The sequence below is a fragment of the Moschus berezovskii genome, chromosome 3 (assembly GCF_049115385.1).
Source record: "Moschus berezovskii isolate FMDL1 chromosome 3, NW_MosBer_1.0, whole genome shotgun sequence".
NCBI lineage: Eukaryota > Metazoa > Chordata > Mammalia > Artiodactyla > Moschidae > Moschus > Moschus berezovskii.
Window position 1 is genome coordinate 60,155,744 of NC_142462.1, and position 72,089 is coordinate 60,227,832.

At 37.6% G+C, this 72,089-nt stretch overlaps 1 protein-coding gene across 2 annotated transcripts; it reads right to left on the reverse strand.

Annotated features, from left to right (window-relative positions):
• Positions 1 to 807: 807 nt before the first annotated feature.
• On the reverse strand, positions 808 to 7,896 carry CAV2 (caveolin 2). Of its 2 annotated transcripts, XM_055420826.2 has the most exons (3): positions 7,601 to 7,875; positions 7,083 to 7,270; positions 808 to 2,658 (listed from the first exon to the last, which is right to left on the reverse strand). In XM_055420826.2, the coding sequence occupies exons 1-3, from the start codon at positions 7,748 to 7,750 to the stop codon at positions 2,508 to 2,510; spliced, it is 489 nt and encodes a 162-aa protein (XP_055276801.1). In that variant the 5' UTR covers positions 7,751 to 7,875; the 3' UTR covers positions 808 to 2,507. The 2 variants fall into 2 exon arrangements, with proteins under 2 accessions (XP_055276801.1, XP_088690606.1); XM_088834480.1 differs by lacking the exon at positions 7,083 to 7,270 and having other exon boundaries at positions 7,601 to 7,896.
• Between the last annotated feature and the right edge of the window lie 64,193 nt (positions 7,897 to 72,089).

Consider the following 72,089-nt stretch of genomic DNA (forward strand, 5'->3'; position numbering starts at 1 on the left):
ATACTAACTTTCCAAAAATAATTTTGGACTCTGGTCTGGTACTAGTATCCAAATACATGTGATTTATATTGTTTTACTTTCTTATTTAAAAAATTGAAAACAGAAATATGAGTTTATTTAGGATTAGCAAGAGACTATTTCATGAAGAATATGAAGTATAGTTGGCTTAAGAACATGCTATTCTATCATATTCATCAAGTGATAGAAAAATTTTTAGGGAACCTCTTAAGTGCTGGGAAAATAAAAAATTAAATTACCAATCATGTAATTTTTCACAAATATATTCCTGAATAAGCAATGACTCATGTATGTTTACCTATTATAAGTTTTTAATAAGGAAAAATTAGTTTGAAAAGGTTCTTTATTGATGAACTTGATATGTAATAAAAGCAATAAACACATTTTATAAGTTTTAAAAAGTTTATTATAGATACTGGGAAAGTCTCATCATCACCCACCTCTTCCCCACTCACAAATAAAAGAAGCAACATATTTGTAAATTAAACCTAGATCCACTTGGTACAAAATTTCAGTCTCTGAAATAAAATCGTTAATGACAAATCTCAATAAAAAGTTATTTTGAAAATGATCGATGCTATTCAGAAATAAGGAAATCATATAGTCTACTTGTTACAAGTTAATAGGTTTTTTTTATATGACTATGTATGTATATTTTGGCTTTAAAACTTGCCAATTTGAAAAAAACTTGCTATTTGAAAAGACAGAAGCCATGATTTATTTAAATAGATATTTTATTAATCAAATACTTTTGCTCAAATGACATATCCAAATATTTTTAAAAAAATCTTAAATATAAGGTATAACTATAAAGTCATGAGACTGATTGACCTTTTTGACTAACATAGTAATATCCATATTGTCAAATGAGTAGTAATGCTTTAATGATCATGAGAGTGTTTTCTAATGATGCTACAATGACCTAAGACAGTTTTGAAAAAATCTCCTTTGTAGCTACCTTCAAAAGGATGTAAGCTTCATAATTTAATCATTCACTTGCTTGGTTCCCCAGTAGAATTCCAGTTCAGTCATCCTTTATATTTATCAGTCTTAGAAACGTGGGAAAATAAAATTAATTTTCACTGAATGGGAAGTTGTCATCTATGAAACTATTCAAAGGAACATTAATCCAAGTTCTGATAGTAACTCTGAAATTTGAGCATTGACACACTTTTAGGATGTGTAAATTATAACCACTCACTTTATAGACATCTTTTGTATAGGCCTATCATTTTAGAATAGAGATTTTTAAAACAACAGTGACTCAATACACTGAAATAGGACTCTACAGTTCAAAAATAATAATAATAATTTTATACTGTGCAGTAAGACTCATATTAGATAATATCTTGAAAGTTTGTAGATATTACTTTTTAATTTATATATACATAGCTCAGTAGCATGGACCCAATAAGTTAACAACTTTGCTGAAGTTAATACATGAATTACTGTAGCTGAAATTGTACTTAAGTATCAGAAATAGCCATTATTGTAAAATGTTATTTAATAGCACCAATATTACTTGAAGGTAAAGAGAAACATTAATAAGAATGCAGAATACAGGATTACTTTTTAACTACAAGACAGAAATAATCTCTTAGATGAAATATCAATTAGGTTTGTATCAAGATCACAGCCAGATAAACATTAGTCATGAAATATTTCAGGGTTTTGCTTGGATAAGTAAGAAAGAAAAGGCTTATATATCACTTTTTTACATTCAATTACCAAAGAAGATGCATATGCTTATGTAATCTAGACAGTGAGATCTCACCAATGAAGTTCCTTATGGAAGATACATTTACTCCTTCTATATATTAGTACAACAAGATAACAAATATATAAAGAGTGCTTTAAAGCAATCTGATTAGGGCAACATTTACAGTAACTACAAAATATACAGCAAATTGAAACATCTTGTTAAATATACCTGTAAGTTAACAATACCCTATTTAAAGGAACATGTTTTCATGAATCTATTTTCACATTTATTTGAGAGCCCCTATCATCACTTTTGTTACTGTAATTTCTAGGATCTTTGTATTATCTTATCTCTAAGTATCCCCATGACTTTATCTGGAAAGGTTTTAAAAAGTATTACTTCCAGAGTAGAAAAAATAGGAAATTCCATATTTTTATGAGCAGTTGTACACAAAACTATTGTAGTGTTTGAGAGAAATATCCCTTGATCATTACAGATTCATCATTATAAAATGCATACCTTTGTACTAAAGAAAAAAACTACCTGCCTTTAAAATTAATTGTTGCCTACTGAATAATTCTGTTTATAAAGTTAGATATGAAATCCTTGGCTTTTAATTAGAAAAGCATTATTTGAAAAGATCTGCCAATAAACATTCTACGTGTGGTTGCCCATCTTAATAGCTTTCTTAATTTGAACAGCTGGGGAATTAACAGAACAGTAGTGCTTTTATGTTATAAAAACAAGTATTACAGTATCCAGATCTCTGGACCTGGGGCCCAAGTATTCAATCGTGGCTCAGTTGCAGGCTGACAGAAGAGAAGCTGCGTCCTACACTTGTACACAATGGGGCAATGACAACATCCGTCACACTCTTCCATATTGTCTGCACTGAAGGCAGGACCATTAGGCAGGTCTTTACAAAAGGCATTATAATCCTGGAATGGAGGAAGAGAGATATGTAAGGACTACTGGTGTTACAAATAATGCCGCTGACTCTTGCACATGCATGAAAAAATATAACAGTGACCCAATTCACCTAAGGCAGATTGAGCATTTGAAACAAATGACCAGTGACCTACATCGTGATAAGATACACAGAAAATATGTTTAAAAAAATAAACAGGCATGTACGTGATCAACACCAATATTATTTCTATTGGTAGCAGGCAATTTAAAATAGTAAAGCAAAAGTAAACAAAACAGTAAATTTATTTACTTGATCTCTGGCCCTAAATATTAACCTGCCTAAATCTTCATATTTCCACTTCCTGGTAGCTTTTCCTGTTGTCTTCCCTCCCCGTTGGACCATGCTAGGTTGGATACTCCTTTTTTGTGTTTCTGAAGTACTGAAACAAATTTCTTATTTCTCAAATTTATCAAAAGATATCATAAATAGATGATTATATTTCTCTTTCGTATTAGAATGTAAGCTTTTAAGCGAGGACACCCTTTACCCTTGGTAAACATTTTAACTGGAGTGAATTTGACATTCTCTTATGCTTTATATTATTAATTTTTCATAGTAATTACACACACTGAAAAGGGTTGTGTAGTGTAGCTAAAGGAGCCCTGCAATTATGTCAGAATTCTTAGACAAGAAGAACTCGAATATCCCGAATTTCTTTTTTCTGTATGCCTTTTCTTAAAGTAACTACATATTTTCATATTCCTCAGGTTGGTTAAGTTTTTCAGTAAACCTCTGAATAATGTTCTTTCTCATAGTAGTGCTTTTTGGGCACAAAAGTATTTGTGAACTCTCAGGCATTGCTGGAGGGCTTCAATATAATTTTTATTATTACTTGGGTGGGCACAAAGAAGTAGGTTGATTTTCTTGGTTTCCTATTAAACAGTGACTTAAATAAAGGTCTGTTGTATTTAGCCAAAAATGAAGAGGAGATCAGGCATTTGTTTGATTTTGAGATATTTTTAAACTACTGAATTATTCATATGGACTTTCTAAAAAAATTATATCTATCTTGTGTTTTGTTCCCAAGTGCTAAAGATTTGAAGCAATTTTTTTTAAAAAAGAAAATTAATTAATAGGTGTTTTAGAGCTAAATGGTTGAATAGAAACCTGAATGATGGTAACTTTTGACTTCTTATCCCATTATGTTTCTCACTTGATGTGTGGCTTTGGGCAATTCCATCCAAATTAATATAAGAACAGGAAATCTTAGAGACTAGCTCTCAGGCTTACTACTCACTATGCATCTCTGACATGTCCATATGATGCTGCCATTATGATGAATAATAAATAGAACTATTTTGAAGTCACAATATATAATAAAAACAATTATGACAAAATAATCTTAAATTTACTTGTTTAGATTGGAAAGCTTCCTAACCAAATTCACTTCCCTCAGAATATAATGCATTTTCAATTCTTTCTTAGGCTGAGAAATTTTCTAACCTCCAGTGCCTTAAATCTCCATGTCCTAAGAGGGAATTAAGCACAGGCAAAATTGTAGTTGCCCACATTTGAGAACTCAGTTCATAGGATTTTAACTTCATTTTCTTCAAGTTGTTCTCTCACTTTGGATCAGAGGATCCAATGATTCTTTGACAACCAACTTAAATTGTGTTCTAACATCCCAGCTGGTTCCCTTTCTCAAACTCCAGGCGATCTGGAGTGACCCACAGCTTCATTCAGGCTCAGTGTCAGGCTCAGCCATTTCTTAAACAAGGCCTGGCGTGCTGTGATTCATGGAGTCGGACACGACTGAGCGACTGAACTGAACTGAACTGATAATTAGCAAAATTATATATTCATCCATTGGACAATAAATCCATGAGAACTGGGACTTTTATTTAGCTTTGTATTTATAGTGTTAGGCAGATTGCCTTGTCATTGCAGTTAGCTGTATTAAAACCTTCTGGGAAATGAGACTGTTACTACTGCATTTCTATCAGTTAGATTATATATTTGAATTACATTCAAGCAAAAATAAAAGGCAGAGGGGTTCAAATTACATTTCTTTGATATGATCCACTTATATGACCTGTGGTTTCAAATGGCATACAGATTCAAACCAGTCTCTGATATGAACTCAAACCAGTTCACCTGTTCCTAATGTCCTGTACTTCTGGCCTAGGATCCAACATCATCAGACTGAGTTGTGAGTGCTTTGTTGTTGTTTGTTTAAATAATCTAAAGTCAGATCTGTTGTGACCACGAAGTGTGGTTCAAAGAGCTTATAACTGCATATTTTCATAGCCTTGACCACCAAACAATAAGGTTTTAAAATAAGCTTGCTCTTCTATGAGACCTTTCCTTGATCTGGTATTATCGTGTCACAGGAATGTAATCCATTAATAATAAACCTATTGGTATAAACTAACTTCTAAATGTTTTTGTTTGAAGTCACTCCTCTACTTGCCATCACAGCTGCCTGATGACAGATGTATGACAGTTAAATATTAATGTGCCTATATGAAAGTAATTTGAAAAATAAGTTGAAGTTAAATAATACAATTTCTGTGTGGTTTGATGATTCTCTGCTGGAAGCACCACACCAAAAACATCTCCCATTCTCAAGAGAGACAGGTGGAGAGAAGCATCATTTGGTTAATTGTAGTTTTACTTATATCTCTCTACCATCTGGTAAATAAAAACCCTTTTGTTATCAATTATTCCACAAGTGCTTTAGGAAAGCCTAGCTTTGTTGACTGGAAGTCTGTATTTACAAATAGTTCCATAGCCAGCATTTCATAATATATGATGTGGTCACTCAGTTTTTCACATTTTGGAAAGTGAGAAAATGGACATAGAGGTTACATGACTGGTTTTATTCAAAAGATGTGCTGATTTGTGCTAATATCTAAATATGACCTGATTGTAAATCTGGCCTTTGAGGATCTGTTCATGTAAAAAAGGCAAAGATTTTCATTCCTCTTAGTAGTCTTTTGACACTTTCAATATAGTTTGTTTACAGCTTTTAGTAATCAAGTTAAATTGATGTTTGTTATTTTTAATCTCATAAATTGTTCATTTTAATGTCATAATTTTTAATATCATTAAGTTTAACCTCATAAATTGAGTGAACTTCAATTTATCCTTAAAAAGTCTTTTAAACTCTTTTCTTTCTACAAAGCCTTCCCTGTGTTTCCCTCCTCCACAGATTTAGCTGTTTCCCTCAGCAGCCACCTCTGTACCTAGCCAGTTGCCCTGATGTGCTATGAGTAAGCTGAAGGCAGATCTTGCATTGTATTCATCCTGGGCCCATTACCCAGCGCAAACTCAGTACTCAATAAATTTTCTTAGTCGAACTAACCAGCTAGCTAACTGACTAAAGAAATTAATTCAGATGGTAAAGGCAAATGGAGAACAATTTCATAACTTCTAACAATGAACACAACATGTATTAGGGTGTGGTATTACCATATAAAATGATTAAGAAAAAGATATGGCGGCCTCAAGGGTTATGTATTTCTCCAGGACTGCCCTAAAAGACAAATTTCACAATTGTTGCCATACCAGGGATAATCTGAATGCTCTTCCTCTCAGAATAAAGTGGACATCTTTTAAAACAATAACACAACTTATAGGTCAAATATGACATTTCCTTTAAAAATTTTTAATGCTTAAAAATGTTATCTGAAGGTTTATGATGCATTTTTTGTGTGAAGAAAGTTACTCAAAACATCCTAAAATGTCCAATAGGTTTCAATATTTATTTTCCTTTTAATGCCCTAGATGCCACTCCTATCGGGCCTTCAGAGATGAAAAAGTAACTTGGAAGCCTTCTCATTGTCATTATCTGTAGTTTGAACTTCCATTCATTTGTGCTGGGAGCCTGTACACCTCAATTGCACACACCTTGCATCTTCTCTGGTCTTATCCTTGCCATTTGCCAGTGGCAGGCTTGGAGCCACCTCTCCATAGCAGTGCTTAACCAGGTCTGACATCCCTCTGCAATGATACTGTTGCTAGCATTCTGTTCAGAGATCACTTTTGTTTTACCCCAAACATGGGTGGTGACTGAATGAAAGGTGATGAAAGAAGTAAGAGCCTTGCCCAGAACCAGAGGCACAAGTCAAAACAGGGCCCTAGGAGAGTGCAGCCTGTGGCAGGAAGCACGGCCTCCAGATCTCCACCTCCAGAATCAGCTGGGCCTTAGCACTGGAGGGAAAATCACACCTGAGGACAGAGGGACATACCTTCTTCTGTTTTTAACTCCTAAACCTACCTACAAATCTATCGAAGCACACTGCCTTTCAAGGCCTCCCAGTTCCTGCTACTAGGTTGGGAAATGAGGCACATTCTTCTGCCCAGCTGGAAGAAGGGGAGGGCAGGGGGCAGGTGGCAAAGAATATTCCGACGTCTCAGAAAGCTGGCCCATCCCAGTGTGCCCCTTCTCACCAGATATGCAGACAGCTGAGGGTGGCAAAGAGAATTCCCGCAGCGAAAGCCAAGGGAATAGCCAGGAACACCGTCAGGAACTTGTAGATCACGTATTTGCTCATTTCAAAGAGAGCGTGGCTGCAGATCCACACTTTGTCAAAGGAGTGCGTAGACACTGGCTCTGCAATCACATCCTCGAATCCCACCTGTGGAGACAAGACTCGGGGATCCTGAACTGTCATCCAACCTGCCTCACCAGGAACCAGGAGTACTCAAGAAAGACAGACTTGACTGGGATGCCCCACATTCTCTTAGGGTCACGGTGCGAGCACAGGAATTTGGTTAAAAATTCCTGGCTACGCAGGCGGCCCCGCGGCGAGAATCTGGGCCCCAGACCCTGCCGGGCTGACCCAGTGCAAGTGTGGGAGTTGGGGTCGGAGCAGGGTAGAGGAGGCACCCTCATCCCAGGTCTTGGCGGTGGTCCTGGGACGCCCTCAAACCCGCCCAGGGAGGGCCCGCCCCGCCCTGGGCTTCACCTTGAGATGCGAGTTGAGCCGGTGGGGATCGCGGTCGCTGCCTGGGTCCACGAACTTGTCGGGGTCTGCGTAATCGACGCTGCTGTGGCGGCTGTAGGAGTCGTCGTCCATGAAGAGCTGGACATCCGCCTTCTCGGTCTCCAGCCCCATCGCGGCGCCTGGTGAGCGGTGGATGCAGCCAGGCTGGTGCAGCGCGGCTCCGGGCCCGCGCGGCTTCCCCTTCCCGTCGCGCCCGGCCCCGCCCCGCCTCGCCTCGCCCCGCGCGGCCCGGGCGGCGGCTGCTTGCCGCTGCTGGCTCCTGTTACCCGGCCCGCGCGACCCTGGTCCCGCCCCGCGGCCGGGCGAAGGGGCGGGGGCCCAACGCAGTCGGCTGGGTGGCTCCGGTCCCGCACACCCCGCCGCCTCTTCTTGGCCGGGTCCCAGTCCGGCCGCAGGCCAGGAGAGGGATTAGGGGGATGTCCCAATCAGGCAGAGCCCTGCCTGCTCAGGTGGGCGAAACGTCTCTCGGGGATGAGGACCCGAATTCCGCCCACAGAGGGGCTGGAAGGATTTTGGGGTCACGTTGCACGACACTCAGAACTGGGTGCCTAACAGCCAGCATGTTGACAAGAAAATAGACACACTGGAGGGAGGCAGCTTGGTGGTTGAGAGCATAGGGGTATCGAGTAGGAAGGTCTTTCTTAACTTGCACTCTGCCGTTTACCTGTCTGTGTGCTCTGGAGCAAAGTACCAAGCTTCTTGGAACCTCAGCTGCCTCCTTGTGAAATGGGAGCAGGGTCAGGGCTGCCTGCTTCACAGCGTTGTGGCGTGAGAATGAAATGAGGCAACCCAAGTGAAACTCTTACGGGGGTCCCTACACAGAGTCCACTAGCATTCAACATTGTTACTGCCGCACCATGAGATAAGAAGCCATAACACACGTGATTGCCAACACACTTGCCCTGCAAGTGCCAGGGGACCTTGCAAGTGCTTCAGCTATTCAGTTATCCTAGGCCCATAGAGTAGGTGAGTCTGCTGGAGGCCACATCTGAATATGGAATTGGGTACCTAAGCCTCCTGCCCCTACAGGTGTGCACCTTCAGACCATGAGGGGAGATCTGATTTCTCTCTCTCTCTCCCCCAAATATAACTTACTTTTCCTTTGGATCAGAGCCTGTTGAAAGATTTCAGATTTCTCTAAGATGCACTCACATCTTCACTACCTTGTAGGAACCATGTAAACAAACCACTATCATAAAGCCATATTGCAGTAGATGAACCAGCCTGTGAACTACTCACACAAATGCTTTTGGAAGGGAGGCGCTTGCATGTTCATAAAGGATTTAAGATATAAGATGAGGAAAAGTCCTTAGTGAAAATTTGCCAGAAGCAAAATAATGGGTCCCAGACTTGAGGGGGTGCCTGCAGTTTGCTCAGAGCGTCGAAGACTCAGTAGGCATCTGATAGGTATTGCTGAATATAGTGCATTTGGAACTCTCAGCACATTATCAAATCCCCTTGTGTGAACTGAATTTGAAGAATTACTTCTGAAAGAAAAAGACTTTTTTTTTAAACAAAATTTACAAAAAAAAGCAGGATCGATCTGCATTGAAAAAATACTCTGGAGCCAAAACTCAATAGTCTAATAATTAAATCAAAATTTTACCTACAGGGCTTCCCTGGTGGCTCAGACAGTAAAGAATCTGCCCGTGATGCAGGAGACCCAGGTTCGATCCGTGGTCGGGAAGGTCTCCTCGTGAAGGGAATGGCTATCCACTCTAGTATTCTTGCCTGGAAAATCCCATGGACAAAGGAGCCTGGCGGTTACAGTCCATGGGGTCGCAAAAAGTCAGACCGGACTAAGCGACTAACACACTGCTGCATATGGATGGCAGTGCTGTTACACCGCAGAGTGTCATGGTTGAATCTCTTGTAATCTGTGCCTCTTCTCTCCCAGAGGTAGTTCTGCTTGCCAATTCCCTTATTTTTTACTTTCTTTCCCAATTTTATCGATGTTCAATTAATTCCAGAATGATAGCTTAGACATTCTACTTATTGGGTTTTCTATATTTCTCGACCTCCTCCATTCACCAAAGCAGACTTGACTCTCAGAGTTGGAATTTTTCTTGAATTGTTGCTGAAAAACTGTTTATCAAAGTGGATAGAAAACGTCATAGAAAACGTTAATCCTTAAGGAAATCCATTATATCAATTACCAGGAAAAGGAAGAGCTTACAGTGCAATAACGTTTTGTACAAATTTATTTCCCTCAAACTTAAAATTCCAGATTTCAAGATGTTTCATCCAAAGAAAAAAGTCATTCCCATCATGCTAGAGTGGGCTTAAGCAGTGGCTGGACATCTTGCTTTAAGACTTCTTTCCTTATCCTTCCTTGTCCTCTGGTCACATTTACATGTCCAGTGGGATTAATAAGACATTTTGCAATAGTTATCACAATTGATTCATCTTTTTTTCGGGTGGCAGGGATAGGAGGCCAAAAGGAAGGTGAAATTAACATGGTTTTACTGGAATAGCTTAGGTTATAGATTCACTTGTGAAATGATAGGTATCTATGAAGAACTGTCTCTAAAACTTAAGCTAAATGAAAACCCATCTAGATTCATCTAGCTAGATATGTTGTATTTAATGTGGAATTTAAAAGAGAGCAATTCATTTGTCTATTTGTTTACAAATATTTGCTGAGCACCTCCCCCATGATTTGGATCTGTTCAAAGTTATTATTTTTTAATTGAAGTATATTTGATTTAGAGTGTCGTGTTGGTTTCAGGTATACAGCACAGTGATTCAAATACTTTTTCAGATTTTTTTCCCTTATAGGTTATTGCAGAGTATTGAGTATAGCTCCCTGTGCTATACAGTAGATCCTTGTGGGTTTTCTATTTCATGCATAGTAGTGTGTATATATTAAGCTCATTCTCCTAATTTATCCTTCCCCCACCCCTTCCTCTTTGGTAACCAAAAATTTGTTTTCTATGGAAGGTCTGTTTCTGTTTTGTATTTATTTCAGCTCATTTGTGTCTTTTTATTTCAGATTCCACATGTAAGTGATATCATATATTTGTCTTTATCTGATATAGTATGATAAGTTTTAGGTCCATCCCTGTTGCCGCAAGTGACATTATTTCATTCTTTTTTAAGGCTGAATAATACTCCATTATATATATATATATATCTCACGTGTCACATATTTTTAATATATATTATATATTAAATAAATATAATATAAATATATATATATATAATATATATATTATATAGCTCACATCTTTTTAATCCATATGTCTGTCAGTGGACATTTAGGTTGCTTCCATGTCTTGGCTATTGTAAATAGTTCTGCAATGAAGTTTCTTATTTTGATTAAATTCTTATCCATTTCACCATTTTAATACATAACATTTTTTGAGAGGAGCTATAAAAATGATTTTGTTTATCCTTTTAGTAAATGCTTACATGTTAGTTACTGGTGTTCTCAAGAAGTTTAAACCAGAGTGATTACCACAGCAAATAGTATCCTGTTTTTCTCTAACTGGAAGATCTACCAGGAAAGAGATACCACAGCAAATAGTATCCTGTTTCCTCTAACTGGGACTTCTACCAGGAAAGAGAGGAGGTGGGTAGGGGCTAAATGGCTGAGCACACTCTTGGATCTCCCAAGCCACAGTTACTTTCCAAAAAATTCTCTTTAATTTTTAAAAATCCCCCTATAACCCAAGGAACTAAAAATTTTTATAACGAATCCCATATCAGTACATTTATTTTCTGTTATCAAAGGTGACATGACAAGAGGGCTGATTTTCCAATGGTTGTGGATACATTTAAAGAGTAACAACTTGATAACAGATTAGTATTTATGGGTAGCATAGTTTATAATCATTTTGTTTTTCACATTCCTTAGAATAGTGTCTAAGAAAGAAGGTTATTTTTCTAGTTCCTTGAAAATTATACATGAATACTTTAATAAAAACATATATATTTTTCTCTTTAGTTTTTTCATTTTTCCAGATCATTTTGTGTCTTTTTTTTCCCCTCTGTATAGCTTACATGTGGTTATAGAAAGGGTTTGTTCAAACGACATTTGTGCAAACTGGTATTTAATGAAAATAATGACTACTTGATTTCACTATTATCACTTAATAATATTTAAAGAAACCTTGTTTAGGCAAGGTTTCTCAATCTTGACACTATTTATATTCTGGACCAGATTATTCTTTATTGTGGAGGGCTGTCCTGTGCACTGCAGATTATTTATCAGCGTCCTTGACCTCTACCCACTAGATGCCAATGGTACTTCCCAGTTGTGCCAAATGTCCTCTGGGGACAAAAACACCTTTTCCCCTACTTTACTGGGCTGAGAACCATTGTATAAGATATTGCTGAAACAGTTCTTCATGTGAATGGGAAAAATTAAGCTCCAGCTGTTCATTTACAAACCCATGCTTAAGTCTCAGAATTGTAATACTAATTTTTCAGAAACTCCAGGGATTTTTAAAATTAAGCTTAAGGACATTTATTTGCCATGTACAATTTTCAGAACTCATTATCAATAATTAAATTACAGATTTTCAGTATAGTGTTGGTATTATTTGAAGGATGTACATGCTGCTGCTGCTGCTAAGTCACTTCAGTCGTGTCCAACTCTGTGCAACCCCATAGACGGCAGCCCACCAGGCTCCCCTGTCCCTGGGATTCTCCAGGCAAGAACACTGGACTGGGTTGCCATTTCCTTCTCCAATGCATGAAAGTGAAAAGTGAAAGTGAAGCCTACTAGGCTCCTCCGCCCATGGGATTTTCCAGGCAAGAGTACTGAAGGATGTATATATATCTCATTAAAAGAACAAAAAGAAGCAACTGCTAGGCCCTATATACCTTGCAGCCTCCTACACTTTCCTTACAAAAGCCAGGACTGTTTGAATGATTATAGCTGGAAAAATGAGAATTGGAGACTTCTTGATTCCATCTTAAGACTTAAATTTAGTAATTTTTTACATTCTTCAGCAAGTGAATAACTTTTGCAAGTTTTAGGTGACCTTAACTAAAAGTCCATGGATTTGTTAGTGGAAGAGCTAGGTGGTTGTTTACCAAGTTCTTTAAGCATCCCTTCCCAGATTTGCTTGCTGGCAGCAAGGCAAAGTTTGAGAAATTTGGACAAACCTGCAATATTTTTCACTAGCCATTCTCTTTGTGCACAGTGGGATTTGCACTACTTCCTGCCCCTACTCCATCTTTATTCATGTATCTTTTCATCTGGTCCCCTCTCCATCCTTACCCTCCAATCACCCCCTCCCCGATACATAGGACAGCCTCCGGACAAAAATGTTTAAAGAAATAGATTAAAAAAATGTCTGTTATTAAAATTATTCAGTAATCAACTTTTGTGGACTGAAGCCAGAGAGTTGTATATCATTTATTGAAAGCCTGTTCATTTTTTTTCTTACCTATCACTTGTTTCTTTGTTCACATTTTGGGTAAAATTAGTCTTGTACCAGTGAACTGGGAAATTTTTAGTTTAATATTAAGACACAGTATCTTGTTTGTAATTGATGCCAGCTTAATCTTCTGGCTGTTTCAAATTGTACCTTCTCTGGCCCAGAACCTCTTCTCATACACAAGAATTTCCAGAATTAACTTTTGTTTGGCCATACTTAGTTATTAGAAATAAATGAAGAAGAAGGTATACCTTTGAAAAGTCTGTATTCATGATTAGAGCTGATAGGATAGGTCATTCCATTCTCATTAAAAACAATGCACGACAATTACTTTTAGATTTATTTTATCCTGTTTTCCATAAGTAAAGGATGTTCCTGTTTAAACTTTTGAGTATCCCATTGATTTCTGAAATACTGTATTGTATAAATATGACATTTCCCCAGGACTTTGATATTTTATCTTTCCAGAACACGAAATAGGCCTAAGTGTTAGTGAACACTAACTTTCAAATTAAACTCTTGTTAAGTACAATTTTCCCTACGTTCAAATGGAACATATTTCTGCAAAGCTGCAGAGTTAAATGTTTTTCAAATACCAACTGAAATGTGAATGATAAAATTACTAGCTACAAAAGATGTAGAGGTTGTTTTAATTTAGGGTTTCATTTTGGACAAAAAATATTATAGCTCAATTTGAAGCCTTTGTTTTCTCTAGTAAATCTTTTTTTGCAAATGTTATTCTACTTTCTTTTAGAATAAATGCCAATTTTTAAAAATAGCACAGTTAATTTACAATGGTCAAGAGAAAAAAGTATGGGAAGGTTTCTGTTTGCTTGTTTTGTCTGTTAGTTTTTGTTTTTAATAAATTTTAATCTTATTGTATATTTCCATTAGAAAAATAAAGACAAAAATACAGAATTCCTTCCACCTGGTTCTTGTAAATTGCTGTTTTGGTATCTGTTAGGTGACCTTTAATGCTTGAGAGAGTCATCTGGGACTCAAGAGTAAAGGGAATCTAACTGCATGGAGCAGATGGAAGACTGGGAGGTTGCCAAGGGGGCTGGGCAGAAGAATTTTTAGATTATATTTTCCTATCAATAAATATCTGGGAAGAATTTTGTTTCCAGAAGGTTTACTAAAAGTATATCTATTTTTGTTCTTTGATTACATGAAACTATAAGGCAGATTTCTGTACTACATAAGGACATGAAATAAGTCAATTTTGGTGTATGTATCCATTCTTTTTGGGCTACTGAAGGCTGAAGGTCAGTTAGGCCCTCACTGCCTGCCAACTGCTTATTAACTTGTAAGTTCCTTATTTATAATAGTGAGAGGATTGAATCCAAAAGTAGATATTTAAGTTACTCTATTAAATACATTACCAGTAAGACTATTGACATTCTTGTGTGTCTGAATAAGGTAATTTTTCTTTCATTAAATAATTATTAAATGTATTATTTCAAAAGCAACTTTAGTAAATGCTTGCATTTTCTTTTAAAAAAGATAGCAACCCTTTGAAACATCTGAACATTCTCATCATGCTAACCTCAAAAGAAAAAACAAACTTCATTGAAATCTGCACAGTTTCCTATAACATCTGTGTTTATGTCACTGTCTCACTTTGGGATATGATAACAATTATTTACCAGATAGGTAGAGTGGCTATTTTCCCTTTAATAATAGTAAATGAATATGAAATCCGGCTTGTCACTTATTATCAGTTTATATATATTCATATAATTACACACTTTACTGATAAGTATGCTTTTTTCCTTTTTAAAATATATCATGGTCTTTGGAAGCTCTTGGATAAACAAGTCACTGAAAATAAACTTATATAGTAAAACACTGTGGTCCTGAAAAACTGCACACTACTTTATTTGGAAATAGTAGAATTTGCAGAATGTTGCTGTAAAGGGCATGCTACTCAAATTACTTGGTTCTAAAGACTCTTACTATGAAAGCAAAGTATTTTCTGAAGGAGTAGAGTACAAATAGCTAAATGTTTGAGCCAAAAAATAGAGTTATTATTTTAACATCTTGGAAAAGCTTATCCAATTTCACTATGTATGTACTGCAAGTCTTTTTCATTAAAAAGGTAGCATAATAGAATAAGCAAGAGGTAACAAACAATTGTTAGGCTTAAGTTAGGATGCTGATAGTCTATCAGTGCTAGACTGTCCTTTAGAAAAAAAGATTAAAATGCAGTTAAATTTTTAGGATGCTGATAATCTTATCAGTGTTAGAAAAAAGATTAAAATGCAGTTAAAAAATTTTTAAGTGTAAGGAAATATTTGGGGATATTAAAACCTACTTTAGAGCCCACACTCCTGCAATGTTTCTTATTTTCTCTAAAATTTCTTTAATGTTTTCTTGTTGGTTTGTTTCTTCCTGCCATAGGTAGTGCCTCTATGACAACTATTTTCCCTTTTCCCTCCCTTTCCCTTTTCTTTCTTCTCTCTTTCTTGCTTTCTTCCTTTCTAAAATATTATTTTCCCCAGTCACAGTCTTACTCATTAACAACATCTCAGGGTTGAGAAGTACTTTAGAGGTTCTGGACTAATGATCACTCATAAACAAATCTTCATACATGACATGCAGGCTCTGCTGGAATATCTAGCAATGGTGAATTACTTTATAAAGCAACCTAAATTTGGTTGTTAGAAAATTCTTCATTATACATACTGGGGTCATCTATCTACCTAAACTTCTCCTTCCCTCCCCTCCTTTTTCTTTCTCTATCTCTATATCATCTTCTGTCCTCTGTAGCTAAAACAAAGGGTGAAATATCTGCCCTGTGAATATTTGAAAATAGTTTCTTAAAAAAAACCCTGTCCCTACTGAATCTCTTTTATAGTTGAACAGACTTCTATTTCCTTCAGTTATTCTTCATGTGTCACTGTTTTCAAATGCTTCTTGTAATTTTCTTATTCTCTGAACCTGTTCCATATTTCAAAAACCACACTTAAAGTATAACACTTGGTCTGGAGTCTGAAAAGTACAGAATAAAGCAAGAATACTATATTACCTTTGTCATAGTGATCTCTAGACTGTTTGATTTTTTTGACTACTCTATCCTAGTGCTGATTCAGATTAATCCTATTGGATATTAAAATATCTAAGTCTTTTGTATTCATTTGTATTTTGGTTAGGTCACACCGCTGGTGTGAAGTAATTAATGGTTTGCGTCTAAGATGATAAGTACATTATTCCTATTAAATTGTGTCATGCTTTGAGTTGTTTTCTTCCTTTTGTTACTCTGTAATTTTGCTTATATCTTTGTCCAGAGTCACTGACAAAATATTGAGTAAAGCAGAGTTGAAAACCAAGTTATGAGGCATTTCCCCATCAAGTCTATTAGTTCTATCTTCAAAACCAATGCTTTCATCTTCCATTTTCACTTCCCTTCCCTTCCCTGATCTAAGTTTATGTCTTCCCTGAACCATCTCAATAGGTTCCATGTTTAATTTTGAATCCACTCTTCTCCCAGAAATTGCTTTTACCACACACAGCCAAAGGATCTTTAATGTAGAACTACCATATGATCCAGCAATTGAATTCAGGTTATTTATCTGAAGGAAACAAAAACACTAACTTAAAAGATATCAGCACCCCCATGTTCACTGCAGCATTATTTACAATAGCCATGACACGGAAAGGAAAACAACCTAATAACCCATCAACAGATGAATGGATTAAAAAATTGTGGCAGCTATATACAGTGGAATATTACTCACCCATAAAAGAAAAAAATCCTGCCATTTGCTAAACATGGGTGAAGTTTGAGGATATAACATTAAGTGAAATAAATTACACAAAGACAAATACTGTATGATCTCACTTAAATGTGAAATCTAAGAAAAAGAAAGAGAACTCATAGATACAGAGAACATATTGGTGGTTGTGAAAGAAGATGGGGAGTAGATGAAATGAATAAGTGGAGTTAAAAGCTACAAACATGCAGTAATAAATAAGTGCTGAAGATGTACAGTATGGCAACTACAGTCAATTTTATAAAGTGATTGTACTAAGAAGGCTGAGTGCTGCAGAATTGATGCTTTTGAACTGTGGTGTTGGAAAAGACTCTTGAGAGTCCCTTGGACTGCAAAGAGATCAAACCAATCAATCCCAAAGGAAATCAGTCCTGAATATTCATTGCAAAGACTGATGCTGAAGCTGAAGCTCCACTATTTTGGCCACCTTATGCGAAAATGTGAACTCATTAGAAAAGCCCCTGATGCTGGGAAAGATTGAAGGCAGAAAGAGAAGCAAACAACAGAGGATAAGATGATTGGATGGCCTCATCGACTCAATGGACGTGAATTTGAGCAAGCTCTGGGAGATGGTGAAGGACAGGGAGGCCTGGCATGCTGCAGTCCATGGGGTTGCAAAGAGTTGGACATGACTGAGTGACTGAACAATGGCAAATACACCCACCGGCAGTAAATGAGAGTTCTATTCGCTCCACATCCTTACCATGTGTTTCTACAACTTTGAATTTAAGTAGCAAAAACAATATAAGAATTAGATAATTCAACAAGAATAGAAGAAAATATTAAGGTTGCAACATCAAGAGTAAAAGGTGACAGATCTTTGTGATTATTTTCAAATCAGGAGGTAGATGAAAAGCCTAGTACTGGTTTGAGACTGATGTTCTTTCCAAGGGATAAATCGCTGGAAACCATATACTCATAGGAACACACAAGGACGAAAATAATTAACCTAGTGCCTTTAGGGGAATGCATTCTTATTGACTGTACTTGCTTTCTGTGAAGGGATAATATCAAGTGTTAGGGGAGATATATTGCTTTTATCAAACTGTCTTTTAAAATATCTTATTATGAGTGACCGAGTTATTTTTCTCTGAATATGCTGACGCATTCAGTATCGCATTTCTTCATTACGTGTTAATGATGTCTCTATTTCTCGTCTTTGTTTTCTCTTCAGTCTAGTTGCTCACCTGGTTTTTATCTTCCTCAGACATATATATTCCCTTTTAGCTTAACTTCATACAACTTTTAAAAATATGTAAACCTGTAGCACATTACAAAGCTACAATTCTGATGTCTAATGATGACAGTTAAGAAATACTGATCTAATTCTTGATTCTGACTAACATTCATGGTGTAAAGACAGTGTTAGTATGTCAGGGGAGAAGGAAATGGCAACCCTCTCCAGTATTCTTGCCTAGAGAATCCTGTGGACCGAGGAGCCTGGTGGGCTGGGGTCCATAGGGTCGCACAGAGTCAGACACGATTGAAGCAACTTAGCATGCATGCTTGCATTGGAGAAGGAAATGGCAACCCATTCCAGTATTCTTGCCTGGAGAATCCCAGGGACAGAGGAGCCTGGTGGGCTGCCATCTATGGGATCGCACAGAGTCGGACATGACTGAAGCGACTTAGCAGCAGCAGTATGTCAGGTCCAAACCAAAACGTCTTCAAGAGTACAAGGAGGGCACTGTTGATAATTATATCAAGGCAACCAACACAGACAGAGATTGTCATAGGAAAATTGGGACTTATTACCATCCAAACTTGATAACAGTCTTCAAATCATCTTACCTTCAAAGTTCCTGGACTGTAGACAGTGGACACTGTACTTTGGTTGCTTTAAAGGAATGAGAGTTGTTCAGGAGTTCAAGGAAAGGAGAGTCCACCCCTTCCCCCCACCAAAGTATCATACAATAGAGAAAATAAGAGTTTAGAGTTTTAATTCCTGTTTCTAAAATCACTATCTGTATAACTTTGTTACTCGATCTCTTTTATCCTTGGATTCTTTATTGAAAACGGATGATGTAAGAATGAAACAAAATGCTAGAGAAATTGTTTAACTTTACTATTACCAGAAAAGATATTCAATACACATTACTCTCCTAAGAGGATCAGTGCTTGCAAATAAGAAAATAATCAAACGGAGAAGAGGTGACTTCATAGTGAATAAGGTCCAATTTTCTCACCAAGCTTATAATTCTTAATATTGTATCTTTTATATTTTCTCCAAATACTTTTATATTTGCTTCTAAGAATTGTCCTGTGGGAAAGGCATGGCAATTTTTATTATACCGTATTAGAGACAAAAAAACAGAGGCTCAGAGAAATTCATAGTTTTGACAAAGTTGCCATGGTTATTAAATGTTAGGTTCAGGATGTAAACTCAAATATCTTGCATTTTGGTCTAAGATTTTTTTTTTTAATATGTCTGGCTCTTCCTGTCCTTTTTAGGTTCATGGATGGGTAATTAATTAGCTCTGTTAATTACTTGTTAATCTCCCAGACTTGAGATAAGACACTGATTTGAAAAGAAACTTTTAGTAAAATATTTAAGATGTGTTTGCTAGTATGATATGCTTTGCTTTATTTTAGACATAAGTAAGATGTTGATTATAGTTTTGGAAGCAGCTAAAGGATAAAAATTACTAACTTTTTATTATTTGCATACATATTACACATTTTATGTTTATTCTAAATGAATTTTCAGTTCTACAGTTGCATTTCTCTGAAAACTAGAACTACCTCAGATAGTTTTCCATCAACCTTCTCTTCAGTGAGAGTATTATGCTCTGGGAAAGCTAATATTGAATCCAAAATATAATTAATAAATTCAATCTGTGATATAAAGCACATAAATTATTTCAAAGGTAAATGAAAAATAAATCATGGCCCAACTATTGTTTAGGATTATTCTCCACCTCCTACTTCAGCTGATAGTATGAGAAAGCTGGAGTTAATCCTGAAATATTTACAGCTTAATAGTCAAGGCATTGCTAGTTATTCAACAACAAAGGGAAGAAGGGGAAACAGGTGGACAATGTTCCAGCTCAGTGGGAGTGGCTCATGCTTTTCCAAGGGGGTGGGTTGACCCTGAGCACAGGGAGAGAAGGGGCCACCCACATGGCTGCAGGTTCAACCCAAATAGTTCTAAAGGGCCTCAGAAAACACTGCACTAAAATAACAGAAGTACATGTACTTTGTATGACTTGGGAGAATGGTCCAAATAGAAGATAGAAGCCACTGGACAAAATTTAGACATATTTTTAGGTTTCCTTTTTTAAATAACAGCTTTATTGAACTATAATTCACATACCATACAATTTGCAAATTTAAAGTGTACAATTCAATGGTTTTTGGTATATACACAGCATTGTACAGCTATCACCACAATCAATTTTAGAACATTTTCATAACCCCAAAAGATACTGTTTACACTTTAGCTCTTATCCCCAATTCCTCCATCTTCCCAGCCCTATGCAAGTATGGTCTACTGTCTGTCTCTGTATATTTGCCTATTCTGGGCATTTCATATAAAATAAAATTTATATAATGTGGTCTTCTGTCACTGGCTTGTTTAATTCGTCATAATATTTCCAAGGTTATCCATGTTACATCATACATCAGTACTTTACTTCTTTTTATTGCTGAATAATGTTCCTTTGTAGCAATATTATCTATTCATCAATTGATGGATATCTGGGTTGTTTTTCACTTTTTGGTTATAATGAATAATGCTACTATGAATATTTGGGTACAAGTTTTTCTAGAAACATGTTTTCATTTTTCTTGCACTTATGCATAGGGGTGGAACTGCTGGGTCTTATTGTAACTCTATGTTTGTTCTTTTGAGGAACTGCCAAACTTTTTCAAAGTGGCTGTACCATTTTACATTTTCACCAGCAGTGTGTGAGTGAGTGTTCTAGTTTCTCTACATTCTTATCAACATTTGTTCTATGTTTAACCTTTTTGAGTACAGTCAGCCTAGGGGATGGTAGGTAGTATCTCAATACTTTTTAGTCTTCTTGGGCTTTCATAACAAAATACCTATAGACTGGATGACTTATAAACAACAAGCATTTATTTCTCATGTTTCTGGAGGCTGAGAAATTCAGGATCATGGTGCTGGCAGACTGAGGGTTTTCTGGTTCATAGACAGCTGTCTTTTGCTTTGCTCTCACATGGTGGAAGGGGCTGAGGAGCTCTCTGGGGTCTTTCATACAAGCACTCCTGTTCATGAGCACTCCACCCTTATGACCTAAGTACATCGTAAAGCCTCACTTGATAGCATCACTTTGAACACTAGGATTTCAATATATGAATTTTCAGGGGACATAAACATCTAGACCATAGCACTCATTGATTTGCATTTTTCTGATAGCTAACTATAGATTTCATTTTTGTCCAGAAGGCTAGTCAGTATATATGCCCTTCAGGAGCAGTAATGGACTTCTGAAATTCAAATTTGAATAATTTTATCCCTATATAGTCTCTCCACTGTGAGAGTTCTTTGTTCATTTCATGTAATTCCCTTTCCATAATTATGTCTTTCCCCTGAACTTGTCATGTGGCAATTAAGTTATAGTGTATTTATTGTTGCTGCATTAAATTATATTTATGTACTGTGTTGTTCTAGTATATTGTCTTATTAATCATATCTTTTCTAGTTATTTTCTCCAGGAAGACTCCTACTCCCAGGATAATATCTATACTTTTTGTTTGAGACCTTTTCATGACTTAATACAAAGTTGAACGTGAGGTTTGCACCCACTAAATATTTGTTCATTGATTGCTCATTTTTGCTAGGCTAATTTAAATGAAGTCTTAAAGCTAAAAGGGTATAAATGAACCAATGTCTACAAAATATAAATTTCATCAAGTATTGGGTAATTAGGACTTTGCCAAATTAATTTTTAAATTCATAGCTTAAGAGCTTGGTGATTAAATGCAGTAGCATCCCTAAGATAACAGGATTAGGCTGATGCCCTATGGAGGTGAGGCTGTTGCACAGGAGCCCTGTGCTGCTGCTTCATAGAGTTCTGTCATTTGGAGGCTTAATGAGGGGTATGTGAGCAAAAGTGGTTTTAAGGGAATCAGTTTTCCATTTGTTTTGACTTCCATATGCACTCTAAAAAAAATCAATTTGCTTGATAACTCATCTGTTATTTTCCTTTCCCTCTTCCCTTTTCAAAATTGCTCCTTTTCCATTTTGTATTGAAGAAATGCAGACAGCTTATCCACCTTGAACTTACCATACTGCTCTGCTCAGTGCTGTAAAAGCCTCTGGGGTAGAGAGTGGGGAAGTGACAAAGTACTGGTTTTAACAAAGTCTTCTTCAATCAAGGAGCCATAAGCACTACCCCTAATTCATCTTATAAAGATAAACATTTCCAATACATTTTTATTTTTGTGTTTAGTAATTCCTAACCAAAATTTTTGACATATTTATATTGTCTTGGTCAGTTATTTACTACTAATACTTTTAATAGTAATTACTATTATTTTATACTACTGATGGTTATAATAATACCTCACTCCAGAAGGAAATTTATAATTCTTAGGTGTTTATAATCACAGGCAATAAAAATCAATACGTTTATATAATAAAGAAGTATGCTAAAGTAGTCAAAAGTATTTTTGAGCAGATAAAATACTTTAAAATGATTTACTTTAAAATCATATTCTGGTTCAAATGCATTCTTTTTAATGGCTGAGTAATACTCCATTGTGTATATGTACCAAAGCTTTCTTATCCATTCGTCTGCAGATGGACATCTAGGTTGCTTCCATGTCCTGGCTATTATAAACAGTGCTGCAATGAACATTAGAGTACATGTGTCTCTTTCAATTCTGGTTTCCTCGGTGTGTATGCCCAGGAGTGCGATTGCTGGATCATATGGCAGTTCTATTTCCAGTTTTTTGAGGAATCTCCACACTGTTCTCCATAGTGGCTGTACTAGTTTGCATTCCCACCAATGGTGTAAGAGGGTTCCCTTCTCTCCATACCCTCTCCAGCATTTATTGCATGTAGACTTTTGGATCCAGCCATTCTGACTGGTGTGAAATGGTATCTCATTGTGGTTTTGATTTGCATTTCTCTGATTATGAGGGATGTTGAGCTTTTTTTCATGTGTTTGTTAGCCATCTGTATGTCTTCTTTGGAGAAATGTCTGTTTAGTTCTTTGGCCCATTTTTTGATTGGGTCATTTATTTTTCTGGAATTGAGCTGCAGGAGCTGCTTGTATATTTTGGAGATTAATCCTTTATCTGTTGCTTCATTTGCTATTATTTTCTCCCATTCTGAAGGCTGTCTTTTCACCTTGCTTATAGTTTCCTTTGCTGTGCAGAAGCTTTTGATTTTAATTAGGTCCTATTTGTTTATTTTTGCTTTTATTTCCAATATTCTGGGAGGTGGGTCTTGGAGGATCCTGCTGTGATTTATGTCAGAGACTAGAGCCTATTATACAGAGTGAAGTAAGCCAGAAAGAAAAATACCAATACAATATACTAACGCATATATATGGAATTTAGAAAGATGCAAATGATAACCCTGTATACGAGACAGCAAAAGAGACACAGATGTATAAAACAGTCTTAGGGACTCTGTGGGAGAGGGTGAGGGTGGGATGGTTTGGGAGAATGGCATTGAAACATGTATATTATCATATGTGAAACGAATCGCCAGTTCAGGGTAGATGCATGTTACAGGATGCTCGGGGCTGGTGTGCGGAGATGACCCAGAGGGAGGATAAGGGGAGGAGGGAAGTGGGAGGGGGGTTCGGGAGGGGGAACTCATGTACACCCGGGGTGGATTCATGTCAGTGTATGGCAAAACCAACCAATATAATATTGTAAAATAATTAGCCTCCAATAAAAATTTAAAAAAATAAAATAAAATCGTATTCTGTAGATCCTGAAAGGTAAGCCTCATGAAATAATCATTTTGAGAGGAAAAAGGACCAAGACAAATTTTTTATAATTAAAGAAAAGCTTGTCATGTATTTGCTCAATTATTAATAAAATAGATGATGACATCAAATTGATAATACCTATATCCCATTGACTACTTTAAAGCAGTAATGTTAGTATTTATAATATTCTAGAAATTGCATTCTTTTCAGCTATTTAAACTGTGGCAAAAAAATTGTATGTGTTATCTGAGAAACTTACAAAGGGATGCATGTGTGCATCTTCAGTCGCTTCAGTAATGTCCGACTCTTTGCAACCCCATGGACTGTAGTCTGCCAAGCTCCACTGTCCATGGGTTTCTCCATGCAAGAATACTTTAGTGGGTTTCTGTGTCCTCCTACAGGGGATCTTCACAACCCAGGAACTGAACCCATAACTCCTGCATCTCCTGCATTGCAGACAGGGTCTTTACCCACTGAGCTACCACAGGGAAACCCAAAGGGATGTATATATTTTTCTAAAATTTTTCATGGGGTATTGAGAAAAAAAAAAAGAATAAAGTGAAGAATATTGCTATGTTTCAAGGTAGGATAATTTCCTACTGCACAGACTTTGTTTTCATAACTTACTTTCCCCATTACATTAATTTTGGCCTTGATTTTATCTGAAAAATCTGGTGTTGGGGGAGGGGGAGGGAATAAACAGAGTAGCAACTGTCTAGTCTGAGCACATTCTGCTTCTGGAAGTCATCCCAGAAGATGCTCCTCAATGATACCAGTGTGATGTGAACCAAGCCTGCTTTTAAGACCTTCTGAGAAGGCCCTTGATCTTTTCCTCTCAAAATGATTTTCATAATTTCTTAGGGTCTTTTTGTCAAAATACTGGAAAAGTTTTAAAATATCATCAAGTTAAAAGGAAACTCTCCTTATGTCTAAATTATAGCAGGCAAAATTTCAGAAAAGTGGTTACATTTGAATGTAAAAGTGTTGCAGGCTGGTGAGGAGTATATTGCAGTGTTTGATTTGGCAGCTGAGGAGCTAAGCTTTAACTGAGGGTAGACTTTTCATCTTTTCAAACCAAATATGGTCAGTTTTAAACTCCTGACAACGTCCATCCATATATAGGTCTCTGTTAGTAGTTTGACTTGGATTTGTCACTCACAATTCAGTCCTTCATGTGGCAAAATGGAGTTTTCCTGACTTTGACCCTTTTTGTGATTTGGCACTTAGCAGCCAGGAAATTAAAAGACGCTTACTCCTTGGAAGAAAAGTTATGACCAACCTAGACAGCATATTTAAAAGCAGAGACATTACTTTGCCAACCAAGGTCCGTCTAGTCAAGGCTATGGTTTTTCCCGTGGTCATGTATGGATGTGAGAGTTGGACTGTGAGGAAAGCTAATCGCCGAAGAATTGATGCTTTTGAACTGTGGTGCTGGAGAAGACTCTTGAGAGTCCCTTATACTGCCAGGAGATCCAACCAGTCCATTCTAAAGGAGATCAATCCAGGGTGTTCATTGGAAGGACTGATGCTAAAGCTGAAACTCCAATACTTTGGCCACCTCATGTGACGAGTTGACTCACTGGAAAAGACTCTGATGCTGGGAAGGATTGGGGGCGGGAGGAGAAGGGGACGACAGAGAATGAGATGGCTGGATGGGATCACCGACTCGATGGACATGTGTTTGAGTGAACTCTGGGAGTTGGTGATGGACAGGGAGGCCTGGCGTGCTATGATTCATGTGGTTGCAAAGAGTCGGACATGACTGAGCTACTGAACTGAACTGAACTGAACTTACTCCCTCCGGGGTCCAGGCTCATGAAAAATTAAGCTAATAGGAGGGGATCTTTGTTAAGATGGAGAAGGGAGATAGGGAATCTGTGTGTAGTTAGAATTCTGGAAGGATATGGGTAGGAGAGCATAATGACAGATTACTTCCAAGGGTGCAAGATGAGTAAAGATCTGCCAGCAACAGTGCAGACCATTGCCAAACACGGGCCTGAAGGGCAGGAAGAAGGACTGATGGCCAGAATCCAGAAGACACCTGACAGTATGACCTTTGGAAGACAAATACAGTTTTTGGTGCATTTTGAGTAAATAAAAGCCAGGTTAATTCTCCCACCTTTTGATCTACTATAGATGCCGCCAACTGGCTAAACCCAGCTAGCAGGCAGAAGGTGGGACACACTAGGCACAGTCCAGAAAGCTGATCTCTGGGGCACAGAGCAGGTTGGGGAAGGATGGAGAGTATATTTGAAGAGCATTTGTTGAATATCCAGTGGAGTGAGAACAATATAGTAGAGCTGTGAGAGGCTGTCAGTGTAAGAGAAACCAGTGTTTCATGGCTAAACTGTTGCTAGATTTCTAGAGGTACTGAGGGGCATTATGAAATTAATGTTTATTTTTCCCCCAAAATTCATATGTTGAAGCACTGACCTCCAGTGTGATGATATTAAGAGATGGGGTCTTTGGGAGGTAATTCAGTTTAGATGAGGTCATGAGGGTGGAAGCCCGCATGATGGGATTAGTGATCTTTGAAGAAGAACAGACAGCAGAGTTTACTCTCTCATTTCTGTGAGGGTACAGTGAGAAGGCAGCCATCTGCAAGCCAGGAAGAGGGCCCTCACCAAAAGCCTGACCATACTAGAATCTTATTCTTTGACTTCCCAGTTTCCAGAACTATGAGAAAATAAATATTTGTTGTTTAAATCACCCAGTCTGTGGTAGCCTAGAAGACAAGGGGTTTAGAGGTTTCAAAGCTAGCGTCCTCTACATAGCATATATGTATTTCTTGTCTGAAAGCCAGGGCCTCGAGGAAGTACCGGGACAACAAAAACGTTTAAGGTAGACATGGCATGGACTAATAAGGGTATTGAAAGAAAAGGAAATGAAATGCTTTGTTTCATTCTATGGGGACTCTACTTTATCACTCAATAGTATTAATAATATTTTCTTTTTCGGTAATGGTTTCTTCCCCTCCATCTTTCCAAACAGTAGAAAGATAGCTAAGAAATTATATATATATATGTACATGTGTGCATGTGGGTATATATATATGTGTTTCGAGACATTGATTTTTAATTAACCTCACTGATTTTTAACTTTAAAGTAGATTTTATTTCAAAATGTTTAGAAACATTTTCCGTATCTATTGTACTTCAAATTTTTATGCCATGGGGTCAAAGCAATACAGTTCAAAATTATACTTAACTTGTTTGATTTAGAACTTGTGTAATTCATTTAAACTTTTAACACTATTTATTTTATCACATGTACATTTACAAATAGATAAATTTTAAAAGAAATAAGTAAGGAAATATGATTTTGACATCATTGAAGAAGGGTCAATGATAACATGATGAATTTATTTGTTCTTGAGTAAATATTTGTTCCTTTCTAACTTTTTCTTTACAAAAGATTATTTAAGAGAAATTAAAGAAATGAAGTATTAAGAAGACTCTCCCATGAACATTGGCATATTCTCTTTCCATAGAAGGAAAGAGAAGCCAAAGTTGTATTTGTATGAGGATGTATATTCCAGCCCTCTTGTGCAGTTGGAAAATGTGACTAATGGTGCCATTGAGGCAGTATATGGTTGAGAAGCAGGAGCAGCAACTGTTAGGATAGTTGGTGAAAGAGTTATTCTGTTAAAAGTGGAGTATCTATTACAAATTTTGTTTATGAAAATAAATTGTGCATATTGAGTAAAATACCATTCTGATCTTATTTCAAACTAATAAAAATAATAGACTTATAACCTGGAAGTAGTGGGTACCTTAACTGTATATTTTGGAATCATAAAAGCAAAGAAATTGATTACTTGGAATGTAGATTGCATGAAGGAGAATCTGAGTATGATCAACTGACTAGAAACAGCTAGACATAATGAAATATTACCATTGGAGTGGGAAGAGTAGAAACCTAAATAAACCAGTGTTAATTGCACATTGAATTATGATACTAAGCAAGCATGTCTGCATTAAATGGAACAAAAAGGACAGAATTAAAGAAAAATAAAGCAAAGGTTAGAAAGGCTAGAGACTACAACAAGTGAAACTTGAGAAAATGGATAGGGACAAAATTAAAACGTAGGCAAGGGTAAGGGCAGTTTAAAACTGAATTCAGTACAAGATGACCAACAAGAGTAAAATCATCTACCTTTTAGATTGTGGGATTGTGGGAATGTAGGCAAGCTAATAAATGCTGGAGAGAAGGCTGAACAGCCAGGGTTCTCTTCTACTTCTGTCTTATCTGTCAGGGAAAAAAAATTGGTGAGAAGCTTTTGAAGTCTCAGTATAGAAAGAGAAACTGTGGTGGTAAAGGCAGGGATTTATGAAATTATTCTTTTTTGATTGACGATAATGTCAACCTAGATAGTATATTAAAAAGCAGAGACATTACTTTGCCAATCAAGGTCCGTCTAGTCAAGGCTATGGTTTTTCCCGTGGTCATGTATGGATGTGAGAGTTGGACTGTGAGGAAAGCTGATCGCCGAAGAATTGATGCTTTTGAACTGTGGTGCTAGAGAAGACTCTTGAGAGTCCCTTGGACTGCAAGGAGATCCAACCAGTCCATTCTAAAGGAGATCAGTCCTCGGTATTCATTGGAAGGACTGATGTTAAAGCTGAAACTCCAATACTTTGGCCACCTCATGCGATGAGTTGACTCACTGTAAAAGACTCTGATGCTGGGAAGGATTGGGGGTGGGAGGAGAAGGGGATGACAGAGAATGAGACGGCTGGATGGCATCACCGACTCTATGGACATGAGTTTGAGTGAACTCCGGGAGTTGGTGATGGACAGGGAGGCCTGGCATGCTGTGATTCATGGGGTTGCAAAGAGTCAGACACGACTGAGCGACTGAACTGAACTGAACTGAATGTCAAGTGGTAAAATGCACAGATCTCAAGTGTGGGGTTTGATGAATTCTGATAAATATGTACACCTAGGTAAATGTCACCCCAATCAAAATTAAGAATATTGCTGTTATTCCAGAATGTTCCCATGTGCCCCTTTCCAGTCAATCTCCATCCACTCTCTCCTGCTGAGAAAATGACAGTTCTGATTTCTATCACCATAGATTAGTTGACCAACTCCTAAAACTTATATAAATGGAATCCTAAAATCACTGCAGATGCTGATTGCAGCCATGAAATTAAAAGACGCTTGCTCCTTGGAAGGAAAGTTATGACCAACCTTGATAGTATATTAAAAAGCAGAGACATTACTTTGCCAATCAAGGTCCGTCTAGTCAAGGCAATGGTTTTTCCCGTGGTCATGTATGGATGTGAGAGTTGGACTGTGAAGTAGGCTGATCGCCGAAGAATCGATGCTTTTGAACTGTGGTGTTGGAGAAGACTCTTGAGAGTCCCCTATACTGCAAGGAGATCCAACCAGTCCATTCTAAAGGAGATCAATCCTGGATGTTCATTGGAGGGACTGATGCTAAACCTGAAACTGCAATACTTTGGCCACCTCATGCGACGAGTTGACTCACTGGAAAAGACTCTGATGCTGGGGGCGGGAGGAGAAGGGGAGGACGGAGAATGAGATGGCTGGATGGCATCACCGACTCTGTGGACATGAGTTTGAGTGTACTCCGGGAGTTGGTGATGGACAGGGAGGCCTGGCGTGCTGTGGTTCATGGGGTCGCGGAGAGTCGGACACGACTGAGCGACTGAACTGAACTGAACTGAATTAGCATGTACTCTTTTGTAATGTTTCTTTTGCTTAAAGTAATATTTGGAGAGTTACCCTTGTTGTTATAAGAAGAGTTGTGTTTGAGGCTCAGCTCAAATAATCCGATTATTATTTGGATTCAGGATCAAGATCCATGAGGTCAAGAATTATTATCTCTTTTGTCCTATCCCAGTACCTACGATAGACTCCAACACATAGTAAGTGCTCAATTTCTCAACTGCAAGATAAAAATAAAATTTATTAATCTCCAACCTCCTTTATCCATACATAAAGGGATTCGTGAGGTATAAGTGAGGAAAAGTATCTTAAATTGCTTTTCAAACTCTATGGTACTAAAGGTTAACTTTTATTACAAGTAGGCTAGGGGTTCCTTGAAGACAGCAACCATAGCTTACTGAACTTCAAATTTTTCACATCTAGCACAGTGTTAGATATACAATGTGTGGTCAATTTGTGTTCAATTATGTTCCTTGTCAATTTATGTTCCTTGATTCAGTTCTTTTCCTGAGAACCTCATTAATATGGGCGGGCTTGGGGGCAACTAAATAGTATCGATGTTCATTGAGTATCTACTAGACACTTTTTTTAGTGAAGGTACCTCATGTGAGCAAATTCTTAGTTTCATAACCACTTGGCAATAAGAAACTCTGAAAGTTCATACTAGGTTAATGTTGGACCCACTGGACTGTGTGTGGCTGAGAGAGATGGGCTGGCTGTGGAGCTGGAGGTGCGCTAGAATGAGTCCTCTAGAAATGGATGTCAAAATGACATTATGTATTAAACGTGCAAGAGATTTATTGGGGGGAACACTTGTAAAATAAAAAGGAAAGGAAGCCTAGAGGTGGTGGAGAGGATTGTCAGATCACAGTGCAAAGTGAAAAAAGAAGAAAGGAAGAAGAGTTGCTTAGGATAAGTCTCAGACTGCAGCAGTTACAAGAAAGCTTGGGTTGGCCTCAGTATCCCCATGCTCAGTCATTGCTTGGGACAACCAGTGGGAACTGGAGTCTCAGCAGGAGCAGGGTGATAGATTCAGAAAGCATCACTTAGGGTCATCTGTCAATTACACTTGCCTTAGCAAGAGATCTGAGTGGTGCATTTTCAGGGCTGCAGCAGGCTTTTGGTGTGGATGAGATTAGAAGCAGTATTCCAAATTACATTGACAGCTGAGGCAAACCTGGTTTAATCTAGCCAGCTGACCCTGAGAAGTGGGTAGAAAAATAGGGAATCAGTAAGGAAGACCAGATATCTGGAAGAACAGGTTAAGGAAGAACCAGGCTTTTGGAGGCTGACATAAGTGAAGTAGGGAGTGACTAGAAGAGAGTCACATGTGTTTCATTCTGAGTGAAGATCATGGCATCTGGTCCCATCACTTCATGGGAAATAGATGGGGAAACAGTGGAAACAGTGTCAGACTTTATTTTTTTGGGCTCCAAAATCACTGCGGATGCTGATCGCAGCCATGAAATTAAAAGACACTTACTTCTTGGAAGGAAAGTTATGACCAACCTAGATAGCATATTAAAAAGCAGAGACATTACTTTGCCAACCAAGGTCCGTCTAGTCAAGGCAATGGTTTTTCCCGTGGTCATGTATGGATGTGAGAGTTGGACTGTGAAGAAAGCTGATCGCCGAAGAATTGATGCTTTTGAACTGTGGTGTTGGAGAAGACTCTTGAGAGTCCCTTGGACTGCAACGAGATCCAACCAGTCCATTCTAAAGGAGATCAATCCTGGGTGTCCATTGGAAGGACTGATGCTAAAGCTGAAACTCCAATACCTTGGCCTCCTCATGCGACGAGTTGACTCACTGGAAAAGACTCTGATGCTAGGAGGGATTAGGGGTGGGAGGAGACGGGGATGACAGAGAATGAGACGGCTGGATGGCATCAGCGACTCGATGGACATGAGTTTGAGTGAACTCTGGGAGTTGGTGATGGACAGGGAGGCCTGGTGTGCTGTGATTCATGGGGTTGCAAAGAGTAGGACAAGACTGAGCGACTGAACTGAACTGAACTGAAGCTAATTGAACAATGAGATGCAGAATATACTTAATGATAAAGAATTTGAACCTTCAGATTATTTTCAGTGTGTCAAAATGATTGTGCATTTAACAAAATGGCTATTGGAATGTGCTATATTAGAATCTGGAGAAAGGGCATCAAAAATATTAAAAAGGGGGAAGATCACAAATCTCTCCCAATGGCATGAGAAGAGAATTAAGTGGAAGTTTAGTGAAAAACGTCTTAAAAAGTTAAGAGAAGTGTTTTATTATTTCTATTATTTAAGTTCCTGCTAGCAGTCACTTATACTTAGTTACTTCTCATAGAAAATTAATACTAATCTTTTATATTTTGTTGACATAGAAACTCATCATTCCCTACTTTCAAACTATTTGAAGATGCAAGTTTAGTCACATCCCTTTGATTGTGACATTTACATACTCCAGGTTGTGATAAATGATTTTATAAGGCAAATAATCTAATCATATCAGAACAGGGTATCCTCTGGTTGTACTATTTTCTTCCGAGTACTGAGAGTAATTGTGTGCTGACATTTCTTGTCATAACCTGATTTATCAATTAAATTATTTCATTTTCAAGTGTCAATATACTGAGCTTACTCACATTTAGGAGAAAATACGTTATTATAAATTTCCATTTTCTTGACTTACTTAACTCTGTAGGTGAATAAATGACTGTAGTCTGTTGGGAGTTCAGTTTAGCTCAGTCGCCCAGTCATGTCAGACTCTTTGCGACCCCATAGACTGCAGCACGCCAGGCTTCCCTGTCCATCACCAACTTCCGGAGCCTACTCAAACTCACGTCCATTGTGTCAGTGATGCCATCGAACCATCTCATCCTCGGTGGTCCCCTTCTCCTCCTGCCTTCAATGTTTCCCAGCATCAGTGTCTTTTCCAATAAATCAGTTCTTCGCATCAGGTGGCCGAAGTATTGGAGTTTCAGCTTCAGCATCAGTCCTTCCAATGAACATTCAGGATTGATTTCCTTTAGGATGGACTGGTTGGATCTCCTTGCAGTCCAAGGAACTCTCAAGAGTCTTCTCCAATACTGCAGCTCAAAAGCATCAATTCCTTGGCACTCAGCTTTCTTTATAGTCCAACTTTCACATCCATACATGCCCACTGGGAAAACCACACCTCTGACTAGTTGGACCTTTGTTGGTAAAGTAATGTCTCTGCTTTTTAATATGCTGTCTAGGTTTGTCATATCTTTTCTGCCAAGGAGCAAACATCTTTCAATTTCATGGCTGCAGTCACCATCTGCAGTGGTTTTGGAACCCAAGAAAATAAAGTCTGCCACTGTTTCCATTGTTTCCCCATCTATTTGCCATGAAATAGTGGGCATCACCGACTCTGTGGACATGAGTTTGAGTGAACTCCGGGAGTTGGTGATGGACAGGGAGGCCTGGCATGCTGTGATTCATGGGATCGCAGAGAGTCAGACACGACTGAGCGACTGAACTGAGCTGAACTGAACTGAATGGGATCGGATGCCATGATCTCTGTTTTATGAATGTTGAGTTTTAAGCCAGCTTTTTCACTCTCCTCTTTCACTTTCATCAACAGGCTCTTTAATTCTTCTTCACTTTCTGCCATAAGGGTCATGTCATCTGTGTATCTGAGGTTATTAATATTTCTCCTGGCAATCTTGATTCCAGCTTGTGCTTCATTCAGCCCGGCATTTCGCACGATGTAGTCTGCATATAAGTTAAATAAGTGGGGTGACAGTATGCAGCCTTGAGATACTACTTTCCCGATTTGGAACCAGTCTGTTGTTCCATGTCCAATTCTAACTGTTGCTTCTTGACCTGCATACAGATTTCTCAGGGGGCAGGTAATGTGGTCTGGTATTCCCATCTCTTTAAGAATTTTCCACAGTTTGTTGTGATCCATACAGTCAAAGGCTTTGGCGTAGTCAATAAAGTAGAAGTAGATGTTTCTTTGGAACTCTCTTGCTTTGGGAGTTACCATTTTTCAAATTGTGCCTAACATTAATAGGGGAATGGGAAATTTTATTTAAAAGATTTTATGAGTTGTAAATTTTCTGTAGACAGTGTAAATTTTTTGCTATATGATGTTAGTCACTCTTCTTCATATTTTACATAGCATGGTAAATTCTGGTACTTATCTGCTTTGACTGTTGGCATCAAGGAGCCTGGTAGGCTACAGTCCATGGGTTCGCAAAGAGTCGGACATGACTGAGGGACCTTACTTTCTTTCTTTCTATAGTTCCTTTTGGAGAAGGAAATGGCAACCCACCCCAGTGTTCTTGCCTGGAGAATCCCATGGACAGAGGGTCCTGGTGGGCTACAGTCTGTGGTGTTGCAAAGAGTTGGACATGACTAAGCAACTAACATACAATCAGAATTTAATATGTGGTTCACCAGAAGTTATTTTCTGTTACATATTTTCTATATTTAAAAAATATTTTAACTTGGGCATTATGTAACCCATTATAGCTATTTGCATGATACCATATGAATACCTAAATTGCTCATTCTAAGGGTCTTAAATTGGTAAGAAATATAAATATAAAATATGTAGGCATCATTTTGATGGCCTCTGAAAGTTTGATGAGTATGTAATACCCTATAAAAGGGTCTTTTTCTTTGTCTGGATTGGGATGCAGGTATTTATGAAATATAAAACATCCATAACCCCTCTCTTGCCCTCAGTCAACACACACACACACACACACACACACACACACACACACACCCCAGTGTGTCTGTGATCTGTTGGCATGCATGGAGCTTTTTGTTTTTCCCTAAACTCTGAGTTTGTTGGAGTAGTAATAGGAAATGGGGTGAGCAGGAATATGGAAAGGATGACATGGCATATGTTCCCAGACTGGCTCTTTAGACTAGAATTGAGACTTTGGAATTAGAAGTGAAGAGCTTGAAGTTGGAAGAACTGTTTTCTTAAAAGATGTAAAATTCTGGGTATATTAGAGTTACTTTGGGACCCATGCTCTCAGGCTCTTTGTGGATTCTAGTCCTGCTCTGACATCCCAATGTTTAATGGCTTTGAAAGCTTCAGGATTCAGCATGTGGCGCAGATTTTGGATTGCTGGGTGTTATTCTTGGGGGCATTCAGTGAGGCTCAATGAAATGTTGGAAGAGAGGATGCTGGATGTCACTAGGTGATTAGAGCTTAATGAACATCTATGGTCAGATGAAAGTATTAGTGGGACCCATTTGGGAGTGGTAGAAATAATCAGAGAACATTTTCAATAGGTTAGCATTCTTAATGGAGCTATCACAGTTTGAGGATGTAAAAATGTATAAATAAACCCTGGTGAAATAAAGTGGTGATTTGTTTGTACAACAGTAAGTTTATATGTGTGTGTGAAGTGAAATTCACTCAGTTGTGTCCGACTTTTTGCGACAGCATGGACTACACAGTCCCTGGAATTCTCTAGGCCAGAATACTGGAGTGGGTAGCCTTTCCCTTCTCCAGAGGATCTTCCCAACCTATGGATTGAACCCAGGTCTCCCGCATTGCAGGCAGATTCTTTACCAGCTGAGCCTCAAGGGAAGCCCATATGGGTGTGTATAGAAGCTTAAATTATGAATTTCTTTGGAATAATACATTTATTATACAATGACTTTCAAATCAATTAATTTCAAATGCTTATATTTTTGTCTAGGGTGAATGGGATTTTCAAGCTTAATGTTTTGGTCAGAGGTGACTGTCTACAACCAGTTATAACATGACAGTAAATGTTTCTCTTGAAACATTCAAATGATAATTACAACACGTTGCTTCAGGTAGCAATTTCTAAAAGAAGTTTCCATATAAACTCCACCTAGTCTGAGTCTATACCCATTGAGTCTCACCCAGGAATAAATCCTGTACCAGGGCTATGTTAAAAACAAAGTGTCAAAGACCAGCTCTAACCTCCCCAGTAAACAATTCAGAAACTGAACAAATTAATGAAGCAACTGTTTCTAGTGTTTGGAGAATAAGCATTATAGAATTGTGATCCTTTTAAGAAAGCAAGCAACTGTGAACCATATAGTCTTGATTCTTTTCCTGGAGTCAAAACCAAGGGAAGGAACACAAGGATGGAGACTCAAGCAGATCCTGGAAGCCTTGTTGACTTGTGAAGATGGAGCTCAGAGCCTGGGGAGGCAGAGGAAGCTGGAAGTTACAAGGCAGAATTTTGGAAAGTGGGCACTTTATAAGACAAAAACTGTAAATCTGCATGGGCTCACCTCTAGTCTCAATTGAGTGCTAGGCTACCCACATAAAGAATAAAGCGCCAGGAAGATGGAGAAAGAATTACTATGGGTCTGTAAGTGAAAACATTCAGAGCTCATGAAGGGCAGGAAGACATCTGAGCTCTGGCCATCAAGAATGGAGAGTTCTCAGTGATCATCTGGGAAATTTGATGGAGACTCCAGGAGTCTGGCCTTAGAAGTAAAACTGAACCAATATTGGAATCGATGCTATTGTAGACTCACCCTAGCAAAATGTATAAAATAAATGTATCAATGTACAGACCTCAGAGATAATGGAACTGATCTGCAAGTTATTTAACTGTGTACGGGAAGAAAGCAATCTGAATACTTAACAAGATACCATTCACAATATCCAGCACCCAATAAGAAATTAATAAACAAGCCAAGAAGGAAAAGGCGACCCTTAGCCTGGAAACAAATTAATCAAATGAAAATGCATGAAATGAAAATATTAGAATTATCAAAGATGTTAAAAACATAGTCATAAAAAGGAGAGAAATGTAAACTATTAAAAAAGAGGTAAATGGAATTTATTGGAATAAAAAAATGCAATATATGAAAATAAATGATGACTTCAAATTTGATGAATATTATAAATCCACTGACTGGTTCTAAGCACAATGAACCCAAAACAGGATGAATGCACACAAGCTGCATGGATACATCAAGACACACCATAATCCAGTTTCAGGAAATCCTTGAAAAAGAATATTTTAAAAGCAACAGAGAAAAAAAGACATTATAAGAGAATTAAACATAGAAGTTACAGTAGATTTCTCATTTGTAATTATATAAGCTAGAGGACAGTGGAATGATATTTTTAAAGTTCTGAAAGAAAAAAAAGCCTTCAATCTAAAAGTCTGTAAACAGTGGCACTACTCTACAAATAAAGGAAAATAAGGATATTTTTCTGAAAACAAAAACAAAAAAAGTTTTCAGCGGAACTGAACCACAAGAAAAGTTAAAGGAAATTTCTAGTGTAAAGAAGAAACAATACCAATGAAAATGTGGAATGGAGAACACTGGTAACGCTAAATATCTATTTAAATATAAAGATGTTTCCCCTTAATTTTTTGTCTTTTAAACATTTTTAATTGATTAAAGTAAAAATAATACAATGTATTTTGGAGTGTATAGCATACTTAGAAATTCAGTTCAGTTCAGTTGCTCAGTCATGTCCGACCCTTTGAGACCCCATGAACTGCAGCACGCCAGGCTTCCCTGTCCATCACCAACTCCTGGAGTTTGCTCAAACTCATGTCCATCGAGTCAGTAAGGCCAACCAACCATCTCATCCTCTGTAGTCCCCTTATCCTCCTGCCTTCAATCTTTCCCAGCATCAATGTCTTTTCCAGTGAGTCAGTTCTTTGCATCAGGTGGCCAAACTCCAAAATTGGAGTTTCAGCTTCAGCATCAGTCCTTCCAATGACTGATTCAGGACTGATTTCCTTTAGGATTGACTGGCTGGATCTCCTTGCAGTCCAAGGGACTCTCAAGAGTCTTCTCCAACACCACAGTTCAAAAGCATCAGTTCTTTGGCGCTAAGCTTTCTTTATGATCAAATTCTCACAATACATGACTGCTGGAAAAACCATAGCTTTGACCATATAGACTTTTGTTGGCAAAGTAATGTCTCTGCTTTTTAATATGCTCTCCAGGTTTGTCATAGCGTTTCTTCCAAGGAGCAAACGTCTTTTATTTTCATGGCTGCAGTCACCATCTGCAGTGATTTTGGAGCCCAAGAAAATGAAGTCTGTCACTGTTTCCATTGTTTTCCCATCTATTTGCCATGAAGTGATGGGACCAGATGCCATGATCTTTGTTTTTTGAATGTTGAGTTTTAAGCCAGATTTTTCACTCTCCTCTTTCACTTTCGTCAACAGGCGTTTTAGTTCTTCTTTGCTTTCTGCCATAAGGGTGATGTAATCCGTATCTCTGAGGTCGTTGATATTTCTCTGGACAATCTTAATTCCAGCTTGTGATTCATCCAGCCTGGCATTTCATGTGATGTACTCTGAATATAAATTAAATAAACAGGGTGACAATATTCAGCCTTGACGTACTCCTTTCCCAGTTTTAACCAGTCTGTGGTTCCATGTCCTGTTCTAACTGTTGCTTCTTGACATGCATACAGATTTCTCAGGAGGCAGGTAAGATGGTCTGGTATTCCTACCTCTTGAAGAATTTCCCACAGTTTTGCTGTGATCCACACAGTCAAAGGCTTTAGTGTAGTTAATGAAGCAGAAGCAGATGCTTTTCTGGAATTCTCTTGCTTTTTCTATCCTCCAATGGATGTTGGCAATTTGATGTCTGGTTCCTCTGCCTTTTCTAAATCCAGCTTGAACATCTGGAAGTTCTCAGTTCACATACTGTTGAAGCCTTGCTTGGAAAATTTTGAACATTACTTTGCTAGCGTGTGAAAAGAGTGCAGTTGTGTGGTAGTTTGAACATTCTTTTGATTGCCTTTCTTTGGAATTTTGGGATTGGAATGAAAAGACCTTTTCCAGTCCTGTGGCCACTGCTGAGTTTTCCAAATTTGCTGGCATATTGACTGCAGCACTTTAACAGCATCATCTTTTAGGATTTGAAATAATTTTACATAGAAGTAAAATGTATAATAACAATAGAATAAAATAGAAGAGAGAAAAGCAAAAGAAGACATGCAAATGACCAAGAAATACATGAAAATATGCTCAAAATCATTAATCACTAGAGAACTGTAAATTAAAACCATTATGAAATGCTACTACACACTTGTTAGATTGTCTGCATTTACAAAGACTACCCATACCAAGAGGTAGTCCAGATGTAGAACCACTGGAATTATCATACAATGGTTTGGGCAATATAAATTAAAGAAAGTTAATCACTTAAATCAATAACAGCCTATAAATAAAATAAAATAGATACAAAGTATCTGTTCTATAAATAGAACAAAAATAAAATAAGCAGTCACATTGGAAAATAGTTTGATGATTTCTTATAAAGTTAAGTGTACAGTATACACTTTATAAATTCCACTCCTAGATTTTTACCCAAGAGAAATGAAATTCACATTGACTTGCACATGAATGTTCATAGCAACTTTATTCGTATTGGCCAGACAATGAAAATAATCCAGATGTCCATCCAAAAGTGATGGATAAATAATGATATATTATAACACAACATGTTACTCATCAGTAAAAGGAAACAGAGTAATGGTGCATGCAACAACATAGATGAATCTTAAAAATACTACACTGAGTAAAAGTAAGCAGATTCCAAAAAGTAAGCAGTAGTACATGATTCCATTTATATGAAGCTAGAGGAAAAATAGGACAACAATAATTCATCACTTCATAGCAAATAGATGGGGAAAAAATGGAAATAGTGACAGACTTTATTTTCTTGGGTTCCAAAATCATGGCAGATGGAGACTGCAGCAGTGAAATTAAAAGACATTTGCTCCTTGGAAGAAAAGCTATGACAAACCTAGGCAGCATATTAAAAAGCAGAGACATTACTTTGCTGACAAAGGTCCATATAGTCAAAGCTATGGTTTTTTTCAGTAGTCATGTATGGATGTGAGAGTTGGACCATAAAGAAAACTGAGCACCAAAGAATTGTGCTTTTGAATTGTGGTGTTGGAGAAGACTCTTGAGAGTCCCTTGGACTGCAAGGAGATCCAACCAGTCCATCCTAAAGGAGATCAGTCCTGAATGTTCATTGGAAGGACTGATGCTGAAGCTGAAGCTCCAATACTTTGACCAACTTATGAGAAGACCTGACTCTTTAGAAAAGGCCATGAAGCCTGAAAAGACTGAAGGCAGGAGGAGAAAGAGATGACAGAGGATGAGATGGTTGGATGGCCTCACTGACTCAATGGACATGAGTTTAAGCAAGCTCTGGGAGAGGGTGAAGGACAGAGATGCCTGGTGTGCTGCAGTCCATGGGGTTGCAAAGAGTTGGACACAACTGAGTGACTGAACAACAGCAGCAAATTTGGAGTGACAGAATAAAGATCAATGGATCACCCTTGGAAATAAGGTGGGAGAGTGGGGGATTCATTGACTTTGAAGTTCCTCAGGAACTTTCAGAGATGATTAATTTAAACTATTTTGAGTGCAGTGGTTGTATACTGTACACATTTGTTGAAATTGATTGAGGGACTTCCCTGGTAGTCCAGTGGTTTAGAATTTGCCTTTCCAATGCAGGGGATGTGGGTTCAATCCTTGGTCAGGGAACTAAGATCCCACATGCTGCAGGACTGTTGAGCCCACACACTCTGGAGCATGTGGGCCTCAACTAAGATGCAACAGAGCCAAAAATAAATAAATATTAAAAAAACTAATTGAAATATATACATAAAACAGATATATTTTATATATGTAAATTGTACTCAATGAAGTTGATTAAAAATGTGTCATCAATAGAACAGAAAGGAATTTACTTCTATTTGGCTGAAGAGTGGAACCATCTTGAATTGTCCTGTGGTAGACTTGGCTAGGCCTGTTTTAAGCTTATTTACTGCAAAAAAAAAAAAAAGGTTACAAACATATGTAACTATAGCAAGGAAGAAATTACGTCAATTCACTAAACTGTATCCTTGATCTTCTATATCTTTTTAGCACTTGTTTCTGGTTGGAAGTGAAAGCACCCTTGAATCAATCTGTCACTATCATTCTTGTTTTAGAAACAGGTCCCATTTTTTGTAGTCTGTTCTAGCTTAAGTGTCTATTGCAACATGTGTTTTAAAACACTAAAATAATATGTGAACGTGAGGATAGACATAGTGGAATAATTATGTAGTGAAATCTTAGGACAGTAAACACCTAGAAATTACTTTTCCCAATATCTGAAGCCAAGGCAGATGAAATTACTGTCCCAAATCATAAACCTAGTGAGAGGCCAAAGCCTTGATTTTTAAGCTGAAATTGCTGTTTTTAATTGATCCTGGATTTTACAGTATAGTCTTTCTCCCTGCTTCTTGTTAGTCTGTCCCTGTCCATTTTGCTCTTGTATCTCCCTAGATGGAACTTCTTGCCTTTCTTGTTCTTGTTTTTCCTGTTCCTGTCTCTGTGCCATTGCTGATATTACTCCCTCATCTGGAATGCTCTTTTGATTCTCAACAAATACAGATGATGAATAAAAGTGGCCATGATGTTAGAGAACCACAGTGTGTCTTTTTTTAAAGACAAATATATTAATATACTTAATAAATTCATCTCTATCATTTTAACCTCAGTTTTTATGCCAGTCATTTGTGTTGTGAACTGAACTTTAATCCTCCAAAATGTGTATCACCTAACCTTCAAGGTGATTGTATTTGGAGACAGGACCTTGAACAAAGTGGTTAAGGTTAAATGAGCATTAGGAGTAGAGACCTAATCCAATAGGACTAGTGTTCTCATGAGAAGACATACCAGCAGTGCACATACATGGAGAAAAAGTCCTGTGAAGACACGATAAGAAGGTAGCTATCTGCAAGCTAAGGAGAGAATCTGCAGAAGAAACCAACCCTTTCAGGACCTTGATCTTCCAATTTCAGCTTCTAAAAAAGTAAATTTCTTTTTAAGCCACCTAGTCTGTGTTATTTTGCAGCGGGAGTCCTACCAGAATATAATTACCCTTAAATACCTTCTTAGACTCCATCTACTCTAAGAAAATATTTCTAACCTATAGTTAGCAAATTTCTTCTTTCTTAGTATCTGCTTTGCAGTTTATTATGTTTTGTTTGCTTTCATTTTTTTTTTTAATAGGCAATTACATCATCAGTTCAGTTCAGTTCAGTCGCTCAGTCATGTCCGACTCTTTGTGACCCCATGAATCACAGCACGCCAGGCCTCCCTGTCCATCACCAACTCCCGGAGTTCACCCAAACTCATGTCCATCGAGTCGGTGATGCCATCCAGCCATCTCATTCTCTGTCGTCCCCTTCTCCTCCCATCCCCAATCCTTCCCAGCATCAAGCATATCTAAAATAATGCTTTTAGAAAATTTATTATTTGGTGCCTATGGGCATTGTAAACTAGAATTATTTATTGATTTGACCTGAGGTCTATGAAACCTGATTATAGGTATTGCTTTACAATTGTAAGAAAAATGCACTTAAATTGAATAGCTATGTTTGAATTGTACTATTGGTTTGCCTTTTAAAACCTCAATCTCAATCAATACTTAAAAAAATTTCTCCAGTAGAACATGAGGTCATAAATAGCAAGTTCTTATTTTTCATAGTACGAGGGAAGCAAGGGCCTAATTAGTATATTTTTCTTATTAAGTCATTTGTAAACAAATAGTTTCAGAATTCTTAGACTTGTATAAGCGTGTCTCATCTCCTGTGAAGGCACATATCACATATTTTATTTCTTTTATATTACTTTTATATTTCTTTATATTATATAGAAGGGAGGAAGGAAGGAAATAATTCTATGCAACAACAATATTTTTGGTTTTTTTGTAAGTATGAAAAAATTCCAAATCCAGAGGTAGGGGTCAGTGAAAAATCCAGCTAATGTGCAGTGTTAGGTAGAGGTGCTTCCCTGGTAACTCAGGTGGTAAAGAATCTGCCTTCAGTGCAGGAGACCCTGGTTCGATTCTTGGGTCGGAAAGACCTGCTGGAGAAGGGATAGGCTACCCATTCCAGTATTCTTGGGCTTCCCTAGTGGCTCAGATGGTAAAGAATCTGCCTGCAATGCAGGAAACCTGGGTTTGATCCCTGTGTTGGGAAGATCCCCTGGAGAAGGGAACAGCTATCCACTCCAGTATTCTGACCTAGAGCATTCCATGGACAGAGGAGCCTAACAGGCTATATATAGTCCATGGGTCGCAGAGTCCGACACAACTGAGTACCTTTCACTTTCAGGTAGAGGGTAAAGTATTCAAGTTCAAGATTGAGAGTGAATGGGAGTAAAATGATTCTGGGTGAGGGAGGCGGAGAGCAAAAATTATCAAAGAAAACAAGACCAGAATGAAGAGGGAATGGCTGGTGGGAGAAATGAATGGAGAGAGTTGAGGTTGAGAGAAGTACTAGCTGCTGACAGCAGAAAGCATGGGAAAAGAGACACATGCAACAAGTAATAATTTGAGTGACTTACTGTGACTCTCTCTGATTTGTAAACATTCACTAAAATGTACATTGCTTCTAAAGTTTTTGAGCACATAGTTTTGCTAAGTATTTAAGAAGAAAACATGAGGAAAACCTATGTACATAAGTTAAAAAAAAAAAAAGCATAAGTCTGGAAATCTCCACAGTGTTTCTGAGTATAATGAAAATCAAGAGCTATTTAAAATACTTAAAATATCCATAGAAACATGAGGGTGTGGTCATATATACCTTGATTTGTTGTTTAGCAAAGTATTTAGAAAGATTATCATTTTGGAGCAAAACTTTAGGGTCAAATTTAAGTAAATAGGGAAAATGTTAAACAATTTGTAATCAAAATGTAAATTTCTTACTTCTTTTATATCATTTGAAGAACAGCATATTTTATTGTGACCACTCTAGTGAGAGTGATGTTTAATAAATAAGGCTGAACTTACAGAGGTGTTCCTGTAAACTGTATCATACCTCAGAAGTATACCACTGTGTGAATATACCACAATGATCCAATCACTTATTGATGGAAATTTGGGTTATTTTCAGCATTTGGTTGTTATGCATAAAATTTCTATCAGCTCTCATGTACAAATCCTTTTATGGAGACATATGTTTTCATTTTTCTAATATAAATACATAAAAAGGAATTGTAGAAGTGGAAAGTGGATGTTTAGTTTTGTATGAAAATGCCAAACCATTTATTTGTACCATTTATCACTTCCAAAAACAATGCACAAAAGTTGCAGATGGATTATGCTCCACATAATCCCTCACTTGGTATCATGTCTCAAATTTTAGACATTCTAGTGAGTGAGTAGTGGTATCTCATTGTGGTTTCAATTTGCATTTTCCTGATTACTAGTTATTTTGAACATTTTTAATGTCCTTATTTAAAGTTCATAAATATTTTGGTAAAATGTCTGTTCAGGACTTGTTTTTGTCTTCTAATTATTAAAATTTTAAAGTTTTTTTAAAATAAAATCTTGGTCTAAGTCCCTTGTCATATGTGTATTGTGAATATTTTCTTCTAGTCTATGGCTTGAAGAAAGCCTTTTCTTAATAGCTGTCAGAGAACAGAAATTTTAAGTTTTATCCAATTTGTCAAATTTTATGGTTCATGTCTTTTGTATCCTTCCTAAGAAATCTTTGTTTATTCCAAATATATTCTGAATAATTCTCATATATTTTTTTCCTAGAAGTTTTAAGCTTTAGCTTTTATGTTTAAGTCTATGATCCACTTTAAGTTAATTGTTGTTTGTGGTGTGAAATAAGCACTGAGGTTCATATTTTTCCTTGCCCAAATGCAATTGTTTTAGCAACATTTGTTGAAAAGAATTTCCTTTCCCACTGAATTATCTTGATGAATTTATTAATAAATAATTCCTCATCTATGTGTGGTCTGTCTCTGGACACTATTCTGTTCCATTGCTCTACACACTTCACTGTCTCAAGTAATGTAGCTTTAAGTCTTGAGATAAGGTTATGTACATTTTTTGTTCTTTTTGTTTGGTTTGTTCAGTTTTGTTCTTACTTCATAGCTTGCTGAGAATTTTAAATCGTGAATGGTGTTTAATTTTTGTCAAATGCTTTTTCTTTATCTATTGAAATAATCATATAATATTTTTCTTTTTTCTGTTAGTGTGGTTACTTAAATTAATTGATCTTTGAATTTTGAGTCAGTTTTGTATTTTCAGACAAAACCACTTGGTCTCAATGTATGTCTTTATTTTGTTACATCTGGTTGCATATTTGTTGAAAATTTTCTCTTGAGACTGAGATATCACAGTTTGCTTATTGTGACATCTTCTGCCTTCTTTTGCTGTCCTGTGCTCAGTCGTGTCTCACTCTTTGCGATCCCATGGATTGTAGTTCCTCTACATATCTGTCCTCCTCTGTCCATGGGATTTTCCAGGCCAGAATGCTGGAGTGGGTTGCAATTTCCTTATCCAGGGCATCTTCCCAATCCAACAATAGAACCCAAGTTTCTTGTACCTCCTGTACTGGCAGGTTTTGCCCAAATACAATTGCTGATCTGTCCCTGATTCTTTCCTTTTCTGTTACTTAACAGCTTCTGTGGATTCTGTTTCCTGTGCCTTACAACCCAAGTGTTTCATGTTGGGATGTTGTTTCCTTATTGATTTTCTCTTTTCTTATTGCCTGTTGCAGAAAATTCACAATCTCTTTCAATGTACTTGCTCAAAATTTACCTTAAATCTAAGCTTTCACTTTCCATATCTTACCCTGTTTCCTATGCTCTTGACCTAGGATTCCTTTAGTTGTGTTATATGTAATGATCTTCATATCTGATATATTTTCAAATGGATTATTACTCAAGTTTTAATACTTTAACTTAAATGTTGCCCTTCCCTTCCACAGACCCTATCATCTCCTCAGTATTTTCTGTTATTGGCAGCTCCATACATTTTATTACCCCAATCCAAAAAAACATGATTCTCCTCTCCTGTTCTCTATTTTGGATTCATAGCCAAATCTTGACAATCCTGTATCTTAATAATCCCTCAGATCTACTTCCTCTTCTCATCCTCTTTGTCATTGCCTCTAGATTCTCGCCATTTCTCTCCTGGATTTCTGAAACCAACTTCTAATTGACTTCCTGTGCCATTGCCAGTCTTTTGTTCACACTGCCACTCGTTTGATCTTCTTGAAAAGCAAATTTACTTTTCTGTTTAAAATTATTTAATGTCCTCTTTTTTTCCTTTAGAATAAAACATATACAATTCCCAAATTCTTCAAGATTGGTTCCCTGTTAAAGAAATGTCCAAAATGGGCATGAACTGAAAATGAATTCCATATAATTTAGCAAAGTGAAAAACTATAATAACTTCTAAGCAATAACCCTAATCAACATTTTCCCAACTGTAGCATAACTGAGAATTTCACACCTAGTTTAACACAGCTAAGATGGTATTTTTCATTTTATTTCCAATATTGTATGGGCCAGTAATTACATACTCAAAAAACAACTTGTCAAGATATTCACATTTATTTGACTCTAAATTGGAATGTGAAGTCAAGTGGGCCTTAGAGAGCATCACTACGAACAAAGCTAGTGGAGGTGATGGAATTCCAATTGAGCTATTTCAAATCCTGAAAGATGATGCTGTGAAAGTGCTGCACTTAATATGCCAGCAAATTTGGAAAACTCAGCAGTGGCCACAGGACTGGAAAAGGTCACTCCTCATTCCAATCCAAAGAAAGGCAATGCCAAAGAATGCTCACACTAATGCACAATTGCACTCATCTCACACGCTAGTAAAGTCATGCTCAAAATTCTCCAAGCCAGGCTTCAGCAATATGTGAACCGTGAACTTTCAGATGTTCAAGCTGGTTTTAGAAAAGGCAGAGGCACCAGAGATCAAATTGCCAACATCCGCTGGATCATGGAGAAAGCAAGAGAGTTTCAGAAAAAAATCTATTCCTGCTTCATTGACTATGCCAAAGCCTTTGACTGTGTGGATCACAATAAACTGTGGAACATTCTTCAAGAGATGGGAATCCCAGACCACCTGACCTGCCTCTTGAGAAACCTGTATGCAGGACAGGAAGCAACTGTTAGAACTGGACATGGAACAACAGACTGGTTCCAAATAGGAAAAGGAGTATGTCGAGGTTGTATATTGTCACCCTGCTGATTTAACTTCTATGCAGAGTACATCATGAGCAACGCTGGGCTGGAAGAAGCACAAGCTGGAATCAAGATTGCTGGGAGAAATATCAGTAACCTCAGATATGCAGATGACACCACCCTTATGGCAGAAAGTGAAGAGGAACTCAAAAGCCTCTTGATCAAAATGAAAGAGGAGAGTGAAGAGTTTGGCTTGAAGCTCAACATTCAGAAAATGAACATCATGGCATCTAGTCCCATCACTTCATGGGAAATAGATGAGGAAACAGTGGAAACAGTGTCAGACTTTATTTTTTGGGGCTCCAAAATCACTGCGGATGCTGATTGAAGCCATGAAATTAAAAGATGCTTACTCCTTGGAAGGAAAATTATGACCAACCTAGATAGCATATTAAAAAGCAGAGACATTACTTTGCCAACCAAGGTCCACCTAGTCAAGGCTATGGTTTTTCCAGTGGTCATGTATGGATGTGAGAGTTGGGCTGTGAAGAAAGCTGATAGCCGAAGAATGGATGCTTTTGAACTGTGGTGCTGGAGAAGACTCTTGAGAGTCCCTTGGACTGCAAGGAGATCCAATCAGTCCATTCTAAGGGAGATCAGTCCTGGGTGTTCATTGGAAGGACTGATGCTAAAGCTGAAACTGCAATACTTTGGCCACCTCATGCGACAAGTTGACTCACTGGAAAAGAGTCTGATGCTAGGAGGGATTGGGGGTGGGTGGAGACGGGGACGACAGAGAATGAGATGGCTGGATGGCATCACCGACTCGATGGACATGAGTTTGAGTGAACTCCGGGAGTTGGTGATGGACAGGGAGGCCTGGCGTGCTGTGATTCATGGGGTCGCAAAGAGTCGGGCACGACTGAGCGACTGAACTGAACTGAAATCTATTTCAGCTTGTTTGATGCAAAAGTTCCATGACACTAAAGGAAAACTCATCTTAATTATATTAACCTACAAAATCAGGCTTTGTTTGATGACATGCTAATGTTCGAAATTAAACAATTGTTTTAGCTCAAATATCTTTTCATCCCTAATTCAGTAACGGGTTCTCCTGAAGTCAAATGTTCCATTCTTCTTTTGTGCTCTGCAAACCCCTTTAAGATCACATTGACTTTCTTTGCAGTTAATTTATATATATGTGTATATATATATATACACATATATATATATATCTGTTTCCACAAAAGGCTGAAGTTTTTGAGGCAAAGGGTTAATAATGTCTCATGCAGAATCTAGTTCAAAGATGTAACTTAATAAATATGAGTCAAGTTTATGCAAAGACTCAAAGTATGAGTATAGACACAGCTATTATAGAACATACACATTACAGGAAGACAACTTGGGAACCTCTATAAGGTTATTCTGTGCCTCCTTTCCCTCCGAATCCAGAATCTTATGAATCCAGTATATGTCATTATTATAAATGCAAATACAAAGGTATAAAAACCTGTTTCTTAGATATGTATTAGTTACGCTTTGGTACTTGTTTGTATTTATGTAATTTTTACTGAACTGTTAGGGAGTAATGCTTATGTCTTCCCCAAAAAGCCAGTATAACTTTTATTTTTTTCTCTTTTCTTACATTTCAGATACTTGGTTTTATTTATGTTTTTATTTTTATTGTTTGCTATTGTTGGTTTAACTTTTGTTAGAGAAAATAGTTTTTCCTTATTTTAAATTTTGTCTAACAAAAACTGTATGGAGTTAATTAAATCAAGTTTTTTTCATATGAGTGAAGAAATAATTTAATGAGAACTTTGAAAAACATTTTGCATATGGCTGACATATTTAAAATCTTCTTTTTCTTTTTACTTTAATCTTGGGTATAAGAAAGGCATCATAAAACCCAAGGCTTAACAGATGTATGATCTTCACATGTGGTTTATTAAGCACAGATCACTAATGACCAATATGAAATTATTTCCATTCCTTGTGAAAACTTTGATGAGTAGAAAGTTAGATCATGAGCCAACTGTAGCTTTACCCAAAATGAGAAATTTTTATTTGATACAAGAAATAAATACATAAATTTATTTAATGCATCTATTCTGCTAAATTTGTCTTGAAACTGTTTTCTATCTACATCAGAATCCTCTTTGATAAATTTAATTGTTTAAGCAAATATCATTCTGGTATATTAGTTCAGAGTATTAAACAAGCAAATTAGGTAAGTTCTTAGTATTGGGATGAAACTATAAGATTTAAACTCTCCAATAAATTTAGAGAACATTGACGCTGACTTCATGGTTTGGGAAATTGTGCTTTTATATCTTTCTTTTGGAGGAGATATACTTATCAACTGGAGTGATTTGAGGCTAAGTTCCTATGTTGTCTCTGTATTTTTACTTATGAGATGTAAAAACATGTCTGCCTCCCCCACATTAGTTAATCCGGTAAATATTTATTTTAGCTTTTACGATGGGACATATGGGCTTCCCAGATGGTGCAGTGGTAAAGAATCTGTCTGCCAGTGCTGGAGCAGCAAGAGACACGGGTTTAATCCCTGGGTTGGGGAGATCCCCTGGAGTAGGACATAGCAGCCCATTCTAGTATTCTTGCCTGAAAAATTTTGTGGACAGAGGAGCCTGGCCGGCTGTAGTCCATGGGGTCACAGAGAGTTGTATGAGACCGACTGAACATATACACACGGGACATACACTGTCCAAGGCATTTATATTACATAACAAAAGAGAAACAAATGAGTTAGGAGACACACAGTAAACACAATAGATAAATCATGGAGCAGATTAGAAGACGAAAATCAGTAGAAAAATTAGAGATGGTTATACGCAGAGAAATTTCCTAGTGAGAGGGGTGTATTCATTGAAGCTTAAAATAGATTTGTCACAGTAGGCTTCATGGAGAAGACATCTGAGAAAAGACTCAAAAGATATAAGGGAGGCAACCACTATCAGGGAACATTCCAGGCTGAGAGATTCACTAGGGCAAAGAACCTGGGTCAATTTTGATGAGTTGGCAAAATAAAACCTGTGAGACTAAAATGGAGTAAAGGGAAGAGTAATAGAAATAAGAGATATAAGGAGGACTGGGGTACAGGTTGATTATACAACATCTCGTAGGCCATTGTAAAGACTGCTTTAATTTTAGGGAGAGATAAGACTTGGATGGGTTTGATGAGAAGTAATGTGATTAGAATTGGATTTTAAAAGGACTGTTCTGACTACTGTCTTGAGAGTATATTATAGGGCAAGAGTAGAAGAAAGGATAATATTAGGAGGCTATTGGGATAATCTGAGAGAGGTAATATTGGCCAATAGGCCACGCTGTCAACCTAAGGTGCTAGTGAAGTTTCTGGTTCAATTACTCCCACAAAGTTGTTGTGTAACCTGAGTGTTCAGAGCTGAAAAGCTTGTGGCAGTTTTGAAGAATCAAGTATTAACATTTGGTAAAAATCCCTAACCCCCCCCCCAAATTAAAAACACCTAAGATGCTAGAATAGGAAGGGGAGTGAAGTGCTTAAATTGTAGATATATTTTCAATCTGCAGTCAACAGCATCTCCTCATAGACTGGATATAGGATGTGAGAAGAAGCGAAGATGTCAGAGTGGTTCAAATAATTTGGCCTGAACAACAGGAATAATAGAGCTGACATGAGCTCACATAAGGAATTTGCAGGTAGAGTTTGTTTTAAGGAGGAACATTAAAAAATTCAGTTTGATTACATTAAGATTGAGATGTTTATTTAGCATCTACCTTAGAATAATCTAAATTATGCTAAGTCTCAAAACGTCAATGGCTTAACGCATCAGAGGGTTTACTTCTCAGTCATGGTACACATGAAATATAGGTAGTGAGGCCTCTGCTTCAGACATATATTCAGGGACTTAAAGCTGATGGAAGTGCTGCTATATTGTAACTGTATTGGAGACAAATGGTTTCCAGGGTCATAAAACAGGGAAGACAAGAACTAGAGAGTCATATGTTGTGTCTTAATAAATGAACCCAGTGATACAATCTGTCAGGCCCAGAGTGCTACCTAGGATCCTGACAAGCTGTTGCAGTTTTGTTGCCTTCAGTTAAGTTCAGTAGCTCAGTCGTGTCCGACTCTTTGCGACCCCATGAGTCACAGCACGCCAGGCCTCCCTGTCCATCACTAACTCCCGGAGTTCACTCAAACTCATGTCCATCGAGTCGGTGTTGCCATCCAGCCATCTCATTCTCTGTTGTTCCTGTCTCCTCCCACCCCAATCCCTCCTAGCATCAGACTCTTTTCCAGTGAGTCGTTGCCTTAGGGATTATCATTTCTCCTTGGGAACAAAACTGAATGGCACAGGATTTGTTTTGGTGATTGTGGTAGTGGTGGTGGTGGTATGTGTGTGTATTTTATTCATTAATTTAAATTGGCAATAATTGACCGATTAACTCCATGCATTATTGGAACTTTTCTTTTTGGACCTACAAAAACCATTTCTCTTAAATTATTAGATACTGTATGGTAGAATTGCTGTGTTCTCAAAAATCAAGCTATTTTTGCTGTTATAGTTCTAAACATGTCCGAAAATAGTACTAATCGTAGAAGCACAGAATTATCCAGTGTTCCATAGTGTAGCAATTTGTACCCAGTTCAGTTCAGTTCAGTCACTCAGTCATGTCCAACTCTTTGTGACCCCATGAAACGCAGCATGCCAGGCCTCCTTGTCCATCACCAACTCCTGGAGTCCACCCAAACCCATGTCCATTGAGTCGATGATGCCATCCAACCTTCTCATTCTCTGTCATCCTCTTCTCTTTCTGCCCTCAATCTTTCCCAGCATCAGGGTCTTTTCCAATGAGTCAGCTCTTTTCAGAATGGGGCCAAATATTGGAGTTTCAGCTTCAACATCAGTCCTTCCAGTGAAACCCAGGACTGATCTCCTTTAGGATGGACTGGTTGGATCTCCTTGCAGTCCAAGGGACTCTCAAGAGTCTTATCCAACACCATAGTTCAAAAGCATCAATTCTTTAGCACACAGCTTTCTTTATAGTCCAACTCTCATATCCATACATAACTACTGGAAAAACCATAACCTTGACTAGACGGACCTTTGTTGACAAAGTAATGTCTCTGCTTTTTAATATGCTGTCTAGGTTGGTCATAGCTTTCCCTCCAAGGAGTAAGCATCTTTTAATTTCACAGCTGCAATCACCATCTGCAGTGATTTTGGAGCCAAGAAAGATAAAGTCAGCCACTGTTTCCACTGTTTCCCCATCTTTTTGCCATGAAGTGACAGGACCAGATGCCATGATTTCAGTTTTCTGAATGTTGAGCTTTAAGCCAAAATTTTCACTCTCCTCTTTCACTTTCATCAAGAGGCTCTTTAGTTCTTCTTCACTTTCTGCCACCCACAGGAGTGAAGAAAAGATTTTAGAGGCCATATGGTAGCCCACTGCCATCATCTGTATTGCCCAATGAAGGAAAAGACTGTGAAATTGAATTGCCAGTTGAATCCCTCTCTGGTCTTGTTGGCAAGTCTATGAAAAACACAAATAATTAATTCTTCCACTCCAGACCTTTTAACAGGGCAATAGTTTAAGCTGCCAAGCTTTATTGGCCAGAACAGAAACAAACATCACTAGGTCATAACACTTATTATTAAACAAGAGCTTCAACATTCTCTAAATTGAAGATTCTGAATTTTTAATGCATTTGCCTAACTTTCCCATCTTATACGTCAGGCTTAAACTGGTATGTTGAACATATAGATATTCACAGCATCTTATATTTTCTTACATGCATTAAAAAATCATAAACATAATACATTCCCATATTTAAAAATAACATATAGAAGAATTTAGAGTTAAAAGCAGTGGTCCTTTGTCCATCTTTTTCTAGAGTTATTCTGTTTCCCAGAGGCAAATTTTTTCTTCTCTCTTAAGTGTTCTCATCTTAAACTTCTTTTATAGTTAACTTCATATACCGTGAACTCCCAGATGTTCAAGCAGGTTTTAGAAAAGGCAGAGGCACCAGAGATCAAATTGCCAACATCCGCTGGATCATGGAGAAAGCAAGAGAGTTTCAGAAAAACATCTATTTCTGCTTCATTGACTATGCCAAAGCCTTTGACTGTGTGGATCACAATAAACTGTGGAACATTCTGAAAGAGATGGGAATCCCAGACCACCTGACCTGCCTCTTGAGAAACCTGTATGCAGGTCAGGAAGCAACTGTTAGAACTGGACATGGAACAACAGACTGGTTCCAAATAGGAAAAGGTGTACGTCAAGGTTGTATATTGTCACCCTGCTTATTTAACTTCTATGCAGAGTACATCATGAGGAACGCTGGGCTGGAAGAAGCACAAGCTGGAATCAAGATTGCTGGGAGAAATATCAATAACCTCAGATATGCAGATGACACCACCCTTATGGCAGAAAGTGAAGAGGAACTCAAAAGCCTCTTGATGCAAGTGAAAGAGGAGAGTGAAAAGGTTGGCTTGAAGCTCAACATTCAGAAAACAAAGATCATGGCATCTGGTCCCATCACTTCATGGGAAATAGATGGGGAAACAGTGGAAACAGTGTCAGAGTTTATATTTTTGGGCTCCAAAATCACTGCAGATGCTGATTGCAGCCATGAAATTAAAAGATGCTTGCTCCTTGGAAGGAAAGTTATGACCAACCTTGATAGTATATTAAAAAGCAGAGACATTACTTTGCCAACCAAGGTCCGTCTAGTGAAGGCAATGGTTTTTCCCGTGGTCATGTATGGATGTGAGAGCTGGACTGTGAAGAAGGCTGATCGCCGAAGAATCGATGCTTTTGAACTGTGGTGTTGGAGCAGACTCTTGAGAGTCCCTTATACTGCAAGGAGATCCAACCAGTCCATTCTAAAGGAGATCAATCCTGGATGTTCATTGGAGGGACTGATGCTAAAGCTGAAACTGCAATACTTTGGCCACCTCATGTGACGAGTTGACTCACTGGAAAAGACTCTGATGCTGGGAAAGGTTGGGGGTGGGAGGAGAAGGGGACGACGGAGAATGGGATGGCTGGATGGCATCACCGACTCTGTGGACATGAGTTTGAGTGTACTCCGGGATTTGGTGATGGACAGGGAGGCCTGGCGTGCTGTGATTCATGGGGTTGCAGAGAGTCGGACACGACTAAGCGACTGATCTGATCTGATCATGTATCTATATACTATGTAATGATCTCTTAATTTTCCACACAGATATTACTGACTTTCTGTTGGATGAAGATCAGTCTATACCCTTTCTAGCACTACCACCTTCCAGTTTTTTTATTATAGCACTATCATAACTTTTGTTAGTTATTTGTGTTTTCTACCAATTATAGACCATCTCTCTAGACTCTTCACTTAATAAAAGAACATTAGTGCCCCTACCCTTGAGTTAAACTCTCCTCCTTATTTCTACTTCCCAAATTATGTTATTTATACTGTTAATTTATACATATCAGGTTTAAAAGCATTTGCATTCTGTTCTGGGCCCATAATTAACACCTTTCTGATGTACATTCGGGCTGATTTGAGAATCAACATATTCTGGGCTGTGACTATTTTTGTGGCCAACTCTACTATTTATCCCATTTCATTTTGCTTGTTGTCTGCTGAAAGTTCATTGACAAGTCTTATTTGCTGATGGTTCATCTCTGGTTGTCTCTGTTTTTGTGTCCCATTGGTTTAATGCCTTCTTTATTTCTTTACTTTTAATAAGATCTAAGAAGGAAAGAGGATAAGCAAATGTGCTTGGTCTTGCACAAGAAGCTACCTTTTTAACTGAATTTTTTCCTGATACATATGCAACCATAGAAAATGTTGCACCAACAATAATCTAGCTAAATGCTCATATTTTAAGTAATGTACTATTGGATAAAACATTTTACCCATATTGTCTTTTGACTTCTGAAGTTTAGCATTTCATTATTGCTTTAAATTTGGAAGAATAACGTTCTAATCCAAAACACTCTGAGAAAGCAAATTGGAAAAGCAAATCCACACTTAGGAAAATTTAAAGAAGCATATAAAAACTGACCATCAATTTTAATTGTCTGTTTACTTTGACATTTTAAAAATATATTGAAAACAAAGATCTTTCCATTTAAAGTATTGGCATGATATTTTGAGTATTTATTTATTCTTCTCTAACTACAGTTTATAATACACCTGGCAGGCAACTGCCCATTTAGATATCTTCATCTGCACTGCAGGATGAGATACTAAAGTGCTTTCCTCTTGTCTGTGTCTTTTGTAAATCCTGGTTTAGAGTTTCCATAACTCCTTGGAACAAGTAACTGTACAACATAAACATATATTCCTGTTTATTCAGAGTGACAGTTTTGTTATTGCTGCATTATGAAAACAATTGTGATTCCAAATAAAATATACTCATAAATTAAAAGCAAGAGATCAACATAGCTACACTCTAAACACAATTTAAAGTCCCAAGAATTTTGTTTCACAAAATTCAGCTAGTCTGAAACATGTAGCCTACAATAAAGGCAACATCTGCATGATTCATTTTTTAAGTATGTCAAATTTATATCTCCCTATTTCCTTACTGATTTCTAATAATAGTCTTCTTGGTTATTTTCATTACAGTTTTGTGAAGTTCAGGACATGTCTTGATGTGCCAGCTTTATCCTGGACTGAAGGTGATCTTTTGAAGCCAACTTCAAAAACAGAGAGGCAGTGCAGCTTAGTGGTGAAGGGTCCTGGCTTGGAAAACAAACAGTTGGTACCAGTCCCGGCTCATCCTCTTACTGACTAGGTGACCTCAGGCACTTGACTTATTCTCCTGAAGCTTGTGAAATGGGAATAATAACAGTATTTACCTTAGAGAACTGCCAAGAGGCTAAAATAAAACAATATATAAAAAACATAGCAAAATGCCCACACTTATTAAATACACATTGTTAGCTATTGGTAATGATAATTACTCAAAAGTATTAATTCTGTCTGAGCACACAGAGATACCCCTTAAGTTTTTGAGGACCCAAAATACGTTATAAGGGTAGCCTTTCAATATTAGGAAATTTTCCTATTTCACTTAATGGGCATGATTTGTATTTTGGGAACTATTTGCTCTAGGTAGAAATATTAAATCCAACTTTAACTTTTCCCCCTTTTAGGAGGTCAGGTTTGTATATAGCTTATTTATATTTAAATCCTGTTTTTATTAAGTTGACTTCATTGATTTAGCATGTATATTAGTTTCATAAAGTCTGTTTAATCTTCACTTGACATGGCAAAAAATCTCTACATTTCTAAGAGGCAAGTTTCTGTGTCCCTAACCAGGTAAAGAGAAGATGAGGCAGAGGCAGGAAAATACTAAACACTCAATTAAATTTTGGCTCTGCCATTAACTTTCTTTGTAACTTAAGTCAAGACACTTTATTCATCAATTCATGCATATTTATTCTATACAATGTACCGGGTAGAGACACAAATAAAATCCCTTACATTAAGAAAATACATAGCTTGGTTTGGAAGGCAGAGCTGGTACAATACAACATATGTGACAGTTATACACAATGACAATACATATATTACCAAATGATACGTATACATATGTGATGTGTACCAATGTATGTGGTATAATATATGTAAAATGAAATACATTTTGCTATATTTTTTTCATTTTTTAGTTTTTTGTGTATATATCTCACTTTCTATTTTCTGAGTTTCTGACATCTTTAAATTTATACATTTGACAAAATTTGGAAAATTTCATCATTGTTTCTTGAAATACTTTTTCTGCCCAATTATCTTTCTCCCTTCCCTTCTGGGATTACAAATACACACACACAGAAACACACACAGGAAATCTTTACTATTCTCCCACAGATCCTTAGGGCTCTGTTAAGATATTTTTCTTTTTCTTCAGATTAGAGAATTTCTATTATTTTATATTAAAGTTCACTAACCTTTGTAATTTAGAAGTATTAAATAAATATTAAAGTTAACCTGTCATTTCTAATCTGCTTGAAGCTTTATTTTACATATGTAGTTTTCACTTCTAGAATTCTCATTTGTTACATTTTTATAGTTTATTTCTCAGATAAAATTTGTATGTTTCTTCATTCATCATAAGCATATGTTTTTTAATTGAGCATAGTTAAAATACTTACTTTAAAATACTTGTCTGCTGACTCCAAAATATGGGTCATCTCAAGGTCTATTCCCATTGACTGACATTTTTCTTGAGCCTGGGTCAAGATTTTTCTGTTTCTTTATAAACCTAAGAGTTTTGGATTGCATTCTGGACTTTAGAGAAGCTATGTTCTAGAGACTCTGAGATTCTCTTATATTTTTTCAGAAGATGTTCAATATTTGGTTTTAGCAGGCAATAAACATGGCTTGATTCAAACTTCTAACCCTGTCTCTCCTGTTATGGATAACAGTTAAAGTATCTATTTAGTTCTTTCTTGTTCAGTCGCTCAGTTGTGTCCAACTCTTTGCAACCCCATGGACTGCAGCACATCAGGTTTCCCTGTCCTTCACCATCTCCTGGATTTGCTCAAATTCATGTCCATTGAATTAGTGATGCTGTTCAACCATCTCATCCTCTGTCGTCCACTTCTCCTCCAGCCTTCAACTTTCCTTATTTAGCCCTAATCGAGCTGCTTGCAGTCTGCACTATGTTTGTATAGTACAGGGTTCAGCCAGACATTTGGGTAGAGTTTCAGTTAAGTTCAGTTCAGTTGCTCAGTCATGTCTGACTCTTTGTGTCCCCATGAACCGCAGCATGCCGGGCCTCCCTGTCCATCACCAACTCCAGGAATTTACCCAAACTCATGTCCATTGAGTCAGTGATGCCTTCCAACCATCTCATCCTCTGTCGTCCCCTTCTCCTCCCACCTTCAATCTTTCCCAGCATCAGGGTCTTTTCCAATGAGTCAACTCTTTGCATCAGGTGGCCAAAATATTGGAATTTCAGCTTCAACATCTGTCCTTCCAATGAACACCCAGGACTGATCTCCTTTAGGATGGACTGGTTGGATCTCCTTGCAGTCCAAGGGACTCTCAAGAATCTTCTCTAACACCACAGTTCAAAAGCATCAATTCTTCTGCACTCAGCTTTCTTTATAGTTCGACTCTCACATCCATACATGACTACTGGAAAAACTATAGCCTTGACTGGACGGACCTTGGTTGACAAAGTAATGTCTCTGCTTTTTAATATGCTGTCTAGGTTGGTCATAACTTTCCTTCCAAGGAGTAAGCGTCTTTTAATTTCATGGCTGCAATCACCATCTGGAGTGATTTTGGAGCTCCCAAAATAAAGTTAGCCACTGTTTCCACTGTTTCCCCATCTATTTGCTATGAAGTGATGGGATCGGATGGCATGGTCTTAGTTTTCTGAATGTTGAGCTTTAAGCCAACTTTTTCACTCTTCTCTTTCAGTTTCATCAAGAGGCTCTTTAGTTCTTCTTCACTTTCTGCCATATAGGTGGTGTCATCTGCATATCTGAGGTTATTGATATTTCTCCTGGCAATCTTGATTCCAGCTTGAGCTTCTTCCAGCCCAGCATTTCTCATGATGTACTCTGCATGTAAGTTAAATAAGCAAGGTGACAATATATAGCCTTGACATACACGTTTTCCTATTTGGAACCAGTCTGTTGTTCCATGTCCAGTTCTAACTGTTGCTTCCTGACCTGCATATAGGCTTCTCAAGAGGCAGGTCAGGTGGTCTGGTATTCCCATCTCTTTCAGAATTTTCCATAGTTCATTGTGATCCACACAGTCAAAGGCTTTGGCATAGTCAATAAAGCAGAAATAGATGTTTTTCTGGAACTCTCTTGCTTTTTTGATGATCCAGCAAATGGATCCTTAGAAAAGGCAGAGGAACCAGAGATCAAACTGCCAACATTCGCTGGGTAGAGGTTATGAACAGGATTTGGAACTCTCACCCTCTTACTCTCTCCTTTTCAGAACTTACCACTCACTTTCCAGCTTCTGTGGTTGCCTGCACTCTCTTCTCTCATCTTTATACCAGAGAGACCATTGACATCTATGAGAGTTCTAGGCATCCAACATTGAGCCACACTGGGTCTTCCTCTCAGATAAAAGGCTATAAAAAAATGGAAAATCCAACCAGTACTGAAATCTTCTTTGTATAGATCCTCTGCCTTTGCCTGTCCTCCAGTATTTTCAAGAAGTTATTTTCTGTGTGTGTGTGTGTGTGTGTGTTTTTCCAGAGTGTATAGTTGTTGCCTCAGGAGCATTGCTCCCTAGCCATTACCAGAAATGGAATCTTTGATTTGTATTTTCATACATAGAACTAGAGTAATTAATTTGCTTTTATAATTAACATTGTACTCAATGAGTAAGCAGCAAATTCTTTGCGTTCAATTTATCTATTTTATAAGTACTGAGTAAATCCTTTACAAATGGTCTGCTGCTATAGATCTAGAAGTGTAGCAATAATTAGGGTTAGTTGATGTAAATATTTGCCTATATCTGTGCTGGGTGTTGTAGTATGCTGTAATTTAAGAGTGATGAAAAGTACTTAAACTCGCCTTTAAAAAATTTATTTTTTTGGAGTAATGTAGAGTGATGAAAGATGTTTGTTTTTAATATACGACTTCAGTGTGCTGTTTATCGGGTGCTTCCATGGTGGTTCAGATGGTAAAGAATTTGTCTGCAATGCAGGAGATACAGGTTCAGTTCCTTGGTTGGGGAAATCCCCTGGAGAAAGGTATGGCAACCCACCCCAGTATTCTTGCCTGGAGAATTTAAAGAACAGAGGAAGCTGGTGAACTATAGTCTGTGGCGTCACAAAAAGTCAGACACGACTGAGTGACTAACACACACACACACACACACACACACATCCTGTTTGTTTATATCATTCTGTAGGTTTGCTACAGATTGCTGTTTTGTCTAAAACAATAGCCATAGCATATGTGACTCTGTTCTGTTCAGTCACTCAGTCGTGTCCGACTCTTTGCGACCCCGTGGACTGTAGCCTACCAGGCTTCTCCATCCATGGGATTCTCCAGGCAATAATACTGGAGTGGGTTACCGTTTCCTTCTCCAGGGAGCATATGTGACTACTTAAACTTTTAAAAAGTAAAGTGAGAGTCCAGTTCTTCACTTACACTATGCACATTCTAAATACTCAGTAAACACATGTGGCTAGAGGCTACTGTATTAGACACAGAAAAATAAAACTTTTTCATCATTTGAAAAGGCTCTGTTACTTAACATTGTTCCACAAAGTGCTGCTCTATGAACTGACAAGTATATTTACTCAGAATTATATTTGTTCAGTTGGTCATCTGAAATCCATAGTTGTAGAATCCATTACTAATTAGAGTCCTATCTTGATGGACACAGAGTTTACCCTCTTCTGTCACACTGGCTGTTCTTTCCCTTCATGGGTTGACGAAATGTGTAGATCACTGCTTGTTCCTGTGAAATATCTCTGTAGACTTAAAGCCAGTGATAGCTTGCATGGCTTAACTATACTCTAAGCCCTGTGCTCTAAGCACTTTATCTATATTATCTCATTGAATCATTATAACAACTTCATGTTATAGGTGCTCTGATTCTCTCCATTTTACTGGTGAGGAAGTCAAGACAGGGAAACTAAGTAACTTGCTCACAGTCTCATAATAGGTGGCAAGTGAAACCAGGATTTAATTGTGGAAGAATATATATATTTTATATTCCCTGTGAGAAACTTTCTGAATATTAAAATTTGGAGCTGACATTGTTTTACTTTCATGAAAAAAAATAAAGCACAAAAGGATTACACAGAAATTAGTCATATCTTTTCAGACTCATATAAAATAAAATTCAGTTATGTGTCGCTCCTTAGTCACATAAATTCCTGATCTAGGAGTGTTTGTGGAAAATATTTATACTCCCTTCACTTTTTCAGCTCTCCCAGATGCCAAATTTCTTTTCAAATTACCAGCTTCTAGATCACAGAGTATCTTTTTAATTCTGACCCATATTACTCTTTAGGCCCTTTAAAAATTCTTTTAAGAGTTTAATTTTTTGTTTGCTTTTATTTACCATTTAAAGATGATTAACATTTTGCTATCTCATGTCAAAGACACATTTCTACATTTTAAACTTCTTTCTTCTACATAAAAAAAATTTTTAACTAATTTATTTTCATTTAGGAGGTTTCATCATTTTATTAGCATGTATTGATTCTATTTTTTTTTAATTGATTGCTCCTCCAACCATTAACCTTTCTTGTACTCACTAACATTATATGAAAAATGTCCTACTGGTTTTGAACTCTTAAATTTAACGTTTGGGTAAAAGTTTCCTTTTTTATGGAAATGATCCATGCAAGAGAGGTAGCATGGTGATCACAGTGCTGAAGTTGGAACACAGAACCACTTTCTTGCTGTTTTCTATCTCCCAAATACTATGCCCCTCTTGCTACCATTATATGTGTCTTGGTGGTATCATCAGCCTTCTTTGTAAACAGAATGGACTGGACTGACCACTTAAAGCTCTTTTAGATCAATATTTGTAATAAAAGAATAATACATGTAAAATATATTTGGCCCAGAAAGGAACATTGGAGTGGGTTGCCATTTCTTTCTCCAATGCATGCATACATGCTAAGTCACCTGGAGAATCCCAGGGACGGAGGAGCCTGGTGGGCTGCCGTCTATGGGGTCGCACAGAGTCGGACACGACTGAAGCAACTTAGCAGCAGCAGCAGCAACAGCAGCAGCAAGGAAAGCTGGACATAATTATTATGACATACTTTTTCTTAGATATGAGTAGGAAAAAAAAGCTCTAAAAGATTCAGAAAGATATTAGTAAAGAGTATTTAATAAAATTTTATAAAATACTAAAAAATCTGATTATAGTTAGAAATACAAGTTAAAAAAGTTTTTATAGTGGCCTGGCCTTTGGTTTAAAGTAAATGAAGTGAACTTGTCCCTATCATCAAAATGTTCTTTGTTTATTCCATAGCCATCATATAAAAGTCTGCAGGGAGATCCTGTAGGTTCAAATCATTTAATTCTACTTATTTTTATTTAGAGACAAAATCAGGAGAGCCCTCATAATTTCATCCTGAACCACAAGAACAATAGTTTCAGAAACATGCAAATTTCCTTTGATATTCAGCTGCAAGGAGCTCTTTGAGAGAACTTCCCAGCCATACTTATTTTGGAGATGCAGCTCGATAATTATACACATGTGGCAGAAACAGGAAGGCCTCATTTCCTCAGTATTTTTCCACTCTGCTCTTCAAAGGGAATGTGAACATATTTTTGTTAAAGGATGGGATTCCCTGGGTTTCCTAAAAGTTTAAATTAGTTACTCATCATTAAAGTGTTATATTTTCCTCCCTGGATGGAGCACCTGTGCGTCTGCTAACTTTTTTTTTTTTTAATTCAAAGGAATTTTTTAATGATTACCTAATGAATGAGCATATTAATCTGTAACATTGTAGTAGATTTTTGTGAGGTTCACTGTAAATCAACTTATTACTTATTGAAAAAGTCAAAGGAAAAAGTACCTTAAACAGAAAACTAGAGGAATCAATCATTATTTAGAAATGAATTTTTACATCAAAGTTAGTTAGTTAGTTCAGTCGCTCAGTTGTGTCCGACTCTGCGCGACCCCATGAATCACAGCACGCCAGGCCTCCCTGTCCATCACCAACTCCCGGAGTTCACTCAAACTCATGTCCATCGAGTCGGTGATGCCATCCAGCCATCTCATTCTCTGTCGTCCCCTTCTCCTCCCGCCCCCAACCTTTCCCAGCATCAGAGTCTTTTCCAGTGAGTAGCATCACCCAATTTAGAGTGATTTATGAATTTCTTCTTTTTCTTTTTACTTCTTTGTATTTTACCTTAGTCAATAATATTTGTTATTTGTGTGGTAAGAAGAACAAGAAAATGAAGCATTTACCTACCTCATTTTATTATAAAAATACTGTATCACTAAGCTTACACCTGTAACTAATATAATCTATTTCAGTAGAGTGTTGTAGCGCTATTTATGATTACACAAACCTGCATTTATTTACAGATTGTTCTTTTATTTACAGAATTCAGCTTTCTCGGAAGCACACAATTTCCTCATGGCGTATGTGAACAAGCAAACTGAGGATGGTTGCTACCAACAGATGGAGGAGTGCATAGTGGATAGGGAGCCCCAGTGCTCACTGCATCCCTCAGTTTGAGTGTATCAGCCCTCAGAGAAATGGTGAGTTATCACAAAATTACCTAGAGATCCATATATCTTTGGGCTATAAGCTTTTAAATTTTAATAACCTCTTCAGTGAATCTTTAAAATCACTTCTTACTGGAACTCTTCTGGTAAAATAGCATTTATCTCTAGATAATTTTTACAAAATATGAAATAATCAAGATGTCTAAAAAAATTAACATCTTTAATTATAAAAAAACAGTCTGGAATTAAGCTGATAATTATCTAATTATAATTGTATATTTAGAGATTATATACATTATATATATAATATGTTATATAATGTATTATTACTTTTTAATGATAAAGACAATACATTATACTACTATGTAGCACACTCAGAAACATAGGTTATTTAATTTTAATTTTTTTGTGAGGCCATATACAACTAAAGGAGATCAATCCTGGGTGTTCATTGGAAGGACTGATGCTAAAGCTGAAACTCCAGTACTTAGGCCAACTCATGTGAAGAGTTAATTCACTGGAAAAGACTCTGATGCTGGGAGGGATTGGGGGTGGGAGGAGACGGGGACGACAGAGAATGAGATGGCTGGATGGCATCACCGACTCGATGGACATGAGTTTGAGTGAACTCTGGGAGTTGGTGATGGACAGGGAGGCCTGGCGTGCTGTGATTCATGGGATCGCAAAGAGTCGGACACGACTGAGCGACTGAACTGAACTGAACTGAAAACTGATCTCAAAGTTAACTACAATATACCTGAATTCCTCTGTTCCTTCACTTAGTGAATTCTATATTCACTGAAGTTGAAGCACTTGGGAAAAGACCATTGGATACCTGTTAGTTGTATTTGAATTTTTGTGGATTCTCAAGCTTTCTTTCCTAAGAGGTTTTATCCTAATATATTCCTCTGTCCATAACTGAGATTTCTTATATTCCACCAGCAGAGTAAATGTTATAAAACTCAAATTCAGTAATATTTCATTTCTGCTTATGTAACTTCAATGGCTTCCTGAGAACTATAGGATGCCTTAAAAGTTTTTTCACAAGACAGCCTGGACGACAATTCAGGGCTTACACTGATTCTGCATTTATGGTGAGTTGTATAATTATTTCATTATCTATCATTAAAAAGTAATAATACAGTATATAACATATTATATATATATATAATAGAAACGAAGTACACAATAAATGTTGTGTGCTTGAATCATTCTGAAACCATTCCCTACCCCTGGTCTGTGGAAAGCTTGTTTTCCACAAAACTGATTCCTGGTGCCAAAAAGGTTGGAGGTCACTGTTCTAACACACACCTCTAAACCTGCCCTACTGTGCTTTGAGTAGAAATATTTTCAATGCCAAAGCTTTGTACATGCTGACCCTTCTTTCTGGGAGATTCTTTCTTGCTCATTTCCATCTACCAATATTCTGTTCTTGCTTCAAAACCTAGCTCAGTTACTTGTTCAATGACTATTTCGGTAAACTCTCTAGGCAGAGTTACTTACCCTTTATTATTTTTCCATGAAACTTGATGTGATGCTATTGTTCCACTTAATACTTTGCATATTTTTCTTTTGAAATGAGAAAGTATTGATCTTTGAACCCAGAGTTATAATTTCCCAATGTACCAGTCTGATCAATACATTGACCAATGAGTATTTTCTTTCATTGTTTTTAAAATATGTATTGAGTACTTTGAATATTTCAGAATTTTTTTGTGAGCCACATACTTAATTGGTATTTAGCTTCAAAATATGGCATAGGGACTTTATTTTTAATAATCTATTTACTTTTTTGACATATTGAAATTTATTTTGGACTTGGTGATCTTCCAACATGTATCAAAATGAGGATTACCATTGCCAGAAGTTGATTATGTTCTAGGTTTTCCCCCCGTTGTGTCTGACTCTTTGCGACCCCATAGACTGCAGCATGCCAGGCTTCCTTGTCCTTCACCAACTCATGGAGTTTATTCAAACTCATGTCCATCCAGTCAGTGATGCCATCCAACCATCTCATCCTCTGTTGTTCCCTTCTCCTCCCGCCTTCAATCTTTCTCAACATCAGGGTCTTTTCCAATGAGTCAGTTCTACACATCAGGTGGCCAAAGTATTAGAGTTTTAGCTTCAGCATCAGTCTTTCCCATGAATTCAGTACTGATTTCCTTTAGGATGGACTGGTTGGATCTCCTTGCAGTCCAAGGCACTCTCAAGAGTCTTCTCCAACACTAAAGTTCAAAAGCATCAATTCTTCGGCATTCAGCTTTCTTTATAGTCCAACTCTGACATCCATACATAACTACTGGAAAAACCATTGCTTTGACTAGATGGACACCTTTGTTGGCAAAGTAGTCTATGCTTTTTAAAATGCTTTCCAAGTTGGTCACAGCTTTTCTTCAAAGGAGCAAGTGTCTTTTAATTTCATGGCTGTAGTCACAGTAATTTTGGAGCCCCCAAAAATAAAGTCAGCCACTGTTTCCACTGTTTCCCCATCTATTTGCCATGAAGTGATGGGTTCAGATTCCATGATCTTAGTTTTCTGAGTGTTGAGTTTTTAGCCAGCTTTTTTCACTTTCCTCTTTCACTTTCATCAACAGGCTGTTTACTTCTTTGCTTTCTGCCATAAGAGTGGTGTAATCTGCATCTCTGAGGTTGTGGTATTTCTCTGGGCAATTTTGATTCCAGCTTGTGCTTCATCCAGTCTGGCATTTCTTGTGATGTCCTCTGCATATAAGTTAAATAAACAGGGTGGCAATTTAAAGCATTGATGTACTCTTTTCCTAATTTGGAACCAGTCTGTGGTTCCACGTCCAGTTCTAGCTGTTGCTTCTTGACCTGCATACAGATTTCTCAGGAGGCAGGTAAGGTGGTCTTCTATTCCCATCTCTTTAAGAATTTTCCACAGTTTCTTGTGATCCACACATTCAAAGGCTTTCGTATAGTCAAAGAAGCAGAAGTAGACGTTTTTCTGGAACTCTCTTATGTTTTTGATGATCCAACGGATGTTTGAAATTTGATCTCTGGTTCCTCTGCCTTTTCTAAATCCAACTTGAATATCTGGAAGTTCACAGTTCATGTGCTATTGAAGCCTGGCTTGGAGAATTTTGAGCATTACTTTGCTAGTGTGTGAAATGAATGCAAAAGTGTGGTAGTTTGAGCACTCTTTGGCATTGCCTTTCTTTGGGATTGGAATGAAAACTGACCTTTCCCAGTCCTGTGGCCACTGCTGAGTTTTCCAAATTTGCTGACATATTGAGTGCAGCACTTTCACAGCATCATCTTTCAGGATTTGAAATAACTCAACTAGAATTCCATCACCTCCACTAGCTTTGTTCATAGTGATGCTTCCTAAGGCCCACTTCACTTCACATTCCAGGATGTCTGGCTCTAGGTGAGTTATCACACCATCATGGATATCTGGGTCATGAAGATCTTTTTTGTACAGTTCTTTTGTGTATTCTTGCCATCTCTTTTTAATATCTTCTGCTTCTGTTAGGTCCATACCAGTTTCCTTTGAGTCTATTTATATCACTAGAAAAGTTCTCAGCATAGGATGGAGAAAAAGGGAGACTGAGAGAAAGACACCCTGTTTTCAGACCATGACAAAGTAGCCATTCTATAATGACCACTTGCCCTCTTGACCAAAGGGTATTGGTTAGGGATTAAACAGGAGCACATATACCTTAAATGTGAATAAATTGAAATTTGAAATTGGTTAAAAGGAATCCTTGGATTGGATTGAGGAAAATAGAAGTTTACTAAATTGGGATTTTTTTTTTTTTTTAACATCACATAGATATGGGAGCTCAATGTAGATAATAAAGTTGTTAGTGGAAATAAAGTTATTTTTACAACACTGAGGATTTTGTGGACCTTTGTGTCTGAAAAATGCACTCACACATCGAATGATAATCAGCAGAGTAAGATGGTAGATTATGTGTGTGTGTAGAGAATAATCAACTCTGGAAAGCAAGGGTCTTGTGAATTTCATGTCAGGAATGCTGTCAGAATCAGATTAAACCCTGGCATTTTTAAAGTGCATATTTATAAAACTGTTTTTTTGGCACAGCTGAACCAGTTAACTATTTTCCTTATCCAGTGTTTCTGCTGAAACGTGAGGGCTTTTTTTTTTTAAAGCCATTGTTTTCCCCTAACAAAGGAAAATAAGCATACGTGAGTGTAGAAGACAGAGAAAGAGACAGAGACAGAGGGAGACAGAGAGGTCCTGGGAACAGCAGGAAGCCTCCAAATTTAAAAGATATGCACAGAGCCAGCTCTGTCCTCTGCTTGGTAGCACAGGCCACCTTTCCTCTGTGATAAATAATTGCAGAAGGCTATAATAACTGCCTGTAATCACAGAGGGGCAAAAGGAATTCTTAAACACATCAGGAACAACCAAAAAACAGAAAAATCAAATTGAGGAAATAGAACTAATGGGGAAAAAAGAGAACCTAAAAAAATATTAATACCCTTAGAGATATGCAAGAGATAGCATATCAATAAAGTAGGAACAAGAGGTTCTAATAAATAAACATAAGATTTTTAAAAATAAAAAATTTGAGGATCAAAATGTGTATACTTTCATGGATCATAGCCTTGTCATGGTGAAGGGGCTTGCTTAACTCAGTGAAGCTAGGAGTCATGCTGTGCTGGGCCACCCTGGATGGACAGGTCATAGTAAAGAGTTCTGACAAAATGTGGTCCACTGAAGAAGGATGGCAAACCACCCCAGGAATTTTGCCACAAGAACCCCATAAACAGTATGAAAAGACAAAAAGATATGACGCCAGAAGATGAGCCCCCCAGGTTGGAAGGTGTCCAATATTTTACTGGGGAAGAGTGGAGGGCAATTACAAATAGGTCCAGAAACTATGAAGTGGCTGGGCCAAAGCAGAAACAGCACTCAGGTGTCTGGTGGTGAAAGTAAAGTCCAATGCTGTATAGAATAATACTGCATGCTGCTGCTGCTGCTGCTGCTGCTAAGTGGCTTCAGTCGTGTCTGACTCTGTGTGACCCCATAGACAGAAGCCCACAAAGCTCCCCTGTCCCTGGGTTTCTCCAGGCAAGAACACTGGAATGGGTTGCCATTGCTCCAATGCATGAAAGTGAAAAGTGAAAGGGAATTCGCTCAGTCGTGTCCAACTCTTAGCAACCCCATGGACTACAGCCTACCAGACTCCTCCATCCGTGGGATTTTCCAGGCAAGAGTACTGGAGTGGGTTGCCATTGCCTTCTCTGAATACTGCATAGGAACCTGGAATTTTAGGTCCACGAATCAAGGTGAATTGGACGTGATCAAGTAGGAGATGGCAAGAGTGAACAATGACACCTTAGGAATTAGTGAACTAAAATGAACGGGAATGGGCAAATTTAATTCACATGGCCATTTTATCTACTACTGTGGGCAAGAAACCCTTAGAAGATATGGAGTAGCCCTCATAATCAACAAAAGAGTCTGAAACTTGGGTGCAATCTCAAAAGTGACAGAATGATCTTGGTTGATTTTCATGCCAAACCATTCAATTTCACAGTAATTCAAGTCTATGCCCCAACCACTAATGCTTAAGTTGAATGGTTCTGTGATGACCTACAAGACCTTCTAGAACTAACACCAAAAAAAAAAAATGTCCTTTTCATATAGGTGCTTGGAATGCAAAAGAAGGAAGTCAAGCTGCTGCTGCTGCTGCTAAGTCGCTTCAGTCGTGTCCGACTCTTCGTGACCCCATGGACTGCAGGCCACCAGGCTCCTCCATCCATGGGATTCTCCCGGCAAGAGTACTGGAGTGGGTTGTCATTGCCTTCTCCAAGGAAGTCAAGCGATACCTGGAATAACAGGTAAGTTTGGGCTTGAAGTACAAAATGAAGCAGGGCAACACATTGGTCATAACACTTTTTTCCAACATAACAAGAGATGACTCTACACATGGACATCACCAAATGGTCAATACCAAAATCAGATTGATTATATTTTGGTGGGCCAAAGATGGAGAAGCTCTATACAGTCAGCAAAAATAAGAAGTGGAGCTGACTGTAACTCAGATCATCAGCTCCTAATTGCAAAATTCAGACTTAAATTGAAGAAAGTAGGGAAAACTACTAGACCATTCAGGTAAGACCTAAATCAAATGCATTATGGTCATACAGTGAAGGTGACGAATAGCTTCTAGGGATGAGAGGTGGTAGACAGAGTGCCTAAAGAGCTATGGACAGAGGTTTGTAATGCTGTTCGGGAGGCAATGACCAAAACCATCCCAAAGAAAAAGAAATGCAAGAAGGCAAAGTGGCTGTCTGAGGAGGCCTTACAAATAGCCGAGGAAAGAGGAGAAATGAAAGGCAAGGGAGAAAGAGAAAGATATACCCAACGGAATGCAGAATTCCAGAGAATAGCAAGGAGAGACAAGAAGGTTTTTCAATGAACAATGCAAAGAAATGGAGGAAAACAATAGAATGGGAAAGACTAGCGATCTCTTCAAGAAAACTGGAGATATCAAGGTAACATTTCATGCAAGGACAGGCATGATAAAGGATGAAGATGGTCAGGACCTGACAGAAGCAAAAGAGATTAAGAGGTGGCAAGAATATACAGAAGAACTATACAAAAGAGGTCTTAATGACTCAGATAACCACTATGGTGTGGTCCCTCATCTAGAGCTAGACGTCTTGGACTGTTAAGTCAAGTGGGCCTTCAGAAGTATTACTACAAATAAAGTCAGTGGAGGTAACAGAATTCCAGCTGAGCTATTGAAAATCCTAAAAGATGATGCTGTTAAAGTGCAGCACTCAGTAAGTCAGCAAATTTGGAAAGCTCAGCAATGGCCTCAGGGCTGGAAAGGTCAATTTTCATTCCAGTCCTAAAGAAGGGCAATGCCAAAGAATGTTTAAATTACCATAAAACTGTGGTCATTTTACATGCTTGCAAGGTAATGCTCCAAATCCTTCAAGCTAGGCTTTAGCAGTATGTGAACTGAAAACCTCCATATATACAAGTTGGATTTAGAAAAGGCAGATGAACCAGAGGTGTAATTGCCAGCATTTCTTGTATCATAGAGAAAGCAAAGGAATTCCAACAAAACATCTACTACTTTGTTGAGTACACTAAAGCCTTTGACTATGTGGATAACAACAAACTGTGGAAAATTCTTAAAGAAACGGGAGTACCAGATCACCTTATCTATTTCCTGAGAAACCTGAATGTGGTCAAGAAGCAATGATTAGAACTGGACATGGAACAATGGACTGGTTCAAAATTGGTAAAGGAGTATGGCAAGGTTGAATATTGTCACTCTGCTTATTTAACTTATATGCAAACTATTATGCGAAATGCTGGGCTGGATGAATCACAAGCTAGAATCAAGATTGCTGGGAGAAATATCAACAACCTCAGATATACAGATGATACCACTCTAATGACAGAAAGTGAAGAAGACTAAAGAGCCCCTTGATGAGGGTGAAAGAGGAGACTGAAAAAGCTGTCTTAAAACTCAACATTGAAAAAACTAAGATCATGGCATCCATTCCCATTCCTTCATGGCAAACAGAAGGGGGGAAAGTAGAAGCAGTGACAGATTTTATTTTCTTGGCCTCTAGAACCACTGTGGACAATGACTGCCACCATGAAATTAAAAGATGCTTACTCCTTGGAAGAAAAGCTATGACAAACCTAGGCAGTATATTAAAAAGCAGAGACAGTATGCCTATGGCTGATTCATGTTGAGGTTTGACAGAAAACAAAATTCTGCAAAGCAATTATCCTTCAATTAAAAAATAAATAAATTTAAAAAAAAAGCAGAGACATCACTTTGCAGACAAAAGTGCATATAGTCAAAGCTATCGTTTTTTCAGTAGTCATGTATGGATAAGAGAGTTGTACCATAAAGAAGGCTGAGCACCAAAATATTGATGCTTTTGAATTGTGCTGCTGAAGAAGACTCTTGAGAGTCCCTTGGACAGCAAGAAGATCAAACCAGTCAATCCTAAAGGATATCAACACTGAATATTCATTGGAAGGACTGATGCTGAAGTCAAGCACCAATACTTTAGCTACATAACGTGAAGAGCTGACTCACTGGAAAAGATCCTGATGCTGGGAAAGATCGAAGACAAAAGGGAGCAGCAGAGGATGAATTGGTTAGATAGATTCATCGACTCAATGGACATGAATTTAGCAAACTTTGGAGACAGAGGAACCTGGTGTGCTGCAGTCATGGGGTTGCAAAGAGTCAGATACGACAGTGACTGAACAAAACAATGGCGATTTAAGTAAAATAGAGCAGTGTTAATGTAAGTAAAATATAATGTAAGGAATATATTTATTTAACATTACTTTCCATTTTATCCTGTTCTAAATTAATTCTCCACGCACTGTTGTACACCATGGTACATGTTGTACACATGGTACATGGTACATGGTACACTACTATGTCCTAGAGAATAGCCTTATACTTAATAAGTGTAGTGACTCTTTCATTGAATTGGATTTAACTTGAATCAGAAGATCTCTCTTTTTAGTGAGCTAGACTGAGGAGGGGGACATATAAGCTCAGTTTTGTGTGTTTGTGTGCAATAGTGAGATAAATGTTAGTGAAAATTTCAAACTCTTTTGGAGCAATTTCATGTATACAGCAATGATGTTTTTTCAGTTCTATGCCCTATCCATATTTATTCACTTTTTAATGGAGTGTCAGCTATCTCCTGGAATGTTATTTTAAATTTATCTCTGTGATTATACTCCTGAGGTCACAAGAGTCACAGCTACACTGGATCCATTAAAGCTATGGTATCATTGGCTTTAAGCCCAGATTTAAAAAAAAAAAATTATGCCTTTGACTTTGAGTGAATGGAATTTCTGAGTCACACTTCCTTGCCCTACTGCATATGCAGATGCATCCTCAGAAGATGAGAGCCATTCCGGAGAGGCATTTCCCTGTTTTTGTCAAGAGTATACAAAACAATTAATTAACTAACGGTGGCTCCAGTACTTTGGCCACCAGATGCGAAGAGCTGATTCACTGGAAGAGACCCTGATGCTGGGAAAGATTGAGGGCTGGAGGAGAATGGCGTGATAGTGGATGAGATGTTTAGATTATATCACTGACTCAGTGAATATGAGTTTGAGCAAACTCCAGGAAATAGTAAAGGACAGGGAAGCCTGGAATGCCACAGTCACAGGGTCACAAAGAGTCATATACAACTTAGCAAATAAACAACAACAATTATTTAATTTATTCAAAAGGTATTATTTTTTTTTTTTGGCCTCAGTATTGTGTTATAGATTTATTTTAGAGCCCTTGATATATTTATCACATTAAAAAAAAAATAAAGTTCAAAAGCTCTTAAGAAACTTTTATCCAGGCCTTAACTTTCTCTTCCCTGGGTGGCCAAATATTACCAACATGATTGTGGGGGAATCCTACAGAAGCTGGCTATGTGATGACTTTATTGTGACAATGTGCTGACTTCTCTTGAAAGCCAAATCTATTCAGTGAAATTCTATCACATACACAAAGGGGTAATGACTAAAAACCATATCTATCCAGTAGAGGCAGGCAATCTCTGAAATCTAGGCAGACTTTAAA

What these genes read in the sequence shown, in the direction of transcription:
- CAV2 (XM_055420826.2), bottom strand. Translation starts at nt 7,750, where the DNA reads ATGGGGCTGGAGACCGAGAAGGCGGATGTCCAGCTCTTCATGGACGAC. An exon ending in GGCTCAACTCGCATCTCAAG is followed by an intron (nt 7,271 to 7,600) that starts GTGAAGCCCAGG and finishes TTGTCTCCACAG; the next exon opens with GTGGGATTCGAGGATGTGAT. An exon ending in CTCAGCTGTCTGCATATCTG is followed by an intron (nt 2,659 to 7,082) that starts GTGAGAAGGGGC and finishes CCTCCATTCCAG; the next exon opens with GATTATAATGCCTTTTGTAA.